The sequence below is a fragment of the Cynocephalus volans genome, chromosome 4, assembly GCF_027409185.1.
Source record: "Cynocephalus volans isolate mCynVol1 chromosome 4, mCynVol1.pri, whole genome shotgun sequence".
NCBI lineage: Eukaryota > Metazoa > Chordata > Mammalia > Dermoptera > Cynocephalidae > Cynocephalus > Cynocephalus volans.
Window position 1 is genome coordinate 49,734,219 of NC_084463.1, and position 72,089 is coordinate 49,806,307.

Below are 72,089 nucleotides of genomic sequence, written 5' to 3' on the forward strand. Positions count from 1 at the left end.
GTGCTCCAGAGTTAAGTGTTGATGGAGTTTGGATGTGTTGATGAGTTTGGATCCCCTCCAAAACTCATGTGCAAGTTTGATCCCCAATGTGGCAGTGTTGGAAACTGATTGAGTCATGGGACTGGATCCCTCATGAATAGATTAATGCTCTCCCTGGGGGAGGGGGCATTAATGAGTGAGTTGTTGCTTTATTAGTTCCCATGAAAGCTCATTGCTTAGAAAGACACTGGCCCCTTATCTCTCTCTCTTGCTTCCTGTTGCCATGTGATCTGCTTGAACCCACTGGCGCCTGCCACTTTCCACCATAAGTAGAAGCAACCTGAAGCCCGTGCCAGATGCAGCTGTCCCAGAATCAGAAGCCAAATAAACCTCTTTCCTTTATAAATTACCCAGCCTCAGTTATTTCTGTTATAGCAACACAAAACAGACTAAAACAGAAAATTGGTACCAAAGAGTGGGGTGTTGCTAAACAGATATCTGAAAATGTGGATGCAGCTTTGGAACTGGGTAATGGGCAAAGGTTGGAGGAGTTTGGAGGACTTAGAAGGAGAGAAAAAGATGAGGGAAAGTTTGGAATGTCTTAGAGACTTATGTGATGGCGAGCAGAATGCTGATAGAAATATGGATAGTAAAGGCCATGTAGATGGTGAGGTCTCAGGTAGAAATGAGGAACTTATTGGGAACTGGACAAAAGATAACCCTTGCTACACCATTGTAAGGAACTTGGCTGCATTGTGTCCATGCCCTTGGACTTGTGGAAGTTGCAACTTAAGAGTTGTGAACCAGAGCATTTGGTCAAAGAAATTTCTAAGCAGCAAAGCATTAAGGAAGCTGCATGGTTGCTTTTAAGAGCCTATTCTGACTTATGGTGGCAAAGTCATGATGTAAAGCCAGAATTTAAAAGGGAAGCAGAGCATAAAGTTTTGGAAAATTTGCAGCCTGGCCATGCAGTAAAGAAGTAGAGAGACAGAGAACAATGCAAGTGTGAAGCAGATAAACTGGTTGCTAAAGACATTATCTTGGCAGTGAGGCAGTGAGATACTAATAGCAGAGAAAATGAGAGGAAAGCCCTGCAGGAATTTCAGAACTCTGGAAGGGTGCCCACCCATCACAGACCCTGAGGCCTAGAAGGACTGAGTTATCCTGGAGGATAGACCTGGGGCACAGCTGCCCTCAGGATCCTGCTCCCTGCGTCCCAGCTGCTCTAGCTGGAATAGCCCCAAGTGCGATTTGTGCAGCAGCCCTGGCGAGTAGAGGCCTAAAACCTCGGTGGCGTCCATGCTGTGTTAAGTGTGCAGCTGGCAGGATGTGAGAGCAGTGGTGTCATAGCAGCCTCCACCCAGATTCCAGAGAATGTATGGAAAAGCCTAGAAGCCCAGGCAGAGACCTACCACAGGAGCAGTGCCACCACAGAGGCCATCTACTAGAGCAATGCCAAGCAGAAAAGTGGGGTTGGAGCCACCACAGAGAACCCTCACCAGGGAAATGTCTAGTAGAATCAATGCAGCAGGGCTGCTGCCAGAACACCGGAACTTCAGGGCCATTGGAAATGTGCAACGCAATCCTGGAAAAGCCATTGGCACCAGCATGGCCCACTGGGCTGTGCCTGGCAGAGCTGTGGTAACAAGGCTACCTGATGCTTTGGGTACTCAGATACCCTTTTGTGCCCAAGATGCAGGGCTTGGAGTCAAAGAACATTATTTTGGATCTTTAAGATTTACTGCCTGCTCTACTGGGTTTCGGACTTGTTTGGGATCAGTTTTTCCTTTCTTTTCGCCTATTCCTCCCTTTTGGAATGGGAATGTGTACCCAATGCCTGTTCCACCATTGTACCTTGGCAGCAGATAAATTTGGTTTTGTTTTTCAGGGTCACAGCTGGAAGGACTTTTGCTTTTGGTCTCAGAGGAGACTTTGGACTTTTAAGTTGATGCTGGAATAAGCTAAGACTTTTGGGACTGTTGGGATAGAATGATTGTATTTTGCATGTGAGAGGGACATGAGTTTTGGGGGGCAGGGGTGGAATGATGGAATTTGGATATGTTGTCCCCTCCAAAACTCATGTGGAATTTTGATCCCCAATGTGGCAGTGTTGGAAACTGATAGAGTCATGGGGGCAGATCCCTCATGAATGGATTAAGGCTCTCCCTGGGGGAGATGGGATTAATGAGTGATTTGTCACTCTATTAGTTCCCACAAGAGCTTGTTGCTTAAAAAGACCATGTCACCTTATCTCTCTCTCTTGCTTCCTGTCACCATGTGATCTGCTTGTACCTGCCAGCTTCCTGCTACTTTCCACCATTAGTAGAAGTGCCCTGAGGCCCGTGCCAGATGCAGCTGTCCCAGAATTATAAGCCAAATAAACCTCTTTCCTTTATAAATTACCCAGCCTCAGGTATTTGTTATAGCAACACAAAATGGACTAAAACACGTGTGCATATATTTTCTTGTTGAATTGATCTTTTTATCATTATATAATAACCTTCCTGATCTTTTCTATTTTTAAGTTTCCTAAGCTTGAAGGATATATTATCTGAGATAAGTATAGCTGCTCCTGCTCTTTTTTGGTTTCCATTTCCATAAAATATGTTTTCATCACTTCACTTCCTGAGTGTGTCTTTATAGGTGAGGTAAGTTTTTCTGCACACCATATTGTGGACTCTTGCATTATAATCCATTCAGCCACTTTGTGTATTTTATTTTATTACTTTAATTTATCGATAGTCAATGTAGTGATTCTTGTGTTCCTTTACCAATTCCTCTCTTTTCCCTCTCCCCCCTCCCCCATCTTCATTTTCTCTTCACTTGTCTTAACAAGCTCAAGGAATTGTTGTGATTGTTGTGTCTTCTTCCCCGCCAACCCCTGCCAACTGCTCATTTCTATATTTATTGATTGATTTTTAGCTCCCACAAATAAGTGAGAACATGTGATATTTCTCTTTCTGTGCCTAATTTATTACACTTAATACAATTTTGTCTAAGTCCATCCATGTTGCTGTGAATGGTAGCATTTCATTCTTTTTATAGTACAGTAGCATTTCATTGTGTAGATATGCCACATTTTCCTTATCCACTCATCTGATGATGGACATTTGGGCTGGTGCAACTCTTGTCTATAGTAAGTAGTGCTGCAATAAACACTGGAGTACAGGTAGCCCTTTGACATAATGATTTCCATTCCTCTGAGTATATTTTAATTAAGGCATTCAATCCATTTGTATTTAGGATTATTATTGATATACACGGAGTTGTTACTGCCATTTTATTATTTTTTTCTGGTGATTTTGTAGGTTATTTTGTCATTTTTCCCATGCTTACTGTCTTTCTTTGTGGTAAAGTGGTTTTAAATAGCATTACATTTTGATTTCTCACTACTTTTAGTATGTCTCATAAGCTTTTGTGTTGTGGTTACCATGAGGCTTACAAAAATCATGTTACAATTGTAAGAAATTTATTAGAGTAGTAACAACAAAAACATAGCAAACTCTATGCTTTGATGGATTCCTTTGCTGGAGACATATTTATCTGTTATTCGTCAATCTTTTACTTCTATTGCTTGTAATAAATACTGGAGGCTTTTTCTAAAGAAATTAATCAATAAAAATGAGAAAAAATGATTCTGAATTGCAAAATTTTATTTAAAAAAAGCAAAGCTTTACTTTAATGCTCAAAATATAATTCTGTATATAAAAGATATCCTGTGGAATTCAACTAAAAATCCTCAAAAATAAATGTGTTCAGCAACGTAGCAGGTTATGAGGTCAATATAAAAAAGTCAATTGTATTTCTATATACTAGCAATAAACATTCTGGAAACATAACTAAGAAAATGATACCACTGGAAATAGGATCAAAAAGAATGAAAACCTCTGGATAAAATTTTAGGAATGTAAGTGTTCTAATTTTATACTGAACACAACCAAATATAATGAAAGGACAAAAACACAAATTTTAAAATGTAGTAATGATTTGGATATTCCCTTACCAGCAGTTTCCTGTGATTTTTTAGAGCCTAGGGTTGTTAGGAGTGAAGGCACCTTGTACTTGGTCATGAGAGTTGAGGTGGAGAAGAGGTGATAGAACTGAGAAATATGTGAACTAATTCACATATTTGTGTGACTATGAGAGGATACGGGACCAATCTGTTTTCCAAATACCTAGATTGTGATACTTGGAAAACCTTTCTTGGTAGTTATGAGAAGAAACACACACACACACACACACACACACACACACACACACACACACACACACACAAGGGATTTCCCCCAGTTTTTAATTTTCTGTGTGTTGTTTATTGGCTTTGTTTTTGTTGCAAGAGCAGGAAAGCATTTTGTGTTTGAGGAGTCAAGTTTGAGAAACATCAGACAACCAAGAATAGAACTCTTGAGATATAAAGAAGATCTGGATGAAGTGAGGATAAAATCCAGAACCATCATTAATCTTTGAGCACAGGTGATGCTGTCTAGCAAGAAAACACCAATAAGAACAAATACCAAGTCTTGGACATGGGGTCATTTAAACTTTTAATTCTGAACTCCCAATGGGGACTAAAAAGAAGGGCAAGAGAGTATGAAGAGAAAACAGGGACACCAGTGTTACTGAAACCTCGGAGGAGTTTCAATGGCTACTGAGAAATATATAATAAGTCGAGGACTAAGGAGCATCTTCTGGATGGAGACAGGAAGCCATTGCTGACCTGAATGAGCTACAATTAAGTTCTCCACACTCCCATGAGGAGCAGACCATGAAGAACACCACTTCTTGACATTGGCTTTTTTTTTTTAACCAAAATTAAATAAGGGTTTCATTTCCATCTCTAGCATTTGAGCGCAAATTTTGCTCCAGCCATTGTGGATACAACTGCCACAATGTGGTTTCTGCTCTCCATCTTACTTACAAGGGCCTAAAAAATACAGTAACTAAGACTATTATAAGGTTTTAAAATATATTCTCAAGGAAACATAGACTGGTATGGAGGTACTCAAAGTCATATGATTTTATAACTATCTGTAAGAAAACATCTTCAGCAAACATCATTACTTCTGAAAAGGAATGTAGCAGCCCTAATACAATAAGGAACAATACCGGTTAAGTTTGATAACTAATCAATCAACACAGTCCTGGAATTCCAAGTTAATATAAAATCACAAACAAATTAAGGGTCTAAGTGTTTTCAGATGACAGTTACCTTGTTACAAAAGGCACATGCATGAACCTTAAGAGAAACAAGATGGGTAAAACAGGACCTCTTCTTCAGAATCTTAACTCATGCAGTTATGGGACCATAGTCTATAGGAGGAAAAGTATCAGTGTTCAGTGGGGAAATGGAGTCTCTTCAATTTTAAACTTTATCACTGTTGTGTTGGAGGGCATTTGATATCAATTTAAATAAATTAGTTAAAAATGACAGAAGAGCCCTGAGTCAAAGAAAATATTTGGAAACTGGAACTTCCTGTCTGGACAAGATGACAAGAACCATTTTTCCTCCTCCTATCTACTAAGTTCAACTATAAACTATGGAATTTGCCTAAGAAACACCCATAGGAGAACTCTGGAAGGCTGTAGAAATAAATAAACAACAGAGTGCCAGGATGTCATTATACTCTCACCAATCAGGAGAAGGAGACCTTCCTGATGTTTTCTAGAATGTGGCAACAGAAGGTAGTCAGGTAGGGTCATTTCTCCCTGGACTCAACCTGATTTCTGTGACAACAAATAGTGACTACAATCCCCTTCCCCAGGCCCAGCTTGACCTGAGCTACATAGATTCAGAGCCCTGGGGGCAATTAGCAGGCAGTGAGTCTGTTCTCTTTTTTTCCCGTATAGATGCTAAGGCAGCCAGGCAGCTCCTGCAAAGACCCACCACAACCAGTGAATTATTCCAGGAAGATGTACATTCACACGTATGTCATAAGATACTATTACTGCCTGCTGCTCTTCAGGAGAAATATGCTTAGGGACCGTGGATATGGTCCCCATGTAAAAAGCTTACAGATTATAAAATCTGTTCCCAGAAAGCCTGAGTTGTTGGAGCAGGATTGAGAAGTGCAAGGACCCAGGAACTATAACCTCTGGGAGAATCTGCTCCCATCATCTCTGACACACTAGCAGAGTCATTCATTCTGCTGTTGTCACTCTCTGCAGCTCATGTTTTGTTCTGAGATTCAGGGATGGTGTTTTTACACTGTTTGAAAAACAGCAGAGCCCAGCTGTGAAGAGCAGAGATGCCAAGCCTGAGAGAAGAGAAAATGGCACATAGGGACCTAGGAAGCCTTTTCATACTCCATATGCAAAAAAGGGCTTCTGAAAGACCAGTAGGCCAGCTCTGATTGTATAATCTTATTAGTGGCCATCAGCCAATAAGAAAATGAAATATTGAGACTTCAAGAGTACTTGCCAAAGACCTCTAACTACAGCATATTCATCTTCAGAGAGTTCATTTTCATGTTTTTCAACTTTTTAAAATTATCACTAAGTCCAACAAATAAAATTACACACATGTGGAATACTAGAAAATACAATTATATAACCATAATCACAAACTTTATAATATGTCCATGACTCATCTCATTTGGATTTACTCTTTCACCACTCCAGCTCTAGACAATTTTTAATGTCTTTCCTGTGTCTATAGATGAGCCTTTATAAAAATATCTTAAGTGCAAAAATAAATTATGTAGTTTCTTTAGGTCTAGTTTTTTTCACATAGCTGGACACTTGTTCAAGATCTTTCCTGCTAGAGCAGATATCATTACTATATCTGCTTTGACTGAAGAACAGTATTCTATGACACAGATACACCACATACATGTTACCTTCTCCTAGTAGATGAATATGTCTCATTTACTTTTGGCAATTATAAATAGAGCTGCTATGAGCATTCACATATGAGTCTTTGGTGATAAACTTATTTATTTATTTATTTGCATACACTTGAAAAAGAAATTTCTGAGTATTACGCTGATTCTAAATAATATTTTGAGAAACTGCCTAAATGTTTTTCAAAGTGCCTGCACTATTTTACATTCTCATTTACAATATGACAGTTCCATATTCTGTAAATCTTTGTTGACACATTATTGTCTATATTATAGCCATTTTATTGGGTGTTAATTATCCTCCTTGTGGTTTTCATTTGCATTTCTCTAATCACCACAATAGTGTTCGTATTTCCACGTACTTATTGACAATTTGCATATCTTCTTGTAGACATGTGTATTTAAATCCTTTGTCCATTTTAAAAACTTGAATGTCTATTATTGATTTTTAAGAGTTTCATCTTTATTCTGAAATATACCCCTCACACAGATACAAAATTTAAAATTTTTTATATAAATTGACTTGTCTTTTTATTTTCTTTATGGCCGAAAAACATAAGTGTTAAAATGTTATCCAATGCAGTTTATCATTTTATTTCCTTCTCTAGAATGTGATTTTGGTGTAATTTCTAAGAGATTGTTACCTAGCTTATAATTACAAATATTTACTCCATTATTTCTCTATAAGTTTTATAATTTTATCTCCTACAAACAATAAGAGATGTATTTTGAGGGCCGAGCCCGTGGCGCACTCGGTAGAGTGCTGCGCTGGGAGCGCGGCAACGCTCCCGCCGCGGGTTCGGATCCTATATAAGAATGACCAGTGCACTCACTGGCTGAGTGCCGGTCACGAAAAAACGACAAGCAAAATAAAAAATAAAATAAAATAAAATTAAAAAAAAAAAAAAAAAGAGATGTATTTTGAATACTTCTGTGAATGGGTCTGATTTGAGTGAGGGGTTCGACTTTATCTTTCTGCAAATGTATATAATTTTCTCAGCACCATTTGCTGAAAAAGCTGTATGTACAAAAGACAGTGTTTTGTGTGTGTGTGTGTGTGTGTGTGTGTGTGTGTGTGTGTGTGTTTCTGGAAAAAAAATCTAGTCTTTTTGCCAAGCAGTATTTCTTCCTTATGTGAGTTCTCTGATGTCTGCTTACGTGTGACTTCTGACATAAGATGTTCTACATTCATTACAATGAGCCTTCCATATCCACAAGATCCACATTTGTGGATTCAACCAACTATAGATTAAAAATATTTGAAAAAAAGAAAGTATGGCAATACAAAATATAAAAGAAAAACTACAACTCCTTATATTGTTTCTAATGTATTCAGTAATATAAGTAATCTAGACATGATGTTAAATTCTGCAGCAGAATGTTACACAATAGGTTACCACTTCATATAAGACTTGACCATTAACAGATTTTGGTATCTATGTAAAGTTTTGAAAACAATCCCCTGTGGATATGAATAGAAAGCTATATATTCACAGGTTTTCTCTTTTACGTGAGTTCTCTGATACATCCTGAAGTGTGCTCATGACTTGTAAGGTTTGATTTCTGGTAGAAAGATTTCGTACGTTCATTACATTCATATGGTTTCACAACTGTGTGAGTTCTTTGATGGGCACTGAGGTCTGCTTTACTGTAGAAAGGCTTCCTATATTCTTTACATTCATCTGGATTCTCACATGTGTAAATTCTCCAATGCTTGCTGAGGTTTGACTTCTGGTGAAAAGTTTTTCCACATTCATTATATACATAGGGCTTCTCATCGGTGTGAATCTCTGATGCATGCTTAAGACTGTCTTACATTTGAAGGTTTTTTCACACTCATTGTATTCATAGGGCCTTTGCTATGTGTGACTTTTCTTATGTTTATTGAGATCCAAGTTATGGTAGAAAGATTTACATTCTTTATATTCATATGGTGTCTCACCTGTGTGAGTAATGTGATGTACATTGAAGTCTGATTTACTTTAGTAAATTTTTGAACATTCTTTTCATTCATATGGTTTCTTACCTGTGTGAATTCTCTGATGTCTGGTGAGGTTTGACTTCCTGTGAAAGGTTTCCCACATTGACTACATTCATATGGTTTCCTCACCTGTGTGAGGTTCCCTGATGTACACTGAGGCATGATTTACTAGAGTAAGTTTTTCTACATTCTTTACATTCATATGGTTTCTCACCTGTGTGAATTCTCTGATGCTTGCTGAGATTTGACTTCTCTTGAAAGGTTTTTCCACAGTCACTACATTCATATGGCTTCTCACCTGTGTGAATTCTCTGATGCCTGCTGAGGTGTGACTTCCTGTGAAAGGTTTTTCCACATTCGCTACATTCATATGGCTTCTCACCTGTGTGAATTCTCTGATGCCTGCTGAGGTTAGACTTCCAATGAAAGGTTTTTCCACATTCACTACATTCATATAGTTTCTCACTTCTGTGAATTCTCTGATGCCTGCTGAGGTGTGACTTCCTGTGAAAGGTATTTCCACATTCACTACATTCATATCGTTTCTCACCTGTGTGAATTCTCTGATGCCTGCTGAGGTGTGACTTCCTGTGAAAGGTTTTTCCACATTCGCTACATTCATGTGGTTTCTCACCTGTGTGAAGTCTCTGATGTACACTGAGGCATGATTTACGGTAGAAAGTTTTTCTACATTCTTTACATTCATATGGTTTCTCACCTGTGTGAGATCTGTGATGTACCCTGAGGTTTGACTTATGGTTGAAAGCTTTCTTACATTTTTTACATTCATATGGTTTCTCACCTGTGTGGGATCTCTGATGTGCACTGAGGCATGATTTACGGTAGAAAGTTTTTCCACATTCTTTACATTCATATGGTTTCTCACCTGTGTGAATTCTCTGATGCTTGCTGAGATTTGACTTCTCATGAAAGGTTTTTCCACATTCACTACATTCATATGGTCTCTCACCTGTGTGAATTCTCTCATGCTTGCTGAGGTTTGAGGACTTATGAAAGGTTTTCCCACATTCATTACACAAATATAGCTTCTCCCCTGTTTGTGTTCTCTTACGGATTGTAAGGGGTAATTTCTTCATGAATGATTTATCACATTCACTATATTTATAGGGTTTCTCTTTTGTGTGTATTTTCTGCTGTTCATTGGGTTCATAATTTTCACAGAACTTTCTCCAACATATGTCAAACTGAAAAGCTTTCTCTGATACTGGAATTATCTCATGGGTAAGAACAGCTGACTTATGAAAGACTTTCCCATAATCAAATATACAGGATGTCTCTCCCATGTACACTTTCTTCTGTTCCAATAATATTGGCTCTGTGTTGAAGGATTTCCATTGTCCACTATATTCAGAAGCCTGCTGCTGAGCATGAATCTTGGAATGCTGATTAAGATGCTCACAATGTCTCCACAATTTCCCAGTTATATTACCCTCATCAGATTTCTCTCCAGCATGCATCCAATCAGCCTCTCTAGGAGGAAGTGCATTCAAACATACATTGAACTCTTTGCACTTCATTCCTAAATACTTTTCGCTATTTATAATTGAATTTGAAATATAGTTTGAGCTCAAATGAAATGCTTCTATTTCAACTTTCTCCTCAGTTGATGTATTGCTGTTGGTAATTACAACATCCTGCAAATGTGTATCATGACGTTCTTGGCTTTTTGTAATTGGAGCTTTGACTATCTGAACATCTAAAATAAGAAAAAATTACCATATCCATAAGCCACACATAACTATTGCTTAAATGAGCATGTAAAGGTAAAGAAGTTTTTTCATATTCTCATGGCATAGGATTGTACAAAAATGAATAATGGAAATTGGATTTATAAGTATACATGTTTCCTACATACTACCATAATGTAATAAATTGTATTAACATATTTTCTAATGTACAATGTTCTTTCTTAATTTTTCATTCATAAGAAAATATTTGGTAAAACTTTCACCTAAGCTTGGTCATAATTTTAAACAAGGGCTTATCATCTGACATTTGTTTACCCTATTTTATTTCTATATTTTATTCTTATAACAACAGTGGGAATCACATAGTGCTTTTTTCCCTTCTGATTCTGATTTGAGTATGGTAATACTTTATTGGATCAGGTACTTTCAGGTTCAGCAGGAAACCAATTTTCTTTCCTTTAAGCAGAAATTTGGCTTAGGTTCAGAATTTTGCCCCCATTGTTCGTTTAGTTTTCATTCTTCCCTACAAAAAGGCTATAGACGTCTGGAAATTTTTCAGATAAAACATTTCCTTTTCCACACAGTAGATAAAGACATCTTACTACAAATTTCTCATTTAACATCACTGCCTCTGCTTCTCAAAAAGCTCCATTTTACCACACTGTGCACCCCTTTTCTGCAAGTTTAAGACATTTGGTTGTCAACCCAGGATGTACCCACAATATTTCCTTTTCTATTTAGCTCCTTCTGAGTTTAACTGGCATTCTACCTCTACTTTCTGGTGCACACACCTCTGCTTTATAATTTGCTGCTTCTGAAGTCTTTTAATTTTTGCAATGAAGTTTCAGTTGTGTCCTATTTTCATATAAAATAAAGTCTTATGTACATTCCTTGTTCTCGTTGTTGGTTTAGAATAATATTCACAAAGAGAAGGGGAACATGCTAAATTCAAGTTCCAGTACTCCACAAAAAAATCTGAGCCCTTCAACATAAAACTCTTGGTTCACTTGATATTGGGACCCACAATCTCTTGATTCTCCTTCCAAGTCCAGTAGCTCATATCCAGGTGCCTATGCTGTGTCCTTAACATCTTCATACTTTCTGATTCATGGTACACAATGCTCACTTCTCAACCTCTTTGCTCATTTTCTTATCAACACCCTAGGTAACCTCCTCTAAAATTATGACATTAAAAATCAGCTGTAAGCCACCAATTTCCAAATTTGTATCTCCAATAGTGATGTCCTCTCTAAACTCTCAATTTTATACTTATGCAAGTATAATATGTCAAATCTGGAAAGAGTTAAGTTGAACTTACTCTATGCCAAAGTAAACTATAACCTTCCTAGAACTGCTCAATCTGGATATCCTTCTTAAATTCTCACTACCCAATTTTCTGTCTCTCTCACTGTGGTTACATATTCCTCATGATTCTTAAACAAATACTTAATGTATATTATTATCTTGTTTCTCATCAGAATGTGAACCCTAGGAAAGAGACATCATTTAGATTATTGCTGTTTTAAGTAAAAATATATAAAATTAAAAGTGCTTAAAATGCACTTAATTATGATGTAGTGAAAACATATGTGTATAAATAAATGTTTGTGCTATAATTTAAATGTTCCCCCAAACTCATATTGAAGCTTGATCATCATATTAACAGTATGAAGAGTGTGGAAAATCTAACTATGGTATTTGAACTGCAAGGCTTTGAGGAAGTTATTAGATAGTGAAGGCCATGCCTTTATGGCTGGATTGATCTGTTCATGAAATAGTGAGTTAATGGGTTATCGGGGGTAGATTGGTGGCTTTAAACAGCATATGGACACACTTTTGCCACTCTCACCTTGTGATACACTGCACCAACTGTGGACTCTGCTGAGAGTCTCCACAAATGAGAAGACCCCCATGAGATGTGACACCTCAACCTTGGACTTGTCTGCCTACATAATAATAAAAAATAAATTTTGTTTCCTTATAAATTACCTATTTTCAGGTATAAAGTTACAAGCAGAAAAACATGGGCTAAAACATTCTGGAAGAAGATGTACATGATAATGGACTGAAAGAGAGCTACCAAGAATACTGATAAAGTTCACAGTCAATAAAAGGGTCTAAAACAAGAAATGTAGAGATTAGAGTTGTGGAAGTATATGAGCTACTCATTAAAATAAAATGTGGGTGTATAAGTGTTAGAGCCCTCTTTGGAGATTATATAATGCATGAGTTTCTAAGTAGGCCAGCAGTTGTCTGGTCTGAAATCTAGCAAATATATTGGTAAAAACAGCTGAACACGACTGAAATATGCTGGACCTTACTCTTTCCAGCCTCAGTGCCCAGGACATACTGACCTTGTAGACTCCGGTTTTGGGAATCTATTGTCCATTGTTCTGCTTCTTGCTCCAACTTGAAGATCACTTCAGGTTTGGTAATGCAGTACCCTTTAATGGATAATAACAGGGACTTTGCAAAATTGTTGTCAGGTTCTTGAAAGGATGACAAGAGTTCATCTTAAGATGCTATGAAATGACAGGGCCAATTTCAATGTTTCTTTGGAGAGGGATGATGCATTCTTTATGGAATAAAATCCTACCTAAATAGCATTAAATCTTATAAGTGGTTCCTTTATTTACCATAGAGGAAGAAAGTACTGCCCCTGACACTGAGGAGTTTCACTCACCCAATGACACCAGGTTGTTGTACGTCTCCAGCATCACACTCCTGTACAAAGTCCTCTGACCATCATCAAGGTCCTGCCACTCCTCCCATGTGAAGTCCACAGCAACATCCTCAAAAGACACTAACACCTGTAACAGCACATTTCTCCTCAACTCAAGTCACCAGACCTGGTTCACAAAATGGAAATCTGGAAGTTCAAAATTCCGTGGGTGCATGTACATATGTATCTTACAACAGGTACAGTATTCCATATGGTAGAAGAAAGAAAAATCACAACAGGAAGATTCTGCAACTGTAATAAATTATTAATTACAAAAAATACTACTACAAAGCCACTTTGCAGATCTAGACCATCATTCTTGCTATAGATAAAAGGATGAATAGAATTCTACTCCTCCAAGGGATCTATGATATAGTATGAAGACATAAGTATAAATACTTACCTGAAAAAAAGTGTGAGTTGAACTAACTTAGAACCAAGTTCAATATAGACTGGCATAAGAAAGAATGAGAAAATATACTTCTATTTTGTGTTCAGTTTCAACTCCACTGAAATACCAAAGATGCTTAGCCTTTCAATGTAAAGTATATGAGTAAACAGCAAAAGTCCAGTCAGAAAGACACAAACAATTCACACTATATTAAGGGAACTACATACAGTACTATGTCTAGGGGATGGGATAAAAACAATTTGACCAAAATCAAATATCAAAAACCTTATGCCCTCACTGTTGACTTTAAATTACTTTCAAATTAAAAGCATGAACCAAACATATCCAAATTTTCTTTCTGTATGCAAAAAAATTGCTTGTGTCCACCCCGGGGTGAATACTGCCACTTTTCAAACCATGAGGTGTAAAAAATCAGGTCCTGTAAGGACAGGTAAATGACATAATCAGATTTGCATTTGACATTAATCCATTAGAAGGGAATGGTTAAGGTGCTTATGGGAGAATCAGAGGGGAAGAAAACAGAGTAATAGATGATCACCTGTCATCAGGAAACACAGCAGTAAGCATAGCAAAGAGGAAAAAAAGGAAAGAAAAAGCAGGAGCAGAACATGGTTCTAATTTGCTGTGCACAGAATAAAAAAAAGAGTCTTATTCCCAGGCTATTTACATGATTTCAGCTACTTAGGTACTGGCATTGTAAAGTAAAATTTGGAAAATGGGTTTAAAAAAAAAACTATAATGCAGAAGTGACACAGATTTGAACACAATTTAAGCATAATACTTAAAATATCCTTGAAAATGTCCAAATGGAAGTTAAATATATAATTTCAGTGTTTAGGATAGATATCTAAGCTCATAATAAAGATTTAAAAAATATCAGAATTTCATCGATACCTTTAGTAATCAGTTAATGAATCTATAACCTTAAATTAAACATTTAGGGAATCTGCAGAAAATATTAATATATAAAGATAAAGAAGACAAATAGACTGCTAAGAACAGGAAAATTTTTCTGAATTTATTTCACGAATAAAGTAAAACTCAGTATTAAGAAGTCTACCAATACAATTGATCACTTTCATAGTTATGAAGCAAAATCCTTTGATTATCTACATAAACATTAAAAAGGTACTTCTAGAAACACATTCCTCGTGTGTATTCCTGTGTGCGTGCGCGCGCGCGCGCACACACACACACACACACACACACACACACACACACACACACACAAACATTTGGAAATTATCACTCCATTGTAACAACAAATAAAAAGCTGAAATGCCTGAAAAATCAATAACTCTTCTTGAATAGTAAGAAAGAAAAGACACAGAGCACACTGCTGCCCCAAATATTAGAGAGGTCGACAGGCAAATATATGGAGGCATGGCTTACACACACTGATGGAGGCTCATCAATAGAGTTGTAGAGAACTCTGAGGGTTAAAACTCCAGGGGACCCAGTCATAGCAGGAAACCAAAGTACTGTGTAATTCACTGTCACAAGCATGAACAGGATCCTACAGTTAATAGTAAAAAAGATCTCCCCCCTGCTTTCACCTGTGAGTGAAAAAAAGGCAAACCTTTAAATATGCCAGAATATTCTGTTGTTTATTCATTACCTACTCTTAAGATATTTTGTTATAGAAGTCCATATGGACTAAGACAGCTCCCCCCTCTCCACAGCTTAAGAACACATTACTGAATGCATATTTACAGTAGTTTCTTTTCCATGTTACATCATATATGGCTATAAAAAATACAATTACATGGCATTTTTAAAGACAAAAAAACCCCATTATAAACAAGCAAAGAAACACAGCTGGAAGTGATAGAGCAAGCATCAGAAAAAGCTATGATCAGGATGTTAAAAATGTCAAACAAGTTATTTTCAAAAAAACTCTGTCGAATAAGCTTAGGGCTCAAATGGATGAAGTAAACAGTACTCAACAGCAGATGGGCAATGAAAGTACACATAAAATTTCTAAGAAAGTACCAAAACAAGCAAACATAAAAACAGTAGCACAGATCAAAAACACTGTAACTGAAATAAGGAATGTTTTTAATTGGCTTAATAACAGACTGAGAAAAGAATCTCTGAGCTTGAAAGTACATCAATAGAAACTTCAAAATCTGAAAAGCAAAGAGAACGAAGACAGAAAAGAACTGAATATCCAAGGACTGTGGGAAAACTACAAAATTATCCCGTAGAATATTGAGAATACCGCCCCCAAAATAGAAAGAGAGACAGAAAGAAACAGAATGTATATTTGAAACAATAATGCTTGAGAGCGTCCACAGATTAATATCAGACACCAAACCAAAGACCCAGGAAACTCAGAGAATATCAACCATGATAAATGCCAAAAACTACACCTAAGCATATCATTATTAAAACACAGAAAATCAATTTTTTAAAAAACTACAAAAAGGAAAAGGGAACAAAATCTTACTTATAGAGAAGAAAAGATAAAATTACATAGAAAATCTGCTTAGAATCCATGCAAGTAAGAAGTCAGTGAAATGAAACACTCAAAGCATCGAGAGAAGAAACCCACCAACTTACAGTTCTCTACCCTGTAAAATCATCCTTCAAAAGGGAAGGAAAAATAAAGACTTTCTCATATGAACAAAAATTAAGGAAATCTGCTGCCAGTGTAAATGTCTTGCAAGAAATATTAAAAGAATTTCTGTTGACAGAAGAAAAAGATGCATATAGGTCAGAAATCTTGATCTCCATAAAAAAAGGAACAGAATTAAAGAAGAAATAAGTGGAAGTAAAAAAAAGGTTTTTTTTTCTTATTCTGAATTGATCTAACATATAATAGGTTGTACCCAATAATAGTGGAAACAATTTTAAAAGTTATGTATGCTTTTACACACACACACAAAAAAAAATTAATAATTTAAAAATAGAAAGTCAATAGAGACAATCAAAAACAAAGAACAAAATATCTGATTCTTTGGAAAGATAAATAGAGTTAAGAATCCTGTAACAAGGCTATGGAAAAAGAGCACCAAAACAACCCATACTGGGAATGAGAGGAGTGGCATCCCTACAGATCCTGTGGACATAAAAGGATAATAACGATATACTATGACTAATTCTCTTGCACACATTTGAAAACTTAGATAAAATGGATCAAATCCTCACAAGATACAATTAACAAAATTCACACAATAAGAAATACACAATATAAATAAGCGTATATCTGTTATAGAAAATGAGTAAATCGTTAATAATCTTCAAAACAAAAAACATCCTTCCCAGATGTGTTCAATGGTAAATACAACCAAACATTTAAGGAAGAAATTATAGCAATTCCCTACTGTGTATTGGTACTTCCCAACTCATTCTATGAGGACAGCATTACCTCAATACCAAAACCAGGAAAAGACATTACAAGAAGAGAAAAGTACAAATCATCACCACTCATGAATATACATGCAAAAGTCCTCAATAAAATATTGCTAAACCTAATCCAAAAATGTATTTTAAAAAGCTGTGCATTATGATCAAGTCAGATTTATTCCAGGCATACAAAGCTGGTACACGTTTGAACATCAATTAATATAATCCATCACATCAGCAGACTGAAATAGAAAAACCCTATGATCTAGAAAAAGCATGAGACAAAATACAGCATCATTCCTGATAAATACTCTCAGTAAACCAGAATTAGAGGGAAACTTCATCAACTTGATAAAGTCTATTTACAGAAACTGCAGCTAATATGATACTTAATGGCGAGAAATTCAAAGCCTTCCAACAAAATCAGAAACAAAGCAAGAATGCACCATCTCACCCCTCTTTCAACATCGTACTTAATGTACTAGCTCATGCAATAAGATAACTACTTAAAATAAAAGGCATACATAAAGGAAAATAAAATAAAATTGTCTTTGTTTACAGATCATATGATAGTGTGTAAAAAATTCAAAATGGACAAAAAAACTTCTGGAACTAATAAGTGATTATAACGAGATTGCAAGATCCAAAGTTAATATGCAAATTTGATCACTTTCCTATATACTAGCAACAAACAAGTGGAATTTGAAGTAAAAAAACAAAAGACAACAAAACAAAAACCACACTATTTACATTAGCATCCCAAAAATGAAATAGTTGTGAATCATATATCTCACAAGAAATTAATATCCAGAATACACAGAATCCTTCATCTCACAAGTCAAAAACCAAATAACCTGTTTAAAAATGGGCAAAGGTCTTGAACAGACATTGCTCCAAAGATGATATACAAATGGCTAACAAGCATATGAAAACATGCTTTACATCACTAACCATTAAAGAAATGCAAACTAAAACCACAATGAGATATTACTTCACACACAATAGAAAATTACAAGCACAGGCAAAATTGGAACCCTTGTAAACTGTTTTCTTGGTGGGAATGTAAAATGATGCAGCCACTATAAAAATAATAGAGTGGCTTTTTAAAAAATTAAAATTAGAATTACCATATAATCCAACAATCCAATTTTGTGTATAAATCCAAAATAATTAATAATAGTGCAAAATATTTGCACAACTGTTTTCATGGCAACATTATTCACTTAAAAGATGGAAGCACTCCAAATGTCCTTAGAGAAATGTGAATACAGAAACAAAACATTTTATGTTCATAAAGGAATATTAGATAGCCTTAAAAACAAAGAAAGTCCTCACAGTCTTATGCTATAACATGGAACTTTGAGAACATTATGCAAAGGAAAATAAGCCACTTACAAAATGACAGATATTGTATGGCTCCACTGATGTAAGTCAAATTTTTAGAAACACAAAGTAGAATGGTGGTTGTTAAGGTCTGGGAGGAGAGGGAAATTGAGAGCTGTCATTTAATGAGTACAGACTTGCAGTTTTCCAAGACAGAAAGTTCTGGATATCTGCTGCACAACAGTGTGAATATACCTAACACCACTTAAAGGTTAAGAAATGGTTAAATTTATATATGTATATGTGTTTTTTTACCAAAACTAAAAACAGATTATTTTGAAAATAATTTTAAAAGGCCAGTAGTTGATCATACTGAAAAATAAATGAGTAAATAATTAAAAATAAATTGAGTACCCAAAAACAATTTAGGAAAGTAAAAACAGAGGACAAAATGGCAACTGAGACAAAAGAGAAAATGGGAAGCAAAATAGCAGACATAACTCTAACCTTATTAATAATTAGTTTCAGTTGAATTGGACTAAATATTCCACTTTATGCAGAGACTGTCTGGCTTGATAGGAAAGTAAGACCCAACTATATGCTATCCACAGAGACATGATTTAAATACAAAGACACAAACAGAGTAAAATTTTAAAAAATGGAAAAAGATGTTCTACATTGACAGTAAGTATAAAAAGCCTAAGTTGAGATATTAATACTAGCAAAAAGAAACTTCAAGACAAAATATATCAACAGGGAAAAAAAGACAGCCCTTTAATAATAACAGAAGGATTATATGTGAGGAAGATGTAACAATTATAACTTTGTTTGTGCCTAAACACAGAGTCACAAAGTACACTCATGTGGTGCTTAAAGACTGGGTAAGTTCTGAAAAATGTGTCATTAGGCAACTTTGTCACTGTACGAACCTCATAGAGTGCACTTACAGAACCTACATGGTACAGCCTACTACATACCTGGACTATATAATGTAGATTACTGCACAGATATAAATGGGGTCTGTTGACTAAAATGTTATGAGGCACATGACTGTACCTGGAAAAGAAAAACTGAGCTAAAGTGAGAAATTGACAAATCAGGGCCGAGCCCCTGGCGCACTCGGGAGAGTGTGGCGCTAGGAGTGCAGCTACGCTCCCGCCGCAGGTTCGGATCCTATATAGGAATGGCCGCTGCACTCACTGGCTGAGGACCAGTCACGAAAAAAACATAAATAAATAAATAAAAAGTTTTTTAAAAAAGAAATTGACAAATCAACATTCATAGTTGCAGAATTCTTTTCTCTCAATAACTAATGAAATAACCAGATAAAATTATCAGGAAGAGTACAGATATAATTGACAAAATTTTAACTATATTGTATTATGGATATGTATATTTGTCTCTGTCTCTGCCTCCTAGCATACACCTCCTAAAATCCTTAGACTCTTCAAAGTGATGAGTGTCACTTTGCATGCTAATCAGTTGGCTGGTGGCTGGCTTTACCTGGGTAAATTCAGGATGGGAGCTGATTGTCAGAGGAGCCAACTTTGTAATTAGAGGGTTGGGAATGGCAGCCCACATCCCCAACTTCCAGGGAGGGGAGAGGAACTGAAGGTTAAGTTGATCAACAGTGGCCTATGCTGCAATCAATTGTGCCTAATGAGACCTCCATAAAAACCCAAGAACACAGGTTTGAGGGAGCATCAGGACAGCTGAACTCAGCCGTGTGCCAGGAGGGTGGTGTACCTCATATCCAAGTGAATGAAACCTCCTGTGCCAGGACCCTTCCAGACCTCACCCTTTGTATCTCTTCACCTACATGTATTTTTCAAAATGTCCTTTGGAATGAATGAGCAAGTGTAAGTAAATGTTTCACTGAGTTCTTGGAGCCCCTTTACTAAATTAATATAGACTAAAGAGAAAAAAGGGCATTGTGGGAGCCAGTCAGAAGATCCAGGAACATGCACTTGCAACTGGCATCTGAAGTGGGGACAGTCTTGGGGAAGGAGCTCTTAACTTATGAGATATGATGCTACCTCCAGATAGATAGTGCCAAAATAAATTTGAATTAGAGATTCACCCAGCTTGATGTCCGCTACAAAATTGCTTCTAGGCTTAGTGTGTGGAGAGAAATCCTCAAGTATCTGGTGTCAGCTGTCAGCAGTGTGTTGTGAGTATAGGAGGGGAAACTGAGTATGTTTTCCCCATCCAACCTAATTGATATTTGTAGAGTACAATCTGAAGCTGATATGGGTAAATGTGTCCACCAATGTTAATATGTTGGAAACTTGATCCCTATTATAACAGTGTTAAGGAGTCAGAAAATCCAATTATAATACTTGAAAGGTGGGACCGTTAAGAGGTGACAGGATTGTGATGACAATGTCCTTGTGAATAGATTAATCCATTCATCAAGTAATGGATTAATGTGTTAATGGGGTATCATGGGCATAGACTGGTGGCTTTGTACACTGGGCACATGAAAGTGCTCTTGCCATTCTCACCATGTGTTAATCTGCATTGCCACAGGACTCCCTACAGAGTCCCCACCATGAAGAAGATCCTGGACTGGATCTTAGCCTCCAAAATTGTAAAAAATAACCTCTTCTCTTAATGCATTATCCAGTTTCACATATTCTGTTGTAAGAAACAAAACAAAAAAAAGAAAAGAAAAAAACAGACTAATACAGGAACACTCATCAAGACACAGTACACACTGACCTATAAAAGGTCACAAGACTAAAATACTATAAAATATGTTCTCTAATCAAAATGAAATTAAATTAGAAACCAGCAACAAAAGTATATTCACAAAGTCTCAAATATTTGAAAATTACATGACACACTTTGAAGGGAGGCTAAAAATCAAAGAGCCTGTGTCTGCTCTGTGGGGGTAGCTTTGGTCTAATGGATTTTAATGCACAGAAGCCTGTGCTTTCTAAAGTAGTGATTACATCATTTCTTGTATCAACAGACCAGAGTTAGATAAATATGAAAAGGAGGCCATTGGATCCCCAAATTACTATAAGCAAGAAATAGAAAGAAAAAAAAAGTTGGTCAAGTACAAACCCAAGCATGTGAGGAAAAAGGATACTGACAGAAAATGGTGACAGCTAAAGGGGAAGTGTGAAGGGTCATGAGGCAACATTCCAGAAATGAGGACCAGGCCCTGTTCAAAGAACTACAGCAGGTGGCCAGTGGGAATAACTAACTGATCAGACCAGTGTCTGCAGGTGCCTCCCCTTCCCACCAGCCCTCTCTGAAAGGCAGTGCCCACACGTTCCTGCCAGTGTCTTCACTGTGAGGTGGGTGTGTCTGGAGAAGCAGATGACAGGCCACAGGACCTGTTTATGTTGGGCTTTCAGCCAGTTCTGTAACAGCAAACAATTTCTAGGGTTCTTGAGAGGGGAAAATTATATTGTGCACATGACAGAAATTTGTGGGAAACTGTGGTCTTCAACTTTTTACCTTAAGGTACATTTCTAATAGCTACAAAGAAGTATTCAACAGGGAGTTTAATCTATGGTTGAAAGGCTGGAAAAGAGGTACAAACTGGAGAGGAATAGGTCTGAAAACTACAGAGGATTGAATGACTCAAGAAGAATTGCAGAGTGAGAATAGGGCCCAGGATGGAGTGCTTGGATGGACTCTGCTACAAATAGAAAGTGGAAGTATACAGAGAAAAAAGAAGAAACCATCAATGAGGTCATCATAGCATGTAACACAGAAGAATTTCTGGGAAAAGCTCATGAACAGCAGTTTCAAATAGGGCAGAAGATTCAAGTAAGGCAAAGGCTAGAGAATAGTCATTGAAATTGATTAAAATTTAGGTGATTGGCAAACTTTTGAAGAACTGAACTAAAACTATATTGAGTGGGTTCAAGAGCAAATGAACGGTGGGAACATTTTCCAAAAAATATAACTTTGCACAGTGTGCTGCACACCTGCATGAACACAGGAACTGAGAGAAACCTGCAAAGAGTGACTCAAGAATCGGTGGTTGACTCAATCCTCCCGATGATCCAGGTTTTAGCTGTAAATCAAATAAGGCCTTCCAAAAGCTGTTTCGGTTCACACTGTTTTAGAAATTCCAGAAAAACCTTTTTAAGGGAATTGTTCTTTAGCACTAGGTTATTGTGTTTACTGCAGAAAACTGAAAGTATTTGTTTTCAAATTGGTGGTAAAAAAAAAAAAACAACTTTCCACAACATACTCAATGAAAATAGTCTCTCAGACTTTGGTGGCAGCAAATCTGGATGTTCCATAAAAAATGTAGCATACTGTCCTCTCAAATTTCATTCCAATCAAGAAACAAAAGGGTTTTTTTTGCCATGACATCAAAAGGACCAGAGACAAATTTGCACTCAGCATGGAGAATACTAAGTTCTGCCAAGCTGCTGTGTCTACACGCCAACTTTATCTTTTATTCCTACATTTCCCACAAGCTAAGTTTTACTTATTTATACTTTTCTATTTTAATTCATAGACCCCATAAATCTCATAAACACAATGTAAGACAAAGTAAAGAACATAAACAAACAACTCACCAAAGACTTCTTCATTTTTTGTTGCTCTTGGAAATGCAAATAGCACTGTGGCAGCACAGCTGAAAAAGAAAATTGAGTGAATTAAGAAGAGAACTGGTGTGACTTGATCTTGGATTCTTCTGACGAAAACACTGCCAATTAGCTGGAAACAAGAACCACCACCACCAGCAACACAACAGACTTTTCTCCCTATTGGATGATAGTCCTTTATGCCTCAAAAAGAGGCAGCACATAACTAACTGAAGATGCATCTACAAATACATTATTTGACAAAAAGCAGACAATTTAATTTGGGGTTAATGAAAACAGATGAGGGTACTTAAAAAGTCTGCATAAAAATTAAATTAAAAGATAATGTGAATCCTTCAATACACTTTTTGAAGTCCCCTCATAGATTACCTACTGCTTTAGCAACATCTAATTTTACCTTAAGATATAATTTAATCATTAAAACTAAAGAACAAAATATCATGTCTTCACTAAAATTAATGTGATAAAATATACCTAGGCTATATTAACCATTTGCCTATTAATACAGGTATTTCATATAGGAGTCCACATGAGTGTTTCCACTATAAGATATCTTGCTTTTATATGCCTAAACATCAGAAAAGTGTACATCTTGCACCCCAACATTTTTTGCCCATAACTATAAAAAAAGAATATATAATACATATTTCTTGTGGTACACTCTTCCAGTAATAATTTCCAGTTTCAGGTATCCCTGTATCCATCTTTTTATATAGTATGTTCTCGCAAAACTGGGCTTTGCAATTGATTTTCTTTGGCCACTATGACATTAGAAAATGTGATGCAAACATGACTGTGAACAGTGATTGCCATTGGTGCTTGCCTTCTTAGACACAGTTATGTTGTAAAGAAGCCTGGGGCTATGCTATTGGAGACACAGAACCTACCCAAAAGCCAGCACAAGCTACAGCACAAGTGAGTGATGACATCTTAAACCAACCAGCTTCAGCCGAGGCACAAGTTGACTGAAGCCTCATTTGTAATCCAGGCAACACCAATGTAGAAACTGCCCAGCTGAGCACAGCCCAAAAAATATTTCCATCGCAAATACACATGTAGCAAATGAAATGTGTTTTGTGTTTATTTCTGTTTTTGTAAGCCGTTGAATTTTGGTTAGTTTCTTAACTAGCAAATAGTAACTGTTACACAGAAGACGTCAGAACTCAATAGTAACAAAATTATTTGGAAGAAGACGTTTTAAATTACATGCCAAAAATAGTCAATAGAAATTCAAAACCACACACACAAGTTTTGAAAAATCACACAGAATGACAACTGGATGGAATTCAGTGAGGTTGTTAGAGCTCACGGAGGCCACATGAATTATATAAAGCAATTGGTTGCATCAGTAAACTATGTTGTAAGTTTTTAAATTTTATTTTTCAAGTCATAAACAAGTCTATTTACCTAAAAACATAAAACATAAAAAGGGTCTCTTACTTATAAGCAAGTATTATGCTGTAAGTTAATTACATTTTAAGACAAGAGTGTGGAGAAGATGATGCAGTCTAATTTGCCCATGTTAAATAATGTTAAAAAGGCTCCCATTATATCCTTGCAGATTTTGTAATTTTTAAGAACAGATTACTGACATTAAGTGGAAAACACTTGTGTTGTTTACCCTTTGAAATCACATAATCCATAGAAAGTTTTGGAAATAAAAAAGGATAGTGATATTTAAAGCATAGTATATTAAAGCAATGTTTGATCTAATTTAATTTCATTCTCACAAAGTTAATCTCAAAAGTAAACAAATGCTTTTTTATATTTTTTAATCTTAGTTTTATTGTAACATATTTGATTGTACATATCTGTAGGGTTCAGAGTTGAATATCGATACCTGTGTGCAACATGTGATGCTCAAATAAGGATAACTGGCATGTTCAACAAAATACACCGTCATCATTTTTCACAGCCCTTTATCAATTCCTCCCTCCCCCTTCCCCTTTCCCACCTCTGGTAACCTCAGCTCTCCTTTCGAAAAGTTCAATGTATTAATGATTGTTTTTCTTTCCTTCTTTTAATTTATACATTTATTTTTTAGTGCCCACTTATGAGGGAAGGCATGCAGTCACTTATTTTGACTTAAGTGTGGCAAAAGGATAACATTAGCCAAAAAGTCAGGCTGTGTAACATCAACAGATTATGTGACCATGGGCAAATCACATCTCCTAAAATCCATTTTTAAACAATCTTTCTAATAAGGTAGGAATAACTTGGCAAACACTTCCCGAACGATTGAGGACAACTATCAGGACAGTGAGAGCCTCAGGATTCTCTCTAGATGCCAAATATGGTGATAGGCTATGTTTGAGAGAGCTCAGACACTAGAAACAATCAGAGAAGATAGAAGAAACGAGAGCGTGTTTAGAGGGCACTGTAGGCAGATCCTCTCAGATATGCCAGGTTATTCCTTCATCCCAGACCATACATTCAAGCCCCCTACTATAAGTAACATTTCCTAGGCCCTCGCCTATACTCAAACTCATGTCGCTTTTGAAAGATGGTGCAAATCTTCCAATAGCACTGAGTCCCCAACAGTGCTCTGAAGCACTATTGAGCGGTCTCAGGTCAGAGGGGAATTCTTGCAGGGGAGATTCCAATTCACTGGGAACCATCCTTCAAACTCTTTAACACCTCCTTTACTCCTAAGAAAACCGGACCATCATCAGCCAGTGGCCCAATCTTTCTCCTAGAAGTCACTGTCCCTGGAGACTCGGTCATGTACAAACATCTGTAGACTTGGACCAGAAGTGCTAGGCAGGCCACACAGTGCTGGAGGGAACAGAAACTACACTTGCTAAAAGAGACACCAAGACGCCCCACAGATACAACTTGCAGAGAGTAACACTGAGTGTGCACACGCTTCACAATTCTTTCTCTGGGAACTTGAGGGAATTTCACTACTATTTTGAATGCGCTCATCTTACACATCAATAAACTGAATGTCACTAGGTTAGTACCAAGTTCCCTCATGGCAGGGCCGCAACGGGAACTCACCGCACACCTCCCAGGCTCACGCTGTCTTCAGGCGCCCCCACTCCAGACCCGCCGCCATCTTGGTCTTGACCCCCAACGGCGGAGCTTCTGCAACCGGCTTTTGTTCTCCAGGAAGGACAAGCCCCGCCTTCTGGAAGCCCAAATTCCTCTGACGAAGCAGTCGACAGAACAGGGGGAGGCCCCCCTTCCCCAGCCCAGGTCCATGGTTCAGACCAGCCCATCAGGCTCCGCCCGCCTCAGACCGACCAGCGGACCTGTTCCACCAAACGCTGAGACACCCGTCTGCTCCACAGGCTCCCCTCCTTCACCCTCGCACCCACCTTCAAGGACACAGACTCCAACCACAGAATCTCCTCAGCACCGTGGAGGTAGCAGCAGCCTCTGGGAGATGAGGGGAACGGGCAAGGCCGCACATGCGCACCAGAAACCCAGAACAGCCCTGCCCGGATCCCGTGCGGATGACGTCATTTCAAAGCCAAACTACCTTTCCCAGGTTGCAGAGCGAACTGAGTGGCACATGCGCAGAAGAAACACAAGGCCGGTTCCATAGCTCTCTGCAGGTGATGTCAACGGGAGGATGAGACTTTATTTCCCACAAGCCTCTGTGGTAACCCCTTGGGAACAATGGACGAAATTTTTATTTCTCCAGCAGGAAATCTGCTACTGGGACACCAGGCCGTGATGGAACAGCTGTGATCTCTATTCAGATGTTGGTGATGAGGAATTCTGATTCTTGATTAAATCCTTATTTGATGAGAGACATTGTGGTGATAAAGGGAAAATTCAATGTGGGAAATGAGTAGATGATATTAATAAGTTCCTTTTTAAAAATTTTTATTTCTGATATTAGTATATCTGTTATATAGATATATATATTGCTGTTATAGAACCCAAGTCTATTTTCTAGAGATGCATTTTAAAGTATGAAAAAAACTATTTACCAATTTGACTTTATTTTATTTTAATTTTATTTTTTAATGTTTTTAATTTTTTTGAAGTAACTTATTATACATATTTGTGTGGTACGAATTTAACTATCAGTAGTTGTGTACTACGTGCGACGGTAGAATCAGGATAGTTAGCTTATTCATCATCACAATATGTAATCCTTCTTTGAAAAGTTTTAGCAAGCCAGAAATTATTATGGTAACTTTCTTCCAGTTCATCAAAAGATGTTTGTTTTCATCCAATAAGCTAATTTGTGAGTCTCCAATGGATTTTATTGTACAATTGGGAAAATGCTATTGTGTCAATTTACACTTGCAGTATCTGATAATTATTTGCCCCCAAGCCCCCAGGTCCTATTCATTCATCCATATATGTATCAGTCAAATATTTCGTTATTTGTTTTTGTGTGTTTGTGAGTGTATGTGATGGGCCTGAACTTTCCCTTTTCTTCCCTGGTTTCTGCCACAGACTTGGCAAGGAGTTCTGTGCATGGGTTTCTCAAAGCCCCTGCTACGACTGAATCTTCTTTTCAAACAGAGAAATGCCTGGCTTGAGTCATCAAGGTTGATGTGGGCTTGAGTGGTAGAATGAGACCAAAATTGCTCAGAGATTATTATCACGGGGATCTGGTGGTAGTCGGTAAGACTGAGAACAGCGGCTACTGTTTAGGATCAACTAAGAATGGCATTTTAATAAATATGTTCTGACATAATAATTTATCATAAGGTGGAAAGAAGAGAAACAGCTATGTGCCAACAATGAAGGTGCAATATATACTATACCCAGATTAACAAAACTGAGATAATTTGTTGCTGGTAGATGGGAATACAAGAAATAGAAAAAGTGTTGTTAAGCCTGGAAGCAAGTAACCCCAGGCAATAATACAAATTCACACACAAAAAAACATGGGGCCACAGTAAAGGTAAATGAGAAACTATAAAAGGCAATATAAGTGCACATTGTTTCTACTTTCTTCTCTTAATTGATTTAGAAAGAAACTGCATAAAGTTGTACATATATATTGCATTGTTCTTCCTGCAACGTATAGAAATGTAATATACCAGAACTGATGAAGACCACCAGGCTAGAATTTTCTGAGGTCCTAGTGTGAAATCCACAGTCCCAGACCTTCTGTGTGGCCACAGCTGAGGGACATTACTCTCCATGAGAGGGTCTCATAAAAAATGCTGCCCATGCAAAAGCAATCATCTCAGCATCCAGCCACGTGGACCTTGAGTTCAATGTGAATGTTTGACTTATTCTCTAACACCAGTGGTTAATGGGATGAAGAAAAAGAGTGCTTCAAATACACCAAAATGCTTCTATCATGAGGTGCAAATTGGTACATAGTGGTAGTCACATTTACTAAGCTGCTGGTCACAGGTCTTCTGGTGTCATGTCTAAGAAACCACTTCCCAAAGCAAGGTCACAAAACTCTGCTTCTATGTTCTCTCATAAGAATTTTACAGTTTATTTTTTACATTTCGGCGTATGATCCATTTTGAGTTAATTTTTGTGTATGCACTGAATTGAGAGTTTAATCTCATTATTTTCATTGTAAATATCCAATTTTCTTAGCATTATTTGTTGAAAATCCTAAATTTTACCTTTACATTATCTTCTCGTATTTGTTGATAATCAATTTACCATAAATGTGAGGATTTGTTTGTTATCTTTCAATTCTATTCTACTGATAGATTTATTTTTTTCTGTGCTCTGTCACTATCACATTGCCTTCATTACTGATGCTTTATAGCAAATTTGTCAGTATTGTGTTGATTATACTGGGTCCCTTGCACTTTCACATAATTCTTAAGATGACCATTTCTAGAGGACAAAAATGTAGCTTAAGTTTTAATATGGATTGTATTGAATCTACATTTCAGTTTGGCAAGTATCATCATGTTAACAATGAATGTTAGATACATAAACCAGACATGTATTTTTATTTATTTAGGTCTTTTATAATTTCACTCAAAAAAGCAGTTCTGTATTTGCTGTAAACATCTTGAACTTTCAAAAATTTATTCCGAAGTAGGTGTAAGATTTTAGCAGATATTCTTTGTCAGGTTCCTTCTATTTCTAGTTTGTTGAGTGTGTTTAATCATGAAGATGTGGTACCTTTTTAAAATGTTTTTAATGCACATATTGGGAATCAGCTTCTACAGACACTTTAAAACCAACGGCTCATCTTCCTTTCTGTTTCTGGATCCTTCTCTCACAAATGCAATCTTTCTGAAGGCAAATCAGATTCTAAATATTAAAAACAGGGTGAGTGGATGAGTGAATAGTTGAGAACCCTTGATCTCAGTTATCCTTGCAGCTGACTGCTGTGCTATTGAGGAGGGTTGGTTTTCACTCCCATGAAATGTCAATTAGAAATTCAAATACTAATAATGTTAGAGGGCAGGAAGGAGGATACCTGTAAAGTGCACACTTTAGAAATTTGCCTTATCTTTATTTACTGTGAAGTGAAAATATTAGCACCAAAGGAGAAGAAAGTGCAGAAAACACAGCATATCAAAGGTGTGCGCAGCTGGAAATAAAAGAGAAAAATAAGTAAACCTTTATTTACACAAGGAATATGTTGAAGGAAGTAGAATAGATTTTGGCCATAGATTTCAGAAGTGCGTTTGTGCATTTTGAAAATACTGTTTCTGGTTTATTTTATGAGGGGTCTGATACCATCCTCTCTATTTCAGAAGTCTGGATGGTAACCACTGTGTCTGCCTCCATCATTTGTGGGAAGTGTCTGTTCCACATTCTCTCCTGTTACAGGTAAGAGGGCTCTGGGAGTCACCTGTGGGTCTTCAGCTGGAAAGCATGTGACAGGCTGTTCTTGAATTCTTGCTCTGTTTCCTTCTCCCTGAGTCTCATGGGATATCTGTAACCTAAATGCTGTGCACCCTGGTTGTCTGTGATTGTAGTCAAATGCCTCAATGACAATCTCCCAGTCACTTGTAGGCTATTGTGGGAAGGAGCAGACAACATTTGGCTGGGGAGGGGAGCAGCAGGTTACAGACATCCAGTGAGATTCTCCTCCCCAGGCAAATGTTGTCTGCTCCTTCCCACAATAGCCTACAAGTGACTGTGAGATTTTCATTGAGGCATTTGACTACAATCACAGACAACCAAGGTGCACAGCATGTCGGTTTTTAATTCAACTGATATAATTTCCTAAATGGTGTAAAGTAAGTGTCTGCCTTTATTTTTTTGCACGTGTGTGTCCTGTTTTCCCAGCATTATTTGCTGAAGAGACAACCCTTTCCTGATTGTGTAGTCTTGCCATTTTGGATGAGGATTATTTGACCATATATGAGGGTACTTCAAAAAGTTATCTTTTGTTCTGTTTTTTCACAAATATTTTGAAGTACCCTCTTATGTGTGATTTTATTTCTGGGATTCTTGTTCTATTCCACTGGTCTAAATGTCTGTCTTTATGCAAGTTTCATACTATCTGGATTACTGTAACTTTGTAATATGTTTGGAAATCAGAAAGTGTGAGGGCCAAAATTTGCTTTTCGCCCATCTCTAGTATCTTTAGGTTTGTTCTCGCCTTCTGAATGTTCAACATATTGTTTTGTCTTCTTTCCTTCTTCCTTCCTTCCTTCCTTCCTTCCTTCCTTCTTGGCACCCAGTTAAGAGTGAGAACATGTGTTATTTCCCCTTCCTTGTTTGGTTTATTTCATTTAACACCATTTTCTCCAGACACATCCATGTTGCTGCAAATGGCAGAATTTCATTCCTTTATATGGCTGAGTATATATACACATTTTCCTTATCCAGTCATCCATCGAATGACATTTAGGTTGGTTCCATATTTTGGCTATTGAAAATAGAGCTACTATGAACATGGGAGTGCACATACCCTTTGGTATGATTATTTCCATTCCTTTGGATATATGCCCAGTACTGGGATTGCTGGATCATATGGTAGTTCTATCTGTAGTTGTTTCAGGAACCTCCATACCATTTCCCATAATGACTGCACCAGTTTACAGTTCAACCAGCAGTGTAGAAGAGTTCCCCTTTCCCTGCATCCTTGTCAGCATATGTTATTCTCAGTCTTTTTAGTAATGGCCAGTCTAACTGGGGTGAGATAATATCTCAATATGGTTTTGATTTTAATTTCTCTAATGATTAGTGATGCTGAGCATTTTTTCATGTGTCTGCTGGACAGTTGTATGTTTTCATTTGAAAAACGTCTATTCATCTTCTTTGCCCATTTCTTAATTGGATTATTATTGATCTATATATTTATTTTTACTGTATAGTTGTTTGAGTTCTTTTTATATTCTGGATATTAACTTCTTGTCAGATGTATAGTTTGCAAATATTTTCTCCCCTTCCATACATTGTCTTTCCACTCTGTTGGTTGTTTCCTTTGCTGTGCAGAAGCAATTTGATTTGATTAATCTCATTTGTTTATACTTTCTTTACTTGCTTGTGCTTTGTGGGTCTTATGCATAATGTCTTTGTCCAATCGTACTTGCTGAAGTGTTTCCCTGATGTTTTCCCTTAGTAATTTTATGGTTTTGGTCTTATATTTAAGTCTTTAATCCATGTTGAGTTGATTTTGCTATGTGGTTAAAGGTACAAGTCCAGTTTCATTCTTCTGCGTAGGGATACCCAATTTTCCCAGCACCATTTATTGAAGAGGCAGTCTTTCCCCCAGTGTATGTTCATGTTGATTTTTTCAAATATCTGTTGGCTGTAAGTATGTGGGTTGATTCCCAGGTTTTCTATTGTGTTCCATTGATCCAAGTGTCTGTTTTTATGCCAGTACCATGCTGTTTTGGTTACAATAGCTATGTAATATAATTTGAAGCCAGGTAGTGTTATGCCACTGGGTTTATTTTTATATTTTCCTCAGGATTGCTTTGGCTATTTGGGGTCTTTTTTTTTTTATATTTATGAATGTTAGGATTGCTTTTTCTTTTTTTGGGACGATTGTCATTTTCATTTTGATGAGGATTGCATTGAATCTGTAGATTGCTTTGGGTGAGATAGGCATTTTCGGGATGTTAATTCTTCCATTCCAAGAGCATAATATGCCTTCCCACCTTTTTGTGTCCTCTTTAAATTCTTTCAGTAGTGTTCAAAGTATAGAATACATTATTTTAACTATGTTTACTCTGTTGTACAACAATATATACCCTGAAATTACTTGTTCTGTTCATCTGAAATATTTTATCCTTTAACCCACATATCTTTTATTGTCACCCCACTCCAACCCCCTGATAACCACCATGGTACTCTCTGTTTCTATAAGTGAGACAATTTTGTATTCACATATAAATGAGTTCATGCAGTTTTTGTCTTTCTCTGCCTGCCATATTTCATTCAGCATAATGTCATCCAGGTTCATGCATTTTTCTTTTAAGGATGAAAAGTATCCTGCTGTTTTTTTTTTTTTAATTACTGTACATACATGTGGGTACAATGTTGATTTTCAATACTTGTTTTCAATGTGTAGTGGTTAGATCAGTATTGTTAGGTTATTCATCATTACAATATACAATCATGTTTTGTGCCTGTTGACCAATTCCTCATTAGCCCCTTCCCTCTCCCCTCTCCTACCCCCCCATTTTCCACCTCTAGTTTTTTTGTAAAGAAAATGTAATTTTATTAATATTATTTTTTACATTCTAGCATATTGTTGCCGTGCATTTGGGAGGGACGGAGAGAAGAGAAAGGGGAAGGAAATGGAGTGGAAGAAGGAGGAAGGAGGAGAGGTGGTATTGAGGCATGTGGCATCCCCTCATTCCCACAGGAGAGACTGGGGGATTCCAACAGTGGCTTGCTCATTGATGGGCTGGGTGCAGATGCAAGGCAGGTGTCATAAAAGCCCTCACTACCCACTACCTCAGCTTGGGAACCAAGGGTCCTTCTTGCTACAGCTTTGTGGTTGTCACTGGGCTGGTTGCATGTGTTGGGGTATGTGGCTGATGCCCAAGAGCCCCTGCCATCCTGGGTGGGACAGCCTGAGGCACTCCCTGCAGTGGCTCAGTGCTCACTGCTGAACTGGCTGCAGGTGTCAGGGTGTTGTGGCTGTGGCCCAAGGCCCCACACCACCCCAGCTCTAGAGAGCCCAGGGTGCTTCCTGCAGTGACTCAGTGATCCCTGCTGAGCTAGCTGTGGGTGTTGGGGATGTGAGGCCAAAGCATGAGCTCCCCCACAAATCCAGCTCAGGAAAGCCTGGGGTGCTTCCTGTGGTGGCTAGGTGGCTGCCACTGGGCTGGTTGTGGCCACATCTAGTTTTTTAAAAGTTCAGCCTATTACTGGGATTGTTGTTTCTTTCTTTCTTTCTCTCTGTCTCTCTTTATGGTTCATTTGTTTATTTATGGATTCAGCTCCCAGTTATGATTGTGAATATGTGGTATTTCTCTGTACCTGGGTTGTTTCACTTAGGAGAATTTTCCCCAGGCTCATCCATGTTGTTGCAAATGGGAGAATTTATCCTTTTTTATGGCTGTGTAGTATTCCATTGTGTTTATATACCACAATTTCCTTATCCAGTCATCCATCGGTGGACATTTAGGTTGGTTACAACATCTAGCTATTGTAAATAGAGCTGCAATAAACATGGGAGTGCAGGTATCTCTTTGACCTGATGTTTTACAATCCTCTGGATATATCCCCAGGACTGGGATTGCTGGATCATGTGGAAGTTCTATCTCTACTTGTTTAAGGAATCTTTGTACTATTCCCCACATTGGCAGTACTAATTTACAGCCCCATCGACAGTGCAGGAAGGTTCCACTCTCTCCACGTCTTTACCATCATTTGTTATTCTCTGTCTTTTTAATAGTATATATACCACATTTCTTTATTTAGTCCTGATGGACATGTTGATTAACTTCATATCTTGGCTATTGTGAATAATATTGCAATAAACACAAGAGTAAAAATATTTCTTTGACATACTGATTTCATTTATTTTAGATATATACCCAGATGTAAAATTGCTGGATCTTATGGTAGTTCCATTTTTAATATTTTGAGAATATCATACTGGTTTACATAATACCTTTATTAACTTACATTCCCAGCAATGGCGTACAAGTGCCCGCTTATCTCTGCACCCGTTCCAAGAGTTTTCTTTCTTTTTTAGTAATAGCCATGCTAACAGCTGTGATGTAATGTCTATTAGTTGTTTCTTTAAATTGCCTTTCCCTGGGGCCGGCCCGTGGCTCACTCGGGAGAGTGCGGTGCTGATAACACCAAGGCCCCGGGTTCAGATCCCATATACGGATGGCCGGTTCGCTCACTGGGTGAACGTGGTGCTGACCACACCAAGTCAAGGGTTAAGATCCCCTTACCGGTCAAAAATAAATAAATAAATAAATAAATTGCCTTTCCCTGATGACTGGTAATGTTAAACATTATTTTTTCCACATACTTAGTGGTATTTGTATATCTTCTTATGATAAATACATTTCCAGAGTTTTTCGTATTTTGGTTTTTGTTCAGTTTTTCACCACTTTTAATTGGGTTATTTGTTTTCTTGCTATTGAGTTAAGTTCCTTATCTATTTTGGATCTTAACCACTTATAAGATATATGGTTCCCAAATGGTTTTCTTATCCTGTATGTTGTCCCTTTACTCTGTTGATTGTCTCCTTTGCTTCACATGAGCTTTTAGTTTTATGAGCTGCCATGTGTCCATTTCTACCTCGGTGAGCTGTGCTCTAGAGTTCATGTCCGAAACGTCTTTACTCAGGCCAAAGTCATGAAGGTTTTTCCTCTAGCAGTTTTACATTTTCTGGTCTGAGGTTTCATTCATTTATTGTAGGTTGTTTTTTTTACATGGGTAAAATATGGTCCATTTTTGTTTTTCTGGATGTAGATATTCAGTGTTTCTGACACTCTTGAAGAACCTATTGATTTCCCATTGTCTGTTAATGATATTTTGGTCAAAAATGAATTGATCATATATGTATGGATTCCCTTTAGGACACTCTATTCTATTCCATTGGTCTTTGTATCTGTTTTTATGCCAGTGGCATGCTCTATTGATTACTAGAGCTTTATATTATATTTTTAAATCAGATAGTGTGATGCTATCAGCTTTGTTCTTTCCACTGAATTTTATTTTGCCTATTTGGGCTCTTTTGTGGTTCCATTCAAATTTTAGAATTTGTTTCTATTTATGTGAAAAAATGATATAAGATTTTGATAGACATTGCAATGAATCTGTAGATCACTTTGGGCATTATGTGTATTTTCACAATATCAATTCTTCAAAATAATAAGCACCAAATATTTTCATTTATTTTTGTATTTTTCAATTTCTTCCTTCAATGCTTTATCCTTTCAGTGCACAGACATTTCACAACCTTGGTTTAATTTATTTCTAAATATTTTATTTTCTTCTTTCTTTCTGATTTGGATGCTTTTTATTTATTTTTCTTGCTTTACATTTTTGGCAAGGACTTCCAGTACTATGTTAAATAGAAGTGAAAAGGGTTGCTATTCTTTTCTATTTCTGAACTTGATGAAAAGCTTTCAACCTTTCACTGTCGCGTATGATATTAGATTGAACTTGTCATACATTCACTTTATTCTGTAGAAGCACATTTAGGTTCTGGTGAGGAGTCCCTTCCAGGTCGCAGACTGCAGACTTCAGGTTGTCTTTTAACCTGGCAGAGAGGGGAGGAGAGAGCCCTCTGTGGTCCATTGTATAAGGCCAGTCATCCCTTTCATGAGGGATCCAGCCTCATGACCTTATTACTTCCCTAAGCCCCACTTTCTAATTTTATCTCATTGGCTGTTAGGATTTCAACATACAATTTCGAGGTGGTACAAAAACATTCAGACCATTGCAGATTCCAAGATTTGATTACAAAAAAAGCCATCATTTTCTTTTACTCTCTTCAATGTTTTCTCTTTCTCTCTTTTCCATTCTATTTCTCAAACTGTGAATGCAAGCTCCTATGTTATCAGCTTCCCTATGCAGAGGCCCAAATGGCAGAGATCTGAGGGAATATCCAGGCCAACAGATGAAAAGAAACTTAGGCTGTCCATCTAAACTGAGTGAAAAATATTTTTTACCAGGGAGTCAGAACACAATGGGTCTTTGATAGAGAAACAAAGTCAGCAGACACTTTCTGAGTGCCTGCAACCCTTGGGGTCACTTGCTCCAAGCACCACAATTTATATAGAGAAAAACTAATACATTTATTTTCCATAGCCCCTGTCTACAACAGAGTGGGAGGGCTCATCTCAGTTCCAGATGTTCACATAAATATACTGCAGGACTTCAGTTCAGTCCTGTCACAGCTGTGCTGGTGATGGCCCTGGCTCAGGCAAAATCTTGGGAACATTTCAGATCTTCTGCCTATGCTCTGGGCCCCTGGGCATGAAACCAGAAGAATAGATGCCACTGCCCCATGGCACAGCTGTCTGCAGCCTTTTCTTCCCCCTTATGTCACTTTCCTAGTATTTGCCCCTTCCCTTTGCTTCCACCTTCAGGGTCTCCACTTGAGAAATCAATGTGTGTGTGTGTGTGTGTCTATGTGTGTGTGTGCTCTTCCTCACATGGACATGTGGAAAGAAAAATGTCCCCATGTGGATAGGGAGTGCACGGAGGTCTTTTAGGATCTCAGTGGCTCAAACTTTCAAAGAAATCCTGATGGGAAGAGGTGGAGTCCTATGTAATATTCTGGACTCTGCCCACCTCTTCTGGTTTGGACCAGTCTAAGTCTCTTTCTTGTCCTCAGTTTACAAATTGTAAATGAAGAGATGGATGTGGAACAGCATATATGTGTGCTCTGCAAAGACATGAATTAGGGCTCCATCAACACCAGATGGAGTTTCAGTGCAGGCTGGGCTTAGATGCACAAAGATTTACAGGCCTCCTGACATGGCCAGTGTCGGTGAACACGTGGAATGGTGAAGCTAGACCTCCTTTCCAGGGTGGGACATGCAGGCACAGCCCCAAGACCTCTGCTCTTGAAGTAAGTCTCACATGATCTTCCCAAATTCAGCCTCTACCAGCTCTGTTAATAACAAAATTAAAATTAAATTTAAACAATTCTATGGGAGAAAAATGGGCAATTTGATAAGACATTTTCCAAAAAGATAACCAAGTGTGCAAGGGAATGAAAAGTGCTACACAATGTTACTCATCAGTAAAATGCAAAGTACTACCACAACGTGACACCACTATGCAATTGCAAAACTAAAAATCATTCACAATATCACCTCTTGTCAGGGTGTAGAGCAACTGAAACTCTGGCACAATGCTGTGTGTGTCACTTGTTTCACCCATTTTCCCAACCCTTTATTAGTATCTGATAAAGATGGACATATACACACTCGGTGACACAACAATTTAACTCTTACATATATATCTGATGAAAATGCCTGCCTCTGCTCGCCATGCAGAAGAATGCTCAGAACAGCATTATTTGATACTTCTCCAAACTGGAAACAATTCAAATGTTCATCAATAATACAAAGGATAAATGAAATGAGTTTTATTTTTTATAATGGGATATTAAACAGAAATAAGAACAAGCTACAACCACATTTGATAATATCCCTGAAACTTGGGCTGGCCAGTTTGCTCACTTGGGAGAGTGTGGTGCTGGTAAGACCAAGGCCCTGGGTTCAGACACCCACACTGGCCAGCCACCAAGAAAAAAACAAACAAAAATTCTGAAACTTACAAGCATAATTAAAGTAACAAACAGAGACCAGTACATTCTGTTTGATTCTATTTATATAATGTTAAAAACAAGTAAAGCTAATTCAAAAGTTAGCAAATGCTTTACTTTGGGGGAAGACAGGGTAGGATCTTGGAAAGTGAACACAAGGGGCTCCTGCAGGGTTGGGGATGTTCCATTTCTTGTGGGCACTGGTTACCAGATGTGTCCCATTTGGATAATTTATTGAGCTATAAACTTATTACTTCCATACATTTAGGTATGTCTGCTGTGCTTTGACACATGAATCCAGTTAATTAAATCCAGAACTCTTTCCCTGGCTAACTCCAAAGCCAGGAGACACAGTAGATTGTTCAGGACTCTGGAATTACAAGGTGTAGATTTGTATCCTGCATCTTACCATTTTGTATTTCTGACATTTGGATCAAATTACTAACTCTCTGAGCCTCAGTTTCTTCATCTATAAATTGGATTAGTTATGGTTTCCTTTTACAAGTTGATGAGATTAAATCCTCTAATAAATATTGGCTCTTGTGAGGCCCCTGTTGTCCCTTAGTCTGTGGGCTACAGACAAGATGAACAAAGGCTTGGGCCAGAGGAAGGGGAAGAATGAGGTTGTGGTCAAAGTTGTTCTCTGGGTGAAGAGAGCAATAAACATTCAGAGATGCTGCTGGGTTACAAGAAACAGAGTCCAACAGCCTTGCGTTCCCTGTCTCTGGCCTCTTGCTCATCTGTAAACACAGAAACTGGACTAAAGTGATGATCTCTGGCTGGTTAGTTTTTTCAGCTATGACATTGTCCAGTTGATAGAGCGACAAAAATGCTACCCAAAAGCCAAACGTAAATGTGTACATGTGTCTGTTTATTTCCACAACTGTTCAAATATTTCTGGCAGATGCAGCTGTAGGTTTTGAGATGTTGTAGCATGATGACTGGGCACTCCATCTCTTCTGATGTCAGGAGGACATAAAAATATTCACACATGGAAGGAAGGTAGGTGAGGCCACGTCTAACTAGGGCTTGGCTAAGAGTGGAAGACCCCAGTCAGGAGTCATGACCCTGACCCCATGTTGGGGGGTCTGAAATCTGGCAGGTAGCTCTTCATGGAGCTGTTGCATGGGCCTTCCTTTTAAAGCAACAATCTTTGGTTTGATTTGTCACTTTTTTTTGATTATACAAGAAATGTATGATTTTTGTAGAAAATTTGAAAAACAAAAATTTTTTAAAGCACATTACATATGTGCATCTATGTATATAGCTTTATAAATATAATCATATCTATGTCTTTCTATCTATCTAAATGCATATATCTATAAAGAGAAATAATTTAGTAGAAATAAGGGAAAATTTCTACATGTTGGTATTGGCTGATTTATTTGTTGTTGTTCTTTAACAAAGACAGTGCACACTTAAATTTTATAGAGGAAAGCCATTTTTTTGAATTTTCACTTTTAAAACTTCTTCTCAGAAGCTTCTGTGTTGGCTGAGAGCAGACCTGCCAAAATCTAGAACATTCTTAGTGAGAGGCAAAAACGTAGTCTTCAGCTTTCTGGAAACACCCCCGGGCTTCTAAGCAGTCTGCCCATGGCCTTGGCTATGAGTTTCAGGCCATTCTTTTTTGATTTGGAGGGTCTGGTCAGCCTACAGTATTTCATTTTCTTCAGAAAATATTTGGCCTTTTCCAGGTAAAACTTCAGTGTTTTCTTGTGACCTTGATGCCTCATTTGGTCCCAGAACTCATCGGGGTGTATTTCCTGGGCTGGGTGGCCACCCCCACAACCAGAGGCAGCAGAAGTGAGGCAGCAGAGCTTGCAGAGTGTCAGTGACATACAGAGTCCCTGCTGCTGGAACTGGGTCCAGGTGCCCGAGGCAGGCCCAGGACTTTCTTTTCTACAACAAGGGCACCAAAGTTGTCACTGCTCTCACTCTCTTCACTCCAGGCCCTTGGGCTCTTCTCTCTGGAATACTATTCCTTGTCCATTTTATGCCCCTGGGACCCAGCTCAGATGGGACACATCAGGGACACCCAGTCCACCTTGTAAGTCCCCTGCTACACTGTTCTATGGCACCTGCTACTTGCTCTCCTCATCACCAGTCATAACCAAAATCAGACTTTGAGTATGTCCCCCCCAACTTTGTGATCTCCTGTGGGTCGGGTGACTACAAGAAGCAGATGCTCAACATTTCTTGTCTGTGGGTCTGTCTGTCCTGCACACTCTCTCACAGACATATTTTCCTCCAGGAACACAACCCACAACTGGAATCTTGCTCAGGGAGATCTGTGCTGCTCCCATCCAGTCCTATGAAAACAGCAAACCTCATTTTTCTCATTTGTATACATTTTATAGCATTAGGTTTTACATTTGGGTCTAAAATCTGATTTTAGATTTTTTTGTTTGTGGTGTAAAATATGGATAAAAGCTCTTTCTCCCTCTCTTTTTTGCATCTGATTCCTGAGTTCACAGGTCACCCTGCTGATTCCTCAGGGCAGCTGACAGTCTGAGTATGTCCCTTGCCTCATTCTCTGTGGGGCCCACCAGGTGGTGGGGGCTGCACCTGGTTCTCCAGGCTGTGCTTCTGTGAGTGCTGCTCCACCCTCTGCTCATGCTGCAGCTCCTGCACCAGCAGCACGCTCTGTGTGTCTCCCACAGCCGCATGGCCTTCTGGAAACAGCTGAAGAGCTTTGCGCTCCATCAGATCACCCACTTTATTAGGACATGAAATGATTTCTGAAGTGGCAGAACCAAGAGAAGACACCTTTAGGACTGGCCTGGCCAGCATGAGGAGGAGGACCCCACCTATGGTTTCCTCAGTGGCCAGTGGAGGCTGCACATCTGTAAGGACTGGCTGTCACTTCCTGGACACCATCCCTCAAGGTCAACTGCAGGCCATACCTTGACTCACAGTCCTTCCTCCTCTGGGGTAGTATTTCTGATCTTCCCAAAGCCACACCCTTGGCATGGCTGACCCTGAGATTTTATACTCAGACCCGTCTCCTGTTCCTCTGATGTCACTGACAGAAAGAATATGAAGTTAGGAGCCTAGAAAAAAGTGAAGAAAAAGAATCAACCCTGGAAAGCAGCCTAGGCTCTTGGTGTGGCCAGACAGATCTCAGTCTGGGTCGTCTTTCCTTCTCTGCAGTTCCCCAGCTCACAGCATCTGGGCAAAAAATCACCTCTTGTTAAATTATAACCCCCAACTTCCCATTTTTAAAAACAATTGTGCCTCGTGCTATCATCTGGATTAGGTAATTACAAACCTTTGCCTGAGAATTAAATTTGGCTCTCTGCCTATTTTTTTGATCCTCTGTCTTAAGCACATATTTTACACTTTTTAAACAATTGACAACAATCAAAAGAAGATACTCGGGCCGAGCCCGTGGCGCACTCGGGAGAGTGCGGCGCCGGGAGCGTGGCGATGCTCCCGCTGCGGGTTCGGATCCTATATAGGAATGGCCGGTGCACTCACTGGCTGAGTGCCGGTCACGAAAAAGACAAAAAAAAAAAAAAAAAAGAAGATACTCGATGGTGTGCAAATATATGAAATCCACACTGCAGAGTGTGCAAATTCTTTTGGAGCATGGCAACACCTATTCATCTCTGTTATTGTGTTGAAAGGTAAACGCAGACACATTAGAACTTTAAAGACATCGAGCATTTAGTAACTTCTAAACCCACCAGCACTAGACAAGAAAAAATGTAGTGCTCTACTGAGGGGGGCAGAGAAAGAAAGCTCTTAGGAGGTATTTGGAGAAGCCAGACAAAGAAAACACTTGATCGGTTGAAGTGGAAAGACTGGTTTGAAGTTAGTTGGCGGTTTCTAACAGGGTAAGCTTAAGTTTCCTTACCCTGTTTACACTGAGTTAGGTCTTGCTTTTTTGAGTAGGAATCTAAGGTGGTGAAGTCATCTCAGCTTAATGTCCTTATAATTAAATGCTTTCACAATTTCTTATTTTTGGTCACCCTCTCATTTAGGACAGATGGACAAAATCTCAGGCATAAGTGTTACTCTGTAACTATTATGACTTATTTGCCTTTGTTTCAGCATGGAACTCATTAGTCACGATGTCAGGCTTGTAGAAAAATTATTATTTTTTCTTTTTTTATTCTAAGTACAGTGAGACCTCCCGATATAATTTTGATGGCTGTGAGTATGCATCTATGATTATGGAGAGAATACAGTGTACAGTAAAGAATATGAGTATGACTAACAGAAAAATAATACCTAGAGATTGAAGTCAGATTTTTAGTCAAGGGTGCTACAAATCAAGCCAAACACAAAACAAGAAAAACAAACTTTAATGGCTATAACAAAATATAAATTCATCTCTGAGTCCATAGGGCAGTCACTCAAGATTTCTCGGTTTGAGCTGGAAGGATATTTCCTGGATTGCAGTTTGAATGTCTCTAGTTATGGCGTGGGGCATTTCAGTGCATTCCCTAAGAGGTTCATGAGTCAGCATATAAAAGCTCATCTTCTGAAGTGCATATAAAATCATCCAGGCCAGCATGTGGGGCTTCAGGAATACAAAACAGTTAGAAAATAAAATTACAAGGGCAATAAGGAAGACTAAAATATTTTATTTTCTACGCTGTAGTTACCTACTAAAGCATAATTTCTACCTACAATAGTCCCCATTTCCACCAAAGATAATCAGAGTACAACTAATTTGTTTACAAAGTAGGTTCAGTCTCATCAAACTTGCCCTGATTTTTTACATAGTGCAGTAAGAATAGTTGTATAGAGCAAGACCAACTTAGCATAAATAACTCCATTTTGCTGTTTACAAGTTTCCCACTTTATTTTTGATGACTTTAAAAGTGTTTACTTGGGGAGTCATTGGACACACCCACTTGCCTGTGCAAATCCATGAAATAAACAACTTCTGGCAAGAAAGATAAGCTACGACCTGCATGTATAAAAAGAAACTGCTTCTGCCTTAGCCCGTGGTCAGTACTTGCTTGGACTCATGGACCGTCACTCTGCTGCACTGATTCACTACATCTACCCTCAAGCAGCCCGAGTCTGTGAACTTAAAAAGGGCTCCTCCTTGACCTCTGCCTTGCAAGATGCAGACTGTGCAGACCCCCAGCCAAGCAGCATGAAAGACTGGAACTGATTCATTAACCCCTTACTATTGGCTGCTTCCTCGCCTTGAATGACCGAGTTTCCCCCTTCTTATTTTCTTTCTTCTTTGATTTTCCCTTGTTTGAAGTGTGAATTTGTAGATTCTTCTTTGTTGATCTCTGTGTGCTGTGCCACGTTACTGAGTGACAGGGACAGTACTCAGGAAATAGCTCCTGGTGAACTCCACATAATTTATAGGTGAATTGAGTTTGTCTGATTCAATCAAGCTTGACATTGTGGAAAGACACAATTGTGGTCATATCGAGTTAATCATCACCTCAACTCCATGCCCACAACTGTAGAAATTGATCATATATGCTCTTTTGTAGTCTGCTTTTCTTAAATTTAAGAATTTTAGATTAGACTATAAAAAGCCTCTTCAGGCTAAGACCTCATGCCAAGGACTTGGCATCAAACTTTGCCTACAATACCTACAATTTAGGGTGAATTCCTCTTTTTCTTGATGTCTTAGAATAGTTTTGAAGATTCCTAGGCCTTCCTTACTCAATCTATAAAGCTGGAAAACCATTAAAGCCAGGTAACAGAACAAGCTTATTCCAACAGGTTTTATTGGCTCTATGAAGTCCACCTTAGTTTCTTAAAACCCTCTGGTCATATTTGGTTCAATGCACATTCTCAAATATGGCATTCTAGTCTAAGTCTTGGTAATATAACAAATGTTTCTAATTATGTCCTGTTCTAAAAAGCATAAATTCCTTTTGAATTTTTGCAAATAACTGTACTGCCATAAGAATGCTCATTAATAGTTTTCAACTTCTAGAATGACCAGGCAAACAGACAAAGTAATTGTTTTTTCTTAGTTCACAAAGATAAACTTTGCAAATTAAAATAAGCTATAGATAGCTTAAGAGGAAAAACAAAGTTTTCTTGAATCTGGAAGACAAAATATTTTTAAAAACCAGCAAGTAAAAAAAATATTATTTTTTAAAAACCCCACAATTATTCATTACCAGTTCATACAACTCTGAGTAACTAATTTTTGTTCTTCGTGGTGTTGGGTTAGCAGCTCCATTACACTTTTGAAAGTTGTTGCCCTGTCCAATGGCAAGACGTTAAAGGTATTTGAAAACCGAACTGCTCATACTCTTCTTCATAAAACTTCTTAAATGCACATCATTTACAAAAATCATTATACCCGTAATGTACTGTCATAATTTTAGTTATATTAGACACATTAGATTTTAAGGAGTTTTATACAATTTATGAACACATATTAATCATATCTACCCTTAAAATATAACTTAAAAGTAGTTCAGCACTTTTAAGATTTGCTTATTATTTGACATTGCTTCCCTGCAAGTTAGCATGTAAAATAAACCTAATTAACACAACATCTCCTCTTTTTATAAGCACAGAGAGAAAAAAATCCTTTTAGTTATTCCAGGGACCCTCTCACAACTCCCCAAAGTAGGTCAATCTCAAAAAATTTACTAAATTTAGAATTTTATTTTGTAAATGTGAATAATGTCATAGAGCTTAAAACACTTGATTACAATAGGATCACAGATTGCTGTGAAACAGTGTTTATTCATTTAACCAGGGTAGTAATTAAAAGACTTCAATGGCAAAAATGAATAGTCACATAGTTGTAGCAAAAGTTAGCAATTTAATAGAAAGAACTCAGTGGTAGAGTTTGGATGTGGTGTACCCCCAAACTCATGAGGAAATCTGATCCCCAGTGTGGCAGTGTCGGGAGCTGAGTCACAGGGTGGATCCCTCATGAGTGGGTTGATGCTGTCCCTGGGGGGGAGAGTGAGTAAGTTCTTGCTTTATTAGTTCCCATGAGATCTACTTGTTTAAAAAGCCCCTAGAACTTCCCCTGTTTCTCTCTCTCTCACTCTCTGTCTCACATGTGCACATGCTTCCTCCCAGCATGTGCTGTCAGCTGCCTGCCGCTTTCTGCCATGAGTAGAAGCAGCCTGAGGCCCACACCAGATGCAGCTGTCCCAGAATCATAAGCCAAATAAACTTCTGTTCTTTATTAATTACCCAACCTCAGGTATTCCATTATTGCAGCACAAAAACAGACTAATACACTCAGTTTTCTTAAATAATAGACCTAATAACCACGACATGAAACACAGGAATATAGAACATATCTTCATAAAACAAAGAAACTTTGTTTCCTAGTTCAATTACCAAAAACAAAAACAAACAAAATACAAAACATAACATAAAATCTCTTCCACAATTTCTTAATAAGAACAGACCAGGAGTCCAGGAAATCTTTGTTATTTTAATAGAGAAGATACAATTCTAGTTTTGAATCAGTTGGTTTACGATATTAATGATCAATTTAAAAAAAAACCTTCATAGTAGTTTCCTTCAATTCTTAGCCACTTTGATCACACATAAAATTTCTTTTTCAAAATTTCTCTTCAGCAAACCTTCTAGAAGTTCGTTTTATTCCGTACATTCTCTTTCTTATTATGGAACAACAAAACATTCTACATTAGGACAAAATTACTCTTTATTTAACAAGAACATCCTTTATTCCTCATAGCTTCACTTAAAAATATATCTTACTTGCACTCCTTACAGTGATGTTTCACATAATGCGTATAGTAATTAGAATTAGAAATAGTTATAATTTTTAATTCTTATAAATTCTAATGTATAGTAAGAACTAGAAAATCATTAGTGTGTCACACCAGCATTCTGCAGATAGGAAAAACTATAAATAAAAATTTTATGGCTTTATCTCTCACCAGAAATGCAATTATAGTGAAGTTGTTTGTCAAGTGTTCTCCTTGAAAATGTGTACTGCTGAGTTCCGTGGAGTTTGTTCAACTTTCTACTTAGTAAATATTTACTGGATTCAAAAATAAAGTAGAAGCAAGTGTTTTCCCAGCATGCAGTTTCTCAGTGGGGTACAGCACATGTTTGCTAACAGACTCAAATATCCTTAGTTAATGTGTAATAAGAATCCAAAGCAGATAAACATATGTTCAGAAATTAATGTTTCATTATTTTATTTTACTTGAATGTGATCTAGAAACTTGATGAATATCCATCATTTAATTTAACAAAGACAAACTTGAAGGGTGTAAGTTGCTGAGGAGATTTGGAAAACTATTTTTAAACATGTTACAATACCTAACAAGGCTAGCTACCATTGTGTTATTTTTCCTTGCTAACAAATTTGGTAATAGAGATAACTTAATTTTTAAACTTACTACTTGATAAGGCAAAATAGAATAAAAGTTGTGTGTCTGCATTACATTTAATTTTTACCACTCTGAAGACCTACCTTTTTTAATTAAACAAATTTTAACTAGCTATTGCTAACTAAAAATGACCCCATATCATGTGAATTAAAAAGCAAAATTTTTTTCAGTTAGTTTCTAAAAGTTTATATTTCTGGAAGTTTAAAATCAATTATGTTTCTTTACAACAATTAAAGATCTTTTATAAACAAATTTTATTGACACCATCTGGTGGTAAAGAAACAAATCACACATTCATACATACATGTACATGAACACACACACAGAAACAGATCATATAGATATTTATTTTAAAATTTTAGCCATGTAAAATAGGCACAATAACGCAATACTTTCTAGCATATAAAATGTGGACTCAAATTTGTTTTTATCAGATGAGTATGTTAAGATTACTCACTTTGGTGGCTCATGCTTTTTCCTAGTATTTATAGAAGACAAGATTTCTATGGAGAAGACAAGATTTCTATGGAAAAGACACGATTTTTATTTGTCCAATTTCTAAATATTTCACTTTTTTCTTGTTTTTCTGATGTCATCTTTCCTACGTTTTCATTTTTTTTTTTCTTGTCTTTTTCGTGACTGGCACTCAGCCACTGAGTGCACCGGCCATTCCCATATAGGATCTGAACCCGCAGGGGGAGCGTTGCCGCATTCCAGCACCGCACTCTCCCAAGTGCACCACGGGCTCGGCCCTCCTATGTTTTCATTTTAAAAAATAAGCTATCATGTCCTAGAGAAGTCAAGGCAGAAAATTTATGTACCAAAGGCACATAGCATAGTTTTCATCATTAGTCAACACACCCAAAAAAGAGTATAGGGAAATGCTGGTTAAGATAAGATGGCCAGGAGAAGACTCTTAAACAGAGGTAAGTTTTGTGACTTACATTAAAGTCCATGCCTTCTTCCTTTTCGAGTGATTTAGTACTTCTTGTTTTTCTGGTGCAAAGAATAACATCCATTTATAAATGGAGATTCCTTTTGTAGATGTAAATTTATTTTAACAGAAAGAAAATAACCAGCAGAATGTAATCTTAGAGACATATTTGAGGCACATTTAGTTAGATCAATGGTTTTACAAACCATGTGTTTTTAAACTAGACTACTGCCTTCAGGATGATGCCCTTGAAGAACAGGACAAGAATTTTCTAGGTCTGAACTCAGCATGAATAATTTCCATTTTGGATTAGAGTCAGATACCGGTTCATCCTTTTATTTGTTTGTTATTATTTACAAGATTGAATGACATACTAGTCAAGTTTTGGTTTTTTTAAAAATAAAAAGTTTATAGATGTAGCAAAAATTGTGCCAATGAGAAGAGAGAAGACGGATCTGTCAGAGCAAAACATTATCAGGGATTCAAGCAGAGAGGTTTCAGTCGACTGAGAGGTTTTCTCGAGAGAAGCAAAATTGAATAAAGAAACCAGAAATCATTCTTGCAAAAGTTTTCCTAAAAATGTCCCAAGTGATAGTAGGACAGTTTTGGACATGGAAATCTTTTCGATTTGATTTGAGAACCCCACCAGAAAAATATTTATACTCTGAGAGATTGCTTGCTTATTATCTCAGAAAACAAACCCTTCGAGGCTTTCTCCAGTGGAGAAACAGTCTAGGGAAAAGGAATTGGATTCATCATATCGAGGCAGGAAGCTAGATAGAGATAAGAGTGGGAGAAAGAAAAATGTGTTATTTGCAAATGGGACAAACCAGTTTCCTGAGCAAGCCTGCACATGCGCAGAAGTGGAGACGAAGACAACTCCAGACAGGGAGCCCGCAACATTGGGCACCATTCAGTTAGACCAATGAGTTCCCACCAGCTAGGGTGCCAGTCTCTAACAATGTGACAGAGATTACATTCAGGGCTCCACCAATGACCAAATGGCACAAGTCCAGCTCAGAGGACTTAAAAGCCCTGGAATGTCACCATTAGGCCTCTCGAGCACTCCTCTCACTCAAGCCCACTCCATTTTCTCCAGAGTGTACTTTTCCTTTGCTAAATAAAAGAGCTTTTTCTTTTTGTTCCTGACATGTCTCATCCAATTCTTTGTTCAAGACACCAAGAACCTGGGTCTAGCCAGCAGGACCTGGAATTTTCCCATAACAATATGGCTGGTGTAAAAAAAGGACATTTTTTTCTCAATAGCCTGGTTGTTTACAATAAAGGCCAACATCTCAGGACACATGGTTCCGGAGGTTGGCACCTTCACTTTTGGTTTTAAACTTACAAGAATATTCTTTTGGTCCCTATAGCTATTGTAGCTGTAAAGACATACGCTTGTTTGCCTTTTGTAAGCAGTCTTTTACAGAGGCAACTTTCGATCCATTTAGTTTGTTAGCATCCTCTCCATGCCAATTAAAAGGCAAGCATCCCATTGTTTACAATGTACCTCATAGTTGAAAATTTTTGTTTGAATGAAAAACATTCCCATGTGTTTAGTACAAATCATTTTTAGTAAGGTTTACCCATTTCTGCAGGAAATCATAGGTTTTGAGACTCCATGGGATCAGATGAACCAATTGTTCTCTGCCTTCCCAATACCCCACCTACCTGAGGTTTCCTACTGGGCTGAGTCCAGTTTCTGACAGACACAATTTGAAGGTGAACCCAGCCAGCTGCTGACCTGAAAAGCTAAGTTGGTCAAACTGGCTCATTATCTAAAGTATAACTTCTCCTTAAGCAATAGTTACATTCTTATGATAAAATCTAAATACAATTCTCTCTAAAGTTTCCCCCAACAGACAGCTTGCCCCTAGCAAACATCTTTTCCACAACTTTCCCTTCAGCAATTCTTAAAATCTCTTAACAGGGTCGGTATGGAAACCACATGTTATCTCTAAAATCATTAAAGTATACAATCCCATAGCTTCACAGTGATTAGAGTTGATCAGATGGGCCTTTGCCAGGCTATCTGTAGGCTGTGGTGCCCTACCCAAGGGCTTTTGCCCTATGCATGCCTTACCTAAAAAACCCTATTCTGAAATCAAATGAGAATCACCATTATTTAATTAGAATTGATAAGATCCACTATATGTGGGTTGTGGCCACCTATCTGAGGGCTTTTGTCCTGTACATGCATTTACCTAAAAACCCTATTCTGAAATCAAATGAGAATCAAGATTCCTAACCCATAAACATTTCATCCTTATTCATTTATTAAAAAATTTGAAGCTGTCAAGGAGTCAGAGTCAATGGACTCAAGGACGTTCTCATGAAGAAAAATCAGCATTACTTCTGCTTGATGAGTCTGTTGGAACATGGAGCATAACAGTTTAGTCACTATAAGAAAACACAAGATACAGAAGACACTAATTCCGGCAATAACCCAAATTCTTATGTTTAAATTGGAAAAGCAATGGGTAGGATTAAGCCAATGGGCCAAATCATTTAAATGATTAATAGTAATCTTTTGAGTTTTTTCTTGAAGCAGTGTCATTTGCTATAGAAGTTTAATTATTAAGTTTTGAATATCTCCATGTAAATCAGAATGAAAATTTCCATGTAAAATCTTTGTACATTCTTTCATGTAGTGAAGGAATTAAAGTTTAGATTGAGATAGAAGTTCAGAGGTCAAATTTTGAAAAGAGCCATTCTTTGTGCCATTTGGATAGAATGAGAGCAGTCACTGCTGTAGCAGTTGTGGCTGTAGAGGCCATAAGAATGTCCAAGAATCTCTTAGGGTGCACTCTCTAGAGCAGAGGTGACTTGCTCCAGGGCAGAATTCCCCATCCATTGTCATGTGAGGTTAACAGGTAACCAAGCTTCTGCTCTCTGTTTTAATGTAAACATACAAGAAATATTAAAATTAGAGATAATAAAGTATAGGGAGATGGCAAATATATGGATCAAAACTTAGTCAATTGTATCATTAGCTATCCAACATAATTTATTTTCTGTAGAATTATTTGAACAGCAAGAGACCCGATTAAAGTCCAGACCATTTCCAATAGCAATCCAGGGGTGAGAACCAACAGGAATGTTGGGTTTAGGATGAAATTTTTCCCATTTAGAATTTCCACTGACTCCTGCAGTTTGAATAAATATTTGATGTTTCACAGCTATAATACAATTAAAAGCTGTAAAAATATTATTTATATACCATTGTGGTTGAAAGGGAATGCAAAAGTTGCTAGCAGTGAACTGAGTGCTACAATTGATTCTGCAAACTTGTAATGGACCCGGAGACCTCCAGTGTCAGCGGTATCATTAGATGAAAGAGGAGGCTCCGAGTGACCCCAAGTAAGTAGCTCAAACATGGGAGGATTCAAAACGTGGGTCCAATAAACATTATTACTTATGGAAGGCTGAATAAAAAGGAAAAGCCCATATGTTATGAACGGGCATGTTACCTCTGGACCTTTGGAATTTATAGTTACGTGATTCTGGAGTTCTGGGATTGGACTTGTTCTCACGTGGTGCCACACGATAGGGGCTAATGGCCTTTGCTGGTATCCAAAGTCGGCCTGTAGGAGAAAGAACAAAAGACCCCCTTCCCCAGATGAACAATTTAACAGGTTCCAACTATTGTGGTCCCGTCGGCAGGCGGTGGCATGAAACCAAGGGTTTAGGTCTTTCCTCAGTGGGAATAAAATGTCATTCTATGGCTGTTAAAGTTTCAGAATTGCAGTTGTTGTTATTTTTAATTTAGAGTCAACAAGGCCTTACAGACCTGCTCATGAGGGGCCAAACCTTTCTCCATCTGCCCCCTTTTTTGTTTATGTAGTTGAGATTAGAGGAGGCCATTAGCTCTTTTTACAATTGCCCGTCAGGTGGGGTTACATGGGATTCCTGTAACATGTTTAGTATTTTAATTATCATAAAATAATTGAAAGGCCTTAGGAGTATATGTGGGTTCATAGCCAATTTTAATTTGAATTGGAAAAAGTAGATTAAAGTCTGGAAGAGCAATGAGAATGTCATCCATGTAATGATAATCAAGGCACCTGGAAAAGCCATCCAAGCAGGGTGTAAGGCACAATCTGCAGCATCTTACTATTGATCATACCTTGAGGGAGGACTTTCCATTGGTATCTTTGTAAAGGAGCCCCAGCATTAATGCTAGGGAGGGGAGATGCAAGTTTTCCCTATCATTTTCATGACAGGGAATGTTAAAAAAAACAATACTTTAAATCTATAATCTGGGCTTGAGCCTGAGGGTCCAGGCTTGAGCCTGAGGGTGAGTGTAAGTTCCCTCTCCAATTAACATATTTGTACCACAGTGGCTTGGACAGGAGGTGGCAGGGCAGTTTGGTCATAACTGAAAGTAGAACATTCCAGACAAATCCTTGGTAAAATAACCAGTGTTTCCAATTTTGTCCTGTTACAAGAAGAACAGATTCTTATTGAACTTATGTTAATAACTATATTGCCATAAAATGACAATATTCATGAATAGTTTTAAAATCGTGGAGGCAAGTAGTAATGTTTTAATTGTTAAAAGGAGCCAACAAATGTTTCAAAATAAAGAAATGGTAAAAACCCACAATTTTTTTTAGTTAATTTAAAAATGTTTTTGTATTAATGGTGAAACCTTGATCTATAGCTTTGGCTTTAAAAATAAAATAAAAATGGGGGATATGTGGAATATACTAACATTAATAAAGCAAACGTATTTCACAGGGCCTAGCTTCCAAGGCCCTGTAGTTTCAGGTATAGCCTAACTTTTTAGAATTACACATAGAAATGTTAAGCTTGTGAAAGACAGAAAACTTTCCCCAGGCTAAAATCTCTGTTGTAGATAAAGAATTGTAAGACAGCAAAATTGCTGGCTCTAAGAACAGATGTCCTTGGTGCAGCTAAACCCAATGATTGTTGCCATGACAATTATCTTACTGTTCTTTTTATAACGACTTATGTTCCTTTTCTGTAACTTTCTGGACTGGAGAATAAATACTGAGAGAAAACCCAAGTTTGGGCTTATTTTCTGAGGAGGAATGTCTCTCTCTTGAGGGTTCCTGAAAATTAACCCCATAGGGGCCTCTCACTGCTCAAAAGAAATGGGCTTTGAGTAATCCTTTGCATCTCTGTCACCCTGGGAGAGGTGACATTTTGCAGCCCCTTCCTTCATTTTGTTTCAGTTAGCATGTGTGATATTTTGGTTAGAGGTAACAAGTTTCAGTGAAGAGACAGAGGACCTCTGAGACACAGTGTTAGGTGCACACCTGGGGGCTGTGGGGTGGATGTGTGTGGAGGCAGGACTGGTAGGTGGAGAGGGCAGGAGATTGCAGGGGCCAGTGCCCATGAGTTTTCAGGAGTGCCCACTTCTAGCAGAGAGTCATCTTCTTCTAAAGCTGTCTGTTGTGCCTCCTTCACGGGTCACTGCAGTTCTCTTTAATGGGTCTTATTGGGAGGAAAGGAGAAAGAAACCTTAAATGAGTGGCTTCTAGATAGAGTGTCTAGAAATGGAATCTGTGTGGAGAGGTTGACTTTCTTCGGGAATCTTAATATTGATAGATGTCCTAAACAGCAATGATTAAAGTATATGCATTCACTGCAACATGCACTGTCTCTACCGATTAGTGGAGGTTTGCAATATGGTAGAATTTGTGTGCACACACACGTACACACACACACACACTGGCATAAATATCTCAATGGCCTTGTTCATAAATATGAGAAATGAGAAATAGGGGGGGGAAGGGGGGAATAAATAAATAAATATGAGAAATGGGATGAGCTCAAAAGTTGATTTTTTAAATGCAAATGAGAAAACGTCCCTCTATACCCTTCATTATTCTACTTAGGAAGGATGGGAAATAAAGGCAGTATTAAATCCTCCTTGCACAACTCCAGCTTCTACTACTCTCAGGCAGAAGTCCTCTTGCACAGCAATGTTCTCCTCACACTGTCTTAGAAAATGGTAGAAAACTTGTGGTAGACTCAATTAAACTAAAAATTCAAACTCTTTTTTTCAGATCAAACTATACACCCATCTATCCCAGCTTAAATCTCTACTCATGTGAGAAGCAAGTGACAGAAATGGATTGTCACAGGTTATTGACAGAGATTTATAACTGACAATGATTTTTTTTAGCCATTTCTTGTGATGATTGTAAAAAATATGTTCTCAGAGTTGGGGGGATGGGGTGTTGTGTGTTCAATAAGCTCTTGGAGCTTTTTCTATGTGGATGATGGATATTTTTTAAAAAGCAATAAATAAGAATAAAAATAAAAAACATTGTCTCGCCTTCCTGATAATTTTACAAGAAAAACACATCACTTTGGAAGCACAGTGAGGGGACGGGCCCAGGTAGGAGCTGTCTCAACAATACTGTGCAGAAAAGATGTGCTTCCCGCAGACCTTAACCTGTGTGTAGATCTTATTTTCTATATTTAGATTCTCGTCCTGACACAGGGTTTTTTAAGGGTAATTGAGAAAAAACCATGTGTCAGGTAGACTTCAGTAGTTACACTTTTTTGGCCTGGCCAATTAGCTTAGTGGTTTTGGGCACAGGGTTATAACACCAAAGTCAAGTGTTTGGATCCCCACGCCAGCCAGCTGCCCACAAAATCAAAAACAAACTGGTTATGCTTTTTAAATAAAAGTTTGTTGCTTTAATTTCTTTTTTGTTTTTCTAAATAGAGTATCTTGTGTGTGTATCTGCTTTTCCTGTTGTGTGTTTGTATGTGTGTGTAGTGGCTGGCTCTACTCAAACTGTGTGTGTGTGGTGTGTGCCTGCCTCTGCTCACACTGCCATCATATGTATGTATACGTGTGGTGTGTATATGTATGTTGTGTGTGGTGTGTGGTGTGTGTGTGGTGTGCTTTGTGTGTGTGCTGTGTGCATCTGTATGTGTGGTGAGTGTATGTGTGTGTGCAGTGTGCGTGCAAGTGTGTGGTGCATGTGGTGTGTGTGGTGCATATGCGTGCATGGCATGTATATGGTGTGTTAGCATGGTGTGTGTCATGCATGTGTGTGATGTGTGTATATCTGTATGTGTGGTGAGTGCATGTGCATATGTGGTGAGTGTGTGGTGCATGTGCAGTGTGCTTGTGTGTGTGTTCATGGTGTGTGTGTGGTGTGCATGTGTGGTAAATGAATCTGCGTGGTGTGTGTGGCGTGTGTGTGGTATGTGTGCATGGTGCATGTGTGCTGTTTGTGCATATCTGGTACATGTATTTGTGCATGGTGCGTTGAGTGTGTTGTGTGTGTCTTGTGTGCCCACCTCTGTTTGCACCCTCCTTGCTGGCTCTCCCACTGCACGGTGGTGGCCCCACAGTCATCAAAGATCATCAGTGTTCTGGCTGTGTCCCAGGCTATCTCACCTCCGTCACAGGTGTTGTCCCCTCCTGTGTCTCCATGGCCCTGTCCTAACTGATTGGCTGTATTAGCACAGGCTGCCATTTTAAAGCTTTCATTCTCTTCTCTTGGTGTTTCTCTAAGTATTTTCACAGACCTCCAGACCTTGCTTGGAACACAGGTTTGCAGAGCTGCACTAACTCCTCGCATCTAGCTGAGCCCATACCTATTAGATGGGTGTTCACAGGAGCTGATTGTGGGTTTCTGTAGAGAAGCAAGAACAGAATTTAATTCCTTTCCCCAGAACCACAGGAAGTCACAGGGGGGACCCATCCGCAGGCACCACAAGGTCATTAGCGCATGGCAGACGGGTCTTCTGATCCACATCCACAGGAGATCTCTGGCACCCCGAGATCTTTAGAGCATGATGGACAGAACTTCCCATCTGTGGGAGACCAGCTGTCACCCGAGGTCTGTGGGGTTTTTTTAGCATCAGGTCAGTAAGGGGATCTGGACCATCGACCTTGGTGTTAACAGCACCAGGCTCTAAGCAAGTGAGTGAACCAGCCAGCCCACGGGATCTTTAGAGCATGGTGGGGGGATGGAGGGACCCTCCAAACCAGGAGAGACCAGCTGGCATCCCAAGGTCATCACAGCGTGGTGGACACCATGTGATCAGCATGCAGTAGGGACAGTCCCCCAGGTGGGAAGTGGCCCTCAGGAAGGGGGCGTCACTCTGAGGCCAGCCGTGTGTTTCACCCAGGCGTCCTCTGCCGAGACAGGCATTGTGAGCACGAGGACATTCAGACCCGGAGGTCCGAGTCTCAGGGTCTGGTGCGATGCCAGCATCACCTCTGTGCTCGGGCTGCCTTGCCATTCTCCCCGCTTTTTACCCTGAGAAATGCAGGATAGCTCTGTAGGGGGGTCTCACATGTCATACAGTGTCCTTTCTGATCTCATGACAGTTTTTGACTTAAAGTGTGTTTTGCCTGATATAGTTATGGCCACCCCCGCTCTGATTTGGTTCCCATTTCCCGGACTGTCTTTTTTATCATGTCATTTTTAGCCTATTTCTGTTCTTAGATTTAAAATAAGTCTCTGATAAACATCATTTTATTTCTAATTCTTTTAGCCAGTTTGTGTCTTTTGATATAAAGTTCAATCCATGTATATTTACAGAAATTTCTGAAGTAGGTGGAGTCACTGGTGCCATTTTGTTCAGTGTTTTCTGTCCCAGCAGCTGTTCTGTTCCTCTTTGTCTCTCACTGTCTTCCTCCTGTGTTGTTCATTTCTGCAGTGACATGATTTGGTTTATGTTATTTCCTTTTGTGCATTTCTATATTTATTTTCTTTGTGGTTACCATGGGGATAACATAAAGCACCTAAAGGTAAACAATATATTTTATTAAGCTGGTAACAAGTTCAATTTCATACTATTTTTTTCTTTATACATCTTCTCTCAACTTTCTTAGTATTTCAAATATCATATATGTGTATTCTTTACTTATTAACAGTTTTCTGCTTATTTTATGCTTTTCTCTTTCAATTCTAAAGCACGATTTAAAGTGTTTTATGCACCTTCATTATGATGATACAGAAATCTATACACGCATATGGACGTACGTTTCCCAGAGAGCTACACATTCTTTGCATTTTTATATGATTTTGTGTTGCTTCTGCCATCATCCCCCCCAAAGGGGAGGGACCCCCTTTAGCATTTTTTTTAGGGCACATCTAGTTGTGATAAACTTTTTCAGTCTTTGTTTATCATGAAAATTATTTATTTTCTCTTCATTAGGAAGCACAGCTTCACTGGATACACTATTCTCGGTTGGAAGATTTTGAAGCACTTTGACCACATCCCTCCACTCCTTTCTGGCTACAAGGTTTCTGCTGAGAAACTCACTGATGTCACATAGAAGCGCCCTCGTAGGTGGCACATCACTTTCCTCTTGCTCCTTTAAAACTCTGTCTGTGACTTTTGAAAATTTAATTTTAATGTCTCTGTGTTGATCCTAATTGGGGTTCATTGAGATATTCAATTTTGATGTCTGTTTTTTTCCTTAAATTTGAGAATTTCTCAGACATAATTTCTTTTTGTGTTCTTCAGCTTCACCATTTTTGTTTTTGTTTTTGTTTTACAGCTTGATCTCTTTGCTGATACTTTCTTTTTCTTGATTGTGTTTAGTTGTCTGTATTCCTATTTATAGTTCACTGGGCATCGTTAAGATGGTTATTTGGATTCTTTGTCAGGTAATTAATACATCTCCATTTTTTAGGGATGTGAAGATTTATTTGGGTCTTTTAATGCAGCTATGTTTCCCTGATTTTTTTCTTTTAATATTTCTTGTGATCTTCTAAGATTTAGGCATTCAGAAACATCCACCTGGCACAACCTGTATGAAGTCACTTTTTCTAGGAGAAGTCTGACACCAGTCAGCTGGATGAGAGATTCTGGGGACCTATCAAACCTGTTCTCATGATGTGTCTTTTCTGAAATTATGAGTATTTTTTTTTCATCTAAACAGACTGGCTTATTTTTTTTAATACTGTAATCTTTTGTAACATCTGTTGTCTGTGACCATTTATTAAGAGAAATTATCTAATTACATAAATGGATTTGAGAACTTTTACTTTTAGGCATTATTTGTTTCTGTTTCAGATGATTTGGCAAGTTTTGTTAGTTTTGCTTTGTTGGAGTATTTTTTAAAAATAATTATCCCTTATAAAATTAATTATTACTCATTATTTCATTATTTGGTCTGTAATTGATTTAGACTTTGTCTCTGTTTAACCTTCCTGAAAAAAAGCAAGACATTTAAATGTATTATTCTTATCCTAAATGACTCTTAGGCTTTATTTTCCACTTACAAAGTTCTTCCCATTTATTTACATACAATTACCATGTTTTATTTCTGTTTTTATAATGTCATTTGTGTTTACATAAACCACTTGTTCATCGGTGATATATTTTTAAGACTGCATTTAAAGACTGATTTGATTTATATAAAATAATGATTTTAATCACTTTCTATTTTTGGACCTGTAATATTTGCCTATTGTATTATCATACCTAGAGGTGACAGCTTCCCTTTCGTATTAGTCCATTTTGGGTTGCTATAACAGAATTACTTGAGACTGGGTAATTTATAAGGAAAAGAGGTGTATTTGGCTTATGATTCTGGGACAGCTGCATCCGGCATGGGCCTCAGGCTGCTTCTGCTCATGGTGAAAAGTAGCAGGTGCCGGCGGGTACAAGCAGATCACATGGTGAGAGGAAGCAAGAGAGAGGAAGCAACAGAGAGAGAGAGAAGGTGCCAGGGTCTTTTTAAACAGTGAGCTCTCCTGGGAACTAATACAGTGACAACTCACTCATTAATCCCCCCTCCCCAGGGAGAGCATTAATCCATTCATGAAGGACCTGCCCCCATGACTCAATCAGTTTCCAGCACTGCCACATTGGGGATCAGATTTCCATTGAGTTTGGGTGGGACAACACATCCAAACTCCATCACTTTTTAAAAATTGTGGTAAAATACACATATTATTAAATTTACCATTTTATCACTTTTTAAGTGTATATTTTAGTGGCATTAAGGGCATTTACTTTGTTGTACAATTATCACCATTAATCTTCAGAACATTTTTCATCTTGCAAAAGTGAAACTCTGTACCTATTTAAAAAATAACTCCCAATGTTTCCTCCTCCTGTCTTTTGCAAACACCATTCTACTTTCTGTCTCTATGCATTTGACTACTCTAGGTACCTCATACAAGTAGAATTATGCAGCATTTGGATTTTTGTAACTTTTTTTACATGACATAATGGGCTTAAGGTTCATGAATGTTGTAAAATATGTCAGAATTTCCTTTCTTTTTAAAAATAAGTTGTATTCCATTGTATGTGTATATCACATTTTGTTTATTCATGTATACATCTGTGGATATTTAGACTGCTTCTACCTTTGACTAATTTGAAAAATGCTATGTCAACATGAATGTGTAAATATCTCTTCTAGTTCACACTTTTATTTACTTGGGCACATATGCAGAAATGGTATTGCTGGATCATAAGAAAAGTCTACTTTTCATTTTTTTGAGAAACCACCATACTGTTTTGTCTCTAGTCTGTACTGTCTTAAAATGATACCCACAGAGCACAAAGTTTCCAGTCTGCCTATGTCCTCATCAACATACATTTTCTGTCTGGTTTTTAAAATTTTTTCCATTTTTATTAAGGCATAATTGAAAATTTTATAATTTTAAGGTGTATAATATATAAAATTTACTATTTTAACCATTTGAAGTATACAGTTCAGTGGCATTAAATATATTTACACTGTTCTTCAGCCATCATTTTATTCACACAGAATGTTATGCACCTTAAAATTTTGTGATGTACTTACTGGCTGAACCGTGCACTTAAAAATGTTTAAAATGGTAAATTATATTTATCTATCTATACATATATGCACATACAAGTGTACTTCAAAAAGTTCACAGAAAAATAAAATTAAAATATAATACAAATATTTCAATTAATTTTTGATGACCTCATGTATAAAACAAGAATAAAAATACACACACAAAACTTTTTTTAATGAATGTACTATACCTATATACAGTGACATGAATGACTTTCTCATATATAATATTGCATAAAAGCAACCAGACACAGAAGTATGCACACTACAACTACATAATTCAATTTATATAAAATTTAAACAGCAAACAAGATTGTGGTTCTGAATTCCAGTGATGGTAGTTTGTTGAACTAACACTGTCACAGAAAACAATGATAAAATGTTGATAAAATATTAAATACAATTACATAAAAGCACACGCCTTTATGTAATACATACATAATATGTGAATATGTGTGTGTAAGACTAATGAGAATTCCAAAAAGAGAAGCAGCAAACAGAGGAACCTCACCTTTTGCAGTTTTTGTGGATGACTCTGTGCTGAGGGACTTATTTAATATGCACCCAGGCTGTTCAAGATCTGACAGCCTTCACTTCCTGCTGAACCAAGCCTGGAAATCAGCCAGTGCTAAAAATGAGGGTTTTCTCAGGTCTTTTTAAAAAAGTGTCCCCACATTTCCCAGCACGCACAAAGCTCTCTTAGTTCCCCAGTGTCCTGGGTGCTGTTGAATACCTCATTACTGAAATGAATTTTCACTCTGGCTTTTCCTTTGGGGCTTTAGTTGATCTATTGTATGTGTCAAGCATAATTTATTCTCTAGGTGGCTCCAGGCTTTTTGTTTGCTTAACATTTTCAAGCAATTTCTATGAATTTTCCGTATTGATTGGCTTCTGACTTAGACAAAATGGAAAAGAGAGCCTGTTTCAGACCTTCTGGTAGCCCCCAAAGAGACTGTAACGTGCAAGTGCAACACTTCGCAAGTAAGATGTGCTTTGCTCTCTCTGGAACCAGGGTCAGTCTCCAGCTGTAGGTCGGTTTCCATTTTCAGAGTTTCCATTTCCTCATGACTCAGTGTCAGGACATTGTGTGTTTCTAGACATTAGCTGTGTAAACTGTTGGCATACACTTAGAGACTTCTTAAGTAAAGTCAGAGGCACACAGTCCTCCCAGCTGCGTTGTGCTGTTATCACACGCGTATTCTGCTTTTGATATAGAGCTGAGCTGTGGGGTGAGGGGAGCGTTCCATTGACCCATGATTTGTCCTCATTTTAGGAAGACTCTGTCTCTTTGGCTTATGACATTTATAAGTGCTTCTCAGTCCTTATCCCCTTCTTGGGACTGGAAGCTTAGAGAGGGATGGAGTTGGGCATTTCCCCTGCCCCAGGAGGTTTGGCCCCAGTAAAATCTCAGTTGGTTATTAGGCTCTTAAGAAATCATTTCCTTTGAAGGCAGCACCTGTTAAGGAGGACAGAATTCAATGGGCGTATTTTAAATGCCTACTTTCTCCCTCCTGCTGGAAGCTGAAAGCCATTATTTTGTGACCTATGTGAGAGCCTGGTAGTGTTTCTGGTGGTAAAACTCCTCAATTTGTGGAAACGTCCAAGACTGGGCACCCCAGAGGTTTTGACTCAAACTTTATGAATTCGCCAATTCCAGTTTCGGATTCTTCCACCTGGAGCGCTTCTCACAGAGGTTTGCTTGTGGTTTTCTGATCAAGTAAGGATGATTGTTTGAAAGAGCCTCTTTCTCCAGCGTCTGTCTCTGTCTCTGTCTCGCTATCTCTCTGTGTCTCTGTCCCCCTCTATCTCTCCTTGTCTCTGTATCTGTTTCTCCATCTCCCTGTCTCTGTCCACCTGTCTCTCACTGTCTCTCCTTATCTCTGTATCTCCTGCTGTCTCTCTTTTGCTGTCTCTGTCTCTCACTATCTTTTGCCATCTCTTTCTCTCCCTGTCTGTCCCTCTGTCTCTCTGTTACTTCATGTCTATCCATATCCATCCCTCATCTCTCCCTGTCTCAAAATTTCTGTCCCTCTTTCTGTCCCTCCATGTCTGTCCCTGTCTCACCCTGTCTCTGTCCCTCTGTCTCACTGTCTCCCCATCTCTCTCTGTGTCTTTGTGTCTCCCTATCTCTGCCTTTATCTCTCACGATCTCTGTTTCTGTTCCTCTGTCTGTCTCAGTCTCTCCCTGTCTCTCCACTTCTCTCTGTCTCTGTCTCCCACTGTCCCCCTCACTGGCTGTCATCCATCTGGTCCTGTCACATTCTCCTCCTTGGCCACAGGCTGACACAAGGAAGAGGAAGGAAGAGGAAGGGACGGGCTTGTGTCTGCGGCACCAGCAGTGTGGACACCACGTGATGTGTGTCTTGTCACCACTGGGATTTGTGTTTCCTTTGCTCTTAAAGGTGTAAGTACCTAAGAGCATCTGATAAACCTTCATTATGGATGTGATTTTAATTAAGTGCTTAAGAGTACTTGATTAAATATGTTCATAACCGATATCTAAGTATTTGGAAAAATTAACTGTTAAATATTGAATTTATTGTTTAAATGTTTAATATGCAGTGTTTAAATATTTGAAGAAATTTTATTTAACAGATTTATTGGATGAAGAAATGGGATGTTAAACAAAATATGAGAGAAGGAAAAAGATTATTAAGGAAATATTCCAAAATGTCAACAGCAGTCAGTGCTGGGTATAAAATTATGGGAGACTCTGGAAAATATACAAACACATGGAAATTAAACAGCATTCTACTTAATGACATATGGGTCCAAGAAGAAATCAAGCAGGAAATCAAAAAATTTATTGAAACTAATGAAAACAATGATACATCATACCAAAACTTGTGGGATACTGCAAAAGCAGTATTGAGAGGAAAATTTATTGCATTAAACGCTCACTTCAGAAGAATAGAAAGATGGCAAGTGAACAACCTAACACTTCACCTTAAAGAACTAGAAAAACAAGAACAATCCAAACCTAAAGTTAGCAGACGGAAAGAAATCATTAAGATCAGAGCAGAACTGAATGAAATTGAAAACCAAAAAACAATTCAAAAGATCAACGAATCTAAAAGTTGGTGTTTTGAAAAGATAAATAAAATTGACAAACCATTAGCATGGCTAACAAAAAAAAGAAGAGAGAAGACTCAAATAACAAAAATTAGAAATGAAAAAGGCGATATTACAACTGATTCATCTGAAATACAAGGAATCATTCGAGACTACTATAAACAACTATACGCCAACAAATTTGAAAATCTGGAGGAAATGGATAAATTTCTGGACACACACAAGCTCCCAAAACTGAACCGTGAAGACGTAGAAAATTTGAACAGACCAATAACAATAAAGGAGATTGAAGGTGTTATCAGAAGGCTCCCAACAAAGAAAAGCCCAGGACCAGATGGATTCACAGCAGAATTTTACCAAACATTGAAACAGGAATTGACACCGATTCATAACAAACTATTCCAAAAGATTGAAATGGACGCAAATCTCCCAAACTCATTCTATGAAGCAAACATCATCCTGATACCAAAACCAGGTAAAGATATAACCAAAAAAGAAAACTACAGGCCGATATCCTTGATGAATATAGATGCAAAAATCCTCACTAAATTACTAGCAAACAGAATACAGCAACATATACGAAAAATTATTCATCACGATCAAGTGGGATTCATCCCAGGGATGCAAGGTTGTTTCAACATACGCAAATCGATAAATGTGATACACCATATTAATAAACTCAAACACAAGGACCATATGATCATCTCTATAGATGCTGAAAAAGCATTTGATAAAGTTCAGCACTCATTCATGACAAAGACCCTCTATAAGTTAGGTATAGAGGGAAAGTATCTCAACATAATTAAAGCCATATATGCCAAACCCACTGCCAATATCATCCTGAATGGAGAAAAGCTGAAAGCTTTTCCTTTAAGAACAGGAACAAGACAAGGATGCCCACTCTCACCACTCCTATTCAACATAGTGTTGGAAGTACTAGCCAGAGCAATCAGAGAAGAGAAGGAAATAAAGGGCATCCAGATTGGAAAAGATGAAGTCAAAGTGTCCCTGTTTGCAGATGACATGATCCTATATATCGAACAGCCTAAAACCTCTACAAAAAAACTCTTGGAATTGATAAATGATTTCAGCACAGTAGCAGGATACAAAATCAACACACAAAAATCAGTAGCATTTCTTTTCTCCAATAGTGAACATGCAGAACGAGAAATCAAGAAAGCCTGCCCATTTACAATAGCCACCAAAACAATAAAATACTTAGGAACTGAGTTAACCAAGGAGGTGAAAAATCTCTATAATGAGAACTACAAACCACTGCTGAGAGAAATTAGAGAGGATACAAGAAGATGGAAAGATATCCCATGCTCTTGGATTGGAAGAATCAACATAGTGAAAAGGTCCATACTACCCAAAGTGATATACAAATTCAATGCAATCCCCATCAAAATTCCAATGACATTTTTCTCAGAAATGGAAAAAACTATCCAGACATTTATATGGAACAATAAAAGACCACACATAGCCAAAGCAATGCTGAGCAAAAAAAATAAAGCTGGAGGCATAACACTACCTGACTTTAAGCTATACTACAAAGCTATAATAACCAAAACAGTATGGTACTGGCATAAAAACAGACACACTGACCAATGGAATAGAATAGAGAATCCAGAAATCAACCCACACACTTACTGTCAGCTGATCTTTGACAAAGGCACCAAGCCTATTCACTGGCGAAGGGACTGCCTATTCAGCAAATGGTGCTGGGAAAACTGGATATCCATATGCAGGAGAATGAAACTAGATCCATACCTCTCGCCGTATACTAAAATCAACTCAAAATGGATTAAGGATTTAAATATACACCCTGAAACAATAAAACTTCTTAAAGAAAACATAGGAGAAACACTTCAGGAAATAGGACTGGGCACAGACTTCATGAATACGACCCCAAAAGCACGGGCAACCAAAGGAAAAATAAACAAATGGGATTATATCAAACTAAAAAGCTTCTGCACAGCAAAAGAAACAATTAAAAGAGTTAAAAGACAACCAACAGAGTGGGAGAAAATATTTGCAAAATATATATCTGACAAAGGATTAATATCCAGAATATATAAGGAACTCAAACAACTGTACAAGAAGAAAACAAGCAACCCAATTAAAAAATGGGCAAAAGAGCTAAATAGGCATTTCTCTAAGGAAGATATCCAAATGGCCAACAGACATATGAAAAAATGCTCAACATCACTCAGCATCCGGGAAATGCAAATCAAAACCACACTGAGATACCATCTAACTCCAGTTAGGATGGCTAAAATCCAAAAGACTGTGAACGATAAATGCTGGCGAGGCTGCGGAGAAAAAGGAACTCTCATACATTGTTGGTGGGACTGCAAAATGGTGCAGCCTCTATGGAAAATGGTATGGAGGTTCCTCAAACAATTGCAGATAGATCTACCATACGACCCAGCTATCCCTCTGTTGGGAATATACCCAGAGGAATGGAAATCATCAAGTCGAAGGTATACCTGTTTCCCAATGTTTATCGCAGCACTCTTTACAATAGCCAAGAGTTGGAACCAGCCCAAATGCCCATCATCGGATGAGTGGATACGGAAAATGTGGTACATCTACACAATGGAATACTACTCAGCTATAAAAACAAATGAAATACTGCCATTTGCAACAACATGGATGGACCTTGAGAGAATTATATTAAGTGAAACAAGTCAGGCACAGAAAGAGAAATACCACATGTTCTCACTTATTGGTGGGAGCTAAAAATTAATATATAAATTCACACACACACACACACACACAAACCGGGGGGGGGGGAAGAAGATATAACAACCACAATTATTTGAAGTTGATACGACAAGCAAACAGAAAGGACATTGTTGGGGGGGAGGGGGGAGGGAGAAGGGAAGGAGGTTTTGGTGATGGGGAGCAATAATCAGCCACAATGTATATCGAGAAAATAAAATTAAAAATAAATAAATAAATAAATAAATAAATAAATAAAATTATGGGAGACTTTGGTTTTTCTTCCTCTCTTTTGCTGAGTGTCCTGCAGGAAGCAGGTGTTGGACCCAATGGCTACCAGTCAAGTGCCCTGGCCCTGCCAAGTGCCCTGGCCCTGCCCTGCCACTGAGTGCACAAGGTCCTGCCTGTGCTAAAACCCACGTGGCTCCTGCCTTTCCTTTCCTTTCCTCCTGGTCAGGCCCCGTCCAGGGCACAGCCACAGCTAAGGGCCCCACTACTGCCACCACTGCTGATGCCATGGAGTTCAGTGGGGCCAAGGGCCTGGCGTGGCATGGAGGGGCAGGGGGTACCCATTCCCTTTGGGTGTTACCCTCCACTGGAGGCCCCAACACCTTCGAGTTTTCTAGAGAGATGGCTCTTTCCACTTTCTGACAGCTGCCTCGGCAGATGTGCCAGGACTAGGAGCCACACCCAAGTGGCCCCTGTGCACTGGCAGCCGGGGATCTCTGTCCCTGGCATTTCTCTGCCCTGTGAGGTGGACATGGCTGTGCCCTTGTGTAGGAACAGGCTGGGGCTGGACTCTTCACCTGTCAGGTTTCTAGAGAGCCATGCATGGCACAGTGCACAAGTGTTGTGGGTGATGTTGGCGAAATGGAACCATGGGCTGGAGCCATTAGAGCTGGTCCTAGAGGAGATGTCTGGGTGGACAGGTGCTTGAGCAGTGGAAGGAGCATGGCAGAGCTGCCTGATGCAGCAGGAGGGTTTCAACAGGGCTTTGGGGTGAACGAGAATGAGACCAGACAACATCTGAGGCCTGCAAGGCCACAGAGCTTTGATGTGGGGGCATATTTTCCCAGGCATCTGGGAGGCCACCCTGATGGCAACCTGCATGCCACAAAGTGTGGAGCCAGTGGCTGTGCCAGGCACCCCTTAGTGTCTGTGTAGTGGAATTGGAACTTACTCTCTCTGGCAAACTGTCACTGTCGGGCTTGATTGCAGACCCCTCTGCCTCGTCCTGTGCAGGTCCTGAGTCAGGTAAGGGAAAGAAAAACCGAGCAGCAGCCAGGAAAGTGGACATGCTTTATTCTTCAGACATGAGCTCCACTGACCAGTTCAGAGCCGCTGCCTTCCATACTGAAGTACACAACAGTGGCAATGAGCCAAGGGGTGCCTGGGCACAAGCGCACTCACTCTAACGTCATTTGTTTACAATGGATGTGCTGAGTCAACCCAGCTGGATATGAGGCAAGGGGACCTGAGAAACCAACTCCACTTTCCTCACTGTCAGCTACTGGGAGCTCGCTTCAGAGCAGTCTTCCATGAGGGACACCTGCACATGTGTCACCGCTCAGCTCGCCATGACCCGTGAGGTGATGGAGCCATTGTGGAGACAGTGTCAATAGCTGTGACAGCAGTCTGAAGGGAGTGGGGGCTGTGTGGCTAGCACTGGTGGCCAGAGGGGTCCCCTTATGAAGTCCCCTCCCTTGTTACACTTCCCTCAGGTCTGCTTGGTCTGCATGAGCTTGGCTGGGAAACGAGACACCAGCCCCACTGAACAATCTGCCACACAAGGCCTGTCCTGCCTGGGCTGGTCAACACTTTGTTCAGGAACATCCCCTCAGTGTCTATGCTCATCGCTGAGTTGTGGACACACACACTTGTTGAAAAGCTAATTGCTGGCTCAAGGGTGACCAGATCAATCTGTCATATGGAAGGTGGGCCAGACCCAAACCTGCATGCTCCCCCCTGTGGTGGCCATGCACAGCCACCTCCATTCCACCTGCAAGTACTGGGTCTGGGCCACCAACTCTGCCCAGTCACTTCCTAAGAATCCTGAATGGCAGCTGGAGTCTCCCTTGAATCCCAATGGGCTGGGATTTGGGGGCAACCTCCTGCCCAGGAGCCACATACTCAGCCCCTCCCTGCACCTCCTCACTGTTACACTGTGACCACTTTTCCCCCTTCATCACACTCTGTGGTTCCCTGGGAGGGAGGCTCCTTGGTGGCCCCCAGCAGGGGTGTGTGACACCTGCAGAGTGATGAAGAATGTGGGAACCCAGGTGGGCAGTCATGACTAGGATCATCCCCCAAGTTCAGGAAGGGGCCGAGGGCAACAGAAGCTGGGGGTCCAGGTGCCCTTGTCCAACCTCTGACTGCCCAGTGTTAGGACAAAAATGCTGAGTGAAGACACACGAGACAAAACTCTTTGTAGATATTTATTCTACTTCAAATAACAGAACCTGACAGCCCAATATACAGTGATAAAATACTCTGCAATATAAATACAACTTACAGAAATTTCTATCAACAAAACCTAAAGAAACAAACTTCATTTTTACTTTTGTATATTTAAATTAGAAAAAAAGAAAACCTTCACAACATATTAAATATTGGAAATGACCCCTGCTTTAAGGTAATTTAACATAGCGACACTTGGTTTATAACACAAACACCCCAAATAGACATGTTCTCCATATTTCCTTAAAAATTTATGCTATAAAGTGAAAATCTGTAGTGATGTGTAATGCAATAGACTCCAAAAGAACATGAAATTCTCTAAATTTGCATCTGAAAAAGTTCATGAAAATATAAAAATTATCAACATGTATTTGTACAGTCAAATAAATTAGCCAGGTTTTCTCTTATTTCACACTTCAGAAGGACTTGAAAAATACAACAGGCATATCTTGTACTTCACAGTGAAAAGTTTTCTATTTAATTTGTAGTTTCTTAACTAATAATCACTATTTTCCTTCGCTTGGCGAGCTGTGTATCCAAGGCTCTCTCCAGGTTCTGCTCTTCTTCAGGGCTGTGCGGCTGATCCTCCTCCTCTTCCTCTAGAGCCTGAGCCTTTGAGAACTGACCAAACTGCTGAACAGTCGGATCTGGCCAAGGAGCTGTGGACACCCCGTCGTCTGCCTTGGTGTTGGAGTCCTGGTGGAAGGAAGGAAGAGCTCCGACAGACTCCTTGGCAGGGGGCTCAAATGATTTCTTCTTTCCGAAGAGAACTTGCAAGATGGGTTCCAGTGGTGAAGCTGTTTTCCACATATTTGACACGACACAGGAAGTTGCTGTAGTGACTGCTGCTCGCTTAGATGAGGCTGTGTCAATCCGGGTAGCTTCTGGCTTGATGGATGACTGTATTTTTAACACTGATGTTTCTGGAAGAGAGGGTGGAGGTGGAGGGGACCCTGTGGGTGTGGTGCCGACAGCGGTGCCTGCAGGGTACAGAGGACACTTGGAGGGCTTCTCCTCAGACCGCGGGGCTGCAGTTATCTTGGGGTAGATGGAAACATCCACTTCTTCCTGTTGAAATCGGGGCCGTTTCTTCTCAATCCTGTCTAACTCTCCAGCACTTGAAGGACGTTTTATTTTATGACAGATTACTAACCCAAGGATTATATTTGGACGTGGTGACTCGAGACCTGAAAACAAAATATTTGTGTGAATTTTAGAATCTAAATCCAGTTTTCATCCTTCAGAGGTAAATTTTATTAAGGGCTTTCACGTGGGAAATCCTGTGGGAAAATAAAGCCGAGTGTTTGAGGAGCTTATTGCAAAAGAACGAATGGTTCCCGTCCCATGAAGTCACCACCAGGCCTACCCAGCCCTGATGGTGGCCGCTGAAAGGGAGGGATTAGCCCCCTAGCCACCAACTACAGAACCAAGCGCCCAATTCATGAGTAAACTCACCCCAACTGTCAGAACTTGTTACATGTTTTATAAAAAATTACACACAGTGCTAAAGCAATAGCATGGTGGAGGCGGCGGGAAGGGCACTACAGCAATGACTAACATTGTTAACCTCCAGGGATCAAAAGTGCGTGTGGACCAGCATGTCTTTTAAACAAATGGATCTCAGATATGCTCTTATGTGCCTCTTGTGACATATCCAGAAGGTAACAGCCCTTTTTGTCATTCACTTATGAGTTGCAACACATAAGTTAAGCTAAATATACTAGTATTAGGTGTTAATGATTAAGGACCAATTCAACTCATTTTACAATGACCAATAGGATCATAATCAGTAAAGCACAAAAACCATTAGGTAAATTCATTAGTTTCTGGTACCAGAATTACAATGAATGAAACAATAATGGTGACTGAAATAGCTAGAGTAGATGTTTGAGGCTTAGAAAAAAATTCAATGAGCATTAATTTATCAAAAACTTGCTAATGTTTGAGTCTTTGTAAACACAGGACTTGTGCTTAAGTAAAGCGCCGAGGCATTCAGCACACTGGTGGGGAAGGACAGTCACACGGAGACAGACTGGGAGCTTCAGGGCACAGCATCAGTTTACAGAATAGGTATTTGTTAAGAAACAGGTACCCCAAAGATCCTAAGTTGTGACAACTTACATCAGGAATGCTAACATTCCCATAATGATCTCCCACCCCTACACTCACACTCCATCAAGAATTCCCAAAGGGGAACTAACTAAACAGCCAAATCACAAACAGTAACTTACAGAAAAATGATTCATGAAGGACAGAATATTTGTTTCAATAGCATAAGGATACAATCAGTCAGATTGTATAAATTCAATTTACAGATAACATTACATAATATACAAGAGGTAATCACACTTTTTTCTTACAATTTAAAGCACTGCTAAGATTGTCCTGTTCTTTTTGTGATTTAGAGATGATCACACATCACTTCACATGGTTGTTTTCATAGTTCTAAATATGTTTGCTGTGAGTCTTCCAAAATTCCAGTACGGAACTGATTACTGACAGCTGAGCACACGACGACAGGTGGATGTCCTGCCCGCCACTTAGGAGGAGGACACCAGGTTGAACTCGGGCAACCCGGCCTCCGCAGACTGACACCGCTCTGCACCCCTCCCTGCTTAAGGGTGTCCTAAAGGTCTCCCGCTTCACAGGCTGCTGTGTAAGAGATTCGTGTTGAAGGCACCCCTGGGTGAGCCACACTCCTCTTATGAGAACTTTCTGTCAAAACCTCCTCTCCCTGCCCCATCTGGTAACAGCAGTGTGTCCGCAAAAGAAAAGGCAAAGGAGGGGATAGCATCTGGCATCTGGCCACCACACTGAAGAGCACTTCCAAAATTTCCTAATTAGCATTCATTATGGGCATTTTATCTTCAAATACTACTTCTTTCACCACAATAGCTATTTACCGAATACTTTATAGCTAATTTAAACACAGTTTTGGGGTTTGGTCAATTGTTGAATCAGCTATCACGGCCTTTGTGGACCAAGTATCTCTGCTGCAGATGGTCCCAGAGCTTCAGTACAGGTTTAACTGCTGAGCACATTCGGACCTACTGAGTCACAGCTGAAGTTCTGTCTGTGGGGCAGCTCTGTAAGCCAGGCTCTCTCCCTACAAACTTGGGTCTCAGGAGCAGAAGTAGGAGTGGGCTTGGCCAGGGTGGGGCACTGAACGGCAAGGACTGGGGGGGTCTTTGCATGCGGAACTCACCAGGGACTACCTCACTCAGGGAAGGCTCAACTACTAAAGGTCTAACCTCAGGGCTCTTGCACAAATCAAATTTCTTGCATCAATCAACTGCGTGTGCTGGGTTAACCATTGTGTTAAACTCAGGAAGACACAGTCCCCAGGCTCTGTAAGGTGCTTCTCTCCAACTGTCTTTTAATACCCTAATATGCTTATTGATGAAAAGAATTAGTGTATCTCACCCCTGGCAAGCTGGCTTTGACCTTTGTTGTCATATTTATCATAGGTGACGTTACGTAATATTTGTGTTGGTCTTGAAAACAGCGAGCTATCTAGAGATTGGTACTTAATAAGCAGCTGGTTTTTTAGATACTTTCAACTCTCGCCCATCTCATCTGCACACACTGGGAGATGATCTAGTGAAGCTCCACAGTTTTGAACATCCCCAGCAATCTTCCCAAAGATTTCAAATTTAAATAGGCCTGTCCCAAAATGCATACTCCTATCTTGAGATAGTCAAGTCTTATCACCTCACTCACATATTTATGTCATGTTATGGTTCCATGAATATTTGAAATATAACTAGCACTTGGAAATAACTTATATTCCTGGAAGAAACAATAAAATTCACTTATCTTGGACCTTAGAAGCAATGCTTACTGAGATGAAGGGACTTGTCTCAAATTTAAAGATGCTCTACACTGCTGTAATACAGGTGTCCAGCATGACAATACCAAACAAATGAGGGCAAAGGGCCACATGAGCACCCCCCACTGTGCTCCACATCTAAGGGAGGAGCAAGAGAGGACCAGGTTTCCCGGGGGTAACTCTGGGCTCACCCCATTTTTGCAGCTCCTGTGTCATGAGTTTTTACCTGGAGAGTGGTGTGTGTCCCAAGAAAGCGCAGAAGCAAAGGCCATGACGGCTGCAGCAGGGAGGAGGCAGCCCTGTGGGAGGCCGGGCACCAGCTGGGCACAGGATGCTACTTACCCACCTCCCATATGAGGGCTGCTGTGAGGTTTACTATCCATAAAGTGTGTGAAAATAAGCAAGTAGGTAGGTGAGATATTTAAAGACCAGGTGCAGTTAAATATGCCATCTTCCACTTTCACAGAGGCGACACCCCCACCTGATGCCCTCCAAAACACCAGCGTGTACAGTGTATATGAAGACTTTTTAGCCCCAGGTCTGTGTCCCTTGAGTTCATGGTGGAAGGTCTAGCCTCAGACTCAGTAGTAGAATTAAGCCACATGTATGGGAAAAGAAACCAAGGACAAGAGGTACATACTGATATCAATCAATACCTCTATGGGCATTTAATTCCAGAAAGTTGGCACAAGCCAAGCCCATACCAGGTGTTAAGAATGGGTTCCAGTCGGTGCCTGGGGCATGCTGGGGGTGATGGATTCCAGCCCCTGAACAAGCCCATGAAGTGGAGGGACCCCTACAGGATCCCAGCTGGCTTAGGTGACGTGTGGGTGCAGCTGTTGATGGGGACAAAGGCACAGGGTCTAGGCAGCACCTGTCAGTGCTCAGGGTGTTTAGTTGCTGCCACTATGACAAAGCACTTGGAAGAGCACTTGCTGTGTGTCAGAAACACCAGCTTTCAGATAAGAGCAATCCTCTGGGGACTTCGTGGCCAAGAACACTCCAATTTAGGCAGCTGGTGCCAATTTACTAATTGAAGTCACATCAATTTCCTCTGAGGGGCAAAGAAAACTGGACACTAACAGACCTGCTCCCCTTGGAATCACCCTCAACCCTTGACAAATCTGAAATAGTCTTTTAGGTTAACTTATAAATAACCCTTTCCCACAGTACTTTCTAAGGAGAAGCAAACAAAAAGTAATTTGCCAAAGATGAAATAACTTAATAAAATTTGAGCAGTAGACATAAAAGTAACTATTTCCAGAAATATTCTTCTATATATATCACTATTTTTTGTATGTGCAAGGAAGAAAGTCACTTATTGACATCTGCTTACTCCAGGGCTGAGACTAAAACACGAGTTCCATTTAGAGAGAAGAATATGACAGGAGCAGATACAAAGCACTGCCTTTCCTCTCCACGGACCCTGAGCAATTGATCAACCCACTGATCTGAGGCCATGACAG

At 38.9% G+C, this 72,089-nt stretch overlaps 1 protein-coding gene across 1 annotated transcript; it reads right to left on the bottom strand.

Annotated features, from left to right (window-relative positions):
• Positions 1 to 8,324: 8,324 nt before the first annotated feature.
• LOC134376120 (zinc finger protein 717-like) lies at positions 8,325 to 25,508 on the bottom strand. Its single transcript, XM_063094785.1, has 6 exons — positions 25,370 to 25,508; positions 22,861 to 22,919; positions 13,192 to 13,318; positions 12,830 to 12,952; positions 8,929 to 10,516; positions 8,325 to 8,625 (listed from the first exon to the last, which is right to left on the bottom strand). Exons 1-6 carry the CDS (start codon positions 25,506 to 25,508, stop codon positions 8,325 to 8,327), a joined length of 2,337 nt encoding a protein of 778 aa, XP_062950855.1.
• Positions 25,509 to 72,089: the final 46,581 nt, after the last annotated feature.

Coding starts and splice junctions, on each gene's coding strand:
- LOC134376120 (XM_063094785.1), bottom strand. CDS start 25,508: ATGGTTCCCAGTGAATTGGAATCTCCCCTGCAAGAATTCCCCTCTGAC. Junction 22,920..25,369: donor CAAAAGCGACATGAGTTTGA/GTATAGGCGAGG, acceptor TTTCTTTTTCAG/CTGTGCTGCCACAGTGCTAT. Junction 12,953..13,191: donor CAACAACCTGGTGTCATTGG/GTGAGTGAAACT, acceptor TATCCATTAAAG/GGTACTGCATTACCAAACCT.